The following is a 72,089-nucleotide window of genomic DNA, read 5'->3' as shown; positions in this document are numbered from 1 at the left end:
TAAAGCGAGACTCCCTCATTGTGCTTGGATATTTTTCTCCAACCAAGTTTAGTTGCACAAATACAGTTATAAAATAGGCAAGGTAGATTTTTATAAAGTTGTAATTTTGCTAAGGATAAAAAGCAAGAGACTTGCTCAAGAGTCAAAGATTTATCAAGGGAATGATTAAATATTAGTCACAAAAATTAACATGTCCAAAGAGGGAAGTTAGAAAATCAAATATTTGAGAGATACTCAAAATGTGGCAGGATAAAATGATCATATGTCCTGGGGTAACCAAAAAGTATTAAAGCTGAGGCATTAAAGGGAGTGGTTTGGACAGATAGGAGGTAGAGTGAGATAAAATAATTGTTTAAGATAGAGTAGAGGACAAAATGAATGGGGTATTAAGGTAGAAATGTGTTGGCAAGAAGACTGTTAGCCAAAAGTAATATTGCAAAGAAATGAGGGGGAATGTTCTAAGGGCTGGGAGATAACTGAAACAACAAGCGTTACAGGCATCTGATAGATGGAAATCAGTTTGGGGAGTTGTTAGGGAGCAGGGAAACAAAATTTCTAAAATTGGCAAGAGGATCAATAAAGATATTTACCCTTCCCAATTTCTACTCCAGACCTAGGGATGTGTATAAGTACATGGAGTAAATTGTTTTAGAAGGCTGCAGAGTAAGCAGTGTCCTCAGGGAAAGCCAGGTTTTCACTGAAGGAAGAAAGTAAAATAAGTGTTTGGAGAATCAATTGAGAATCTAAAGGATTTTACTGATAATGAACAGTGAATACCAGAGGACACTATAGATAGGTTTCAGAAGTTGGAAAGGGCTGACAGCAGGAGACAGAACAGGAAATGCAGAGTATCTATGAAAGATCAAGATACTGTATTGATCTTGTGGCAAACCCCAACAGGAGAATCACAATCACAGCAGAGGGTCCCTGTGGTTTTGGAGCAGAGCCATTCTCTCTTTAGCAAGTGAATATACTCCTTTTGAGAAAGAGCTGCTGACTTGCCACTAGGCCCTGCTAGAGACTATGTACCTTGGGACATTAAGAGACTATGTTATTTGAACAACTCAATACAAAATAGGTGTTAAATGATTCACCTAGGCGTAAATCTAGACACACCTAAAAACAAGTGGCCTAATTAGGAGAATATTAACTCCAGAAGTGAATATCCCCTAAAAGCTCTTACTGAGAGGAAGCAATTTATAGTATCTACAAGATTGCCTACTCTGTGGAATTCAGTTAGCCTTTTGCCTAGCCACCCAGGCATTTACTTAATGAATATATGAACAAAGAGGTCATGGAGACTATGTATAGTTTGTCCCCAACCATGTTACTGTTCCTCCCAAGTGTCCAAAATTCTATCACCAATGATAAACTCTGTGTCCTCAAGCTGGTACTATACCCAAGAGGGCATCAAGTGATTGGAATATATCAATTCCATTATGGAGGATGCAGTGAAATTTCCTTACAAAGATCATTGAGAATTTAAGTTTTCTTTCCCTGCTTGCTACATTTTGTTTGCCCAACCATTTTTTTTAAGTTAGTGATTGCTTAGTGAGTTGCCATGGTTTAAGTATTCAAGAAGGCCATGGAAGAATCCATGACAAACCCCAAAATCTTTTTAGCTTGTCACATTCAAGTTTATTTTTTGCCTATGCCATAGTTCCATTCAGGTTCTTGACTCTCCTGAGTGGCTTTCCTTCAAGCATTATCTCAGAGATCCATCATTCTTTCACTTTTTTGTCACTATAATCTTAAACAAGTGGCTTGTAAACTTGCTGCAGATAGGAAAAAAGAGAGCAAACATTACTGACTGATGAATTTTGTGAGCAGGCCTGGAAGTAGTGTACATTAGTTCTTACTATATCCTACCAGCCATAATATAAACCTATACCCAAACCATATTACAAAGAATATGGGGAAGAAGAGTGTGTGGACACTTGCTAATTACATTTTATTTTTATTTTGGACAAGCAGTATCTCAAACCCTTTGATATATTTGGGAAATCCCTTACAAAATGAGTTTTGGTGGGATATAGAATCCACCAAGTCTAGATAGTGTTGTTCTTCCACTCCCTGAGCCAATATTGGCCAATCATGTTTTTCAGAATTTTTAATCAGGAGAGAGAATGGTGGAAAATTCACTAGATCAGTTTATTTTACAGCTAATGCACTCTCATATATCAAGCAAGAAATAATGATGCTTAGTTTCAAATATTTTTCCAAAGCAAGCTAAGGGTGTTATCTAATGAAAAGAGCCAATTGTTAGGACTTAGAAATCTCCTGGGATCTGATATCCACATGATGCAAGGTTAAAATTCAGCAATAAAAATAAGTAAAGTGACTTTTGATTTCTGGTCCAGAATGTAAGCATATTGGAAGTAGTCACTCCTATTTTTGTAACAAGAAAAAGCTAAATAGACTGAAAATTAACAACTCTGAGGTTCGTCAGAGAATTGAGGCCACAGGGAAAATTGCTGCCCCAAAATTGGAAAGGCAGATACAAAGAATAACAGCTTACTAGAGCAGAAGCCCAGGAACAGAAACTTCTGTGGGAACTAGCACCAGAGCAAGAAAACTAAAACTATAATTGAATTGCTGGAGGCTCAATATAGGCATCTTTGAGACTTAAAATCTCCAGTGTCCAGTCCTATGAAGATACACACACACACACACACACACACACACACACACACACACATATAATTTTTTACGTACAGGAACTCTATTGGGTTCTCATAGTGAAAAGTCAGAGAAAAACCCCCTCATTACTGGCAGGAGAAGACAGAAAGTAGCTATTCTGAAATATGCCCAGATCACTGTGTTCCTCATAACAAGGCCTGCCTTCAAGAGAAACTGTTTTGCCAGAGCCTAACTGACTGGGGGTTGGCCAACACTTCCTTTCTAGCCATACCTTACAGCTACAATTAAGGCACAGCCAGGAAAAGAATCAGTGAGCTTGAAGAAATGTCAGTAGAAACTTCTAAAACTAAAATTCAAAAAAAAAAAAAAGAATGAATGAAAAATAAAGAACAAAATGCCCAAGAACTTTGAAGTAATTAGAAGAGGTACAACATATGTACAATGGGAATACCAGAAGGAGAAGAAAGGAACACAAGAAATATTTGAAGCAATAATAACTAATGATTTCCAAAAATGAAAAATAGACACCAAGCCACAGATCCCCAAAATTCAGAGAATACCAAGCAGGCCAAATACCAAACAATCATACCCAGAAATATCATATTCAAATTGCAGAAAATCAAAGACAAAGAAATAATTTTGAAAGAAAACAGAGAGGAGAAAGAAACACTTTGGCAATAGAAGAACAACAATTAGAATCATGTTGGACCTCCCTTCAGAAACCATGCAATCAAGAAAAAAGTGGAATGAAATATTTAAAGTACTGCAAGAACAAAATCACCAACCCAGAATTCTGAATTTGCAAAATTAGTCTTCAAAAGTGAAGGAGACATACTCTCAGGTAAATAAAAATTGAGGAAAATTTTGTTTGCCAGCACACTTGCCAGAAACAAAGAAATTCTTCAAAAAGAAGAAAAAATAAAATAGGCAGAAATTTGGAACTACCTCATAAAAGGAAAAGTGTCAGAGAAGGAATAAATGAAGGTAAAACAAAATATTTTCTCTTTCTCATTCTCAGTTGATCTAACAGATAACAGTTTGCTTAAAATAACAACAACAATGCATTTGGTGACTATAACTCATGGATAAGGGAAATGAATGGTAAAAATTCTTATAAAGAGTGGGAAGGAGGAATTGGGATTCCCTGTGTGTAGTGTTTGCACTACCTGCAAAGTAGTGTAGTATTTGAAAGAGGACTTGGATTTGTTGTAAATGTGTATTGAAAACTCAAGATCACTCACCAAAAATAAGTTAAAAAATTATACTTAATATGCTGAGGAGAAAAGGAGTTATATGAAATGCTCAATAAAACCAAAGAAGGCAAGAAAAAGGTGAAAGGCAAAGAAAGAAAAGATAGGAAGAAAAAGGAAGAGAACAAAAAGAAAGAAAGAAGAAGACATCTTCCAGTTACAGGCTAACATTGTTCTTCTCTCATGTACCAATAAGGATTCAATTATTTTCATAGTAATCTGGCAATTTAATTTTATATATTCCTATACCTAAAGCTTAATTTTAAGTCAACACTTTTGAATGCTTACATTTAGACCTCTAAATGCAAGTGAAACTTGTTTAAGCTTCATTACCAGTGATTATATACTTTAGCTACATGAGTGTAATCACCTACACACACATATGCCTTCAAAGCAATTACATGATAAAATGTTTCCCTCAAATTTCTTACTGCAATCCTGCATTAATATAAGAAATAGCTAAATTAACAATGTTCCATCCTACTGTGCAATCATTTATGAGTATGTGTGTGGTAGGCGGCATAATGTCCTCTCAAAGACGCTGACTTCCTAATTCATGGAACCGATGAATATGTTATCTTACATGGAAAAAGGGACTTTGCAGAGATGATTAACTTAAGGATCTTGATATCAGGAGATTATCCTGGAGTATTCCTTCTCCCACTCAGCCCAATATAATGACAAGCGTCCTTGTGAAAGTTGGAAAGGAGACAGAGTAAGAGGAGGAAAAGTGACAATGAAAGTCAAAGTGAAGCAATGGCTGGCATTCAAGGTGGTCTGGTCTCAAGCCAAGGAATACAGGTGGCCCACAGAAGCTGGAAAGGGCAAGGAAGATTCTTCTAGAAACTGCAGAAGGAATACATCCTGCCAACGCTTTCATTTTTAGCACAATGAGACCCACATTGAACTTCTGACCTCTAGAACTGCAAAATAATAAAGTTATGTTGTTTTAAGCAACTACACATGTGGTAATTTTTTCAACAGCAAAAACATGATACTAATACTATATATATGGAGGGGCGCCTGGGTGGCACAGCAGTTAAGCGTCTTCCTTTGGCTCAGGGCGTGATCCTGGCGTTATGGGATCGAGCCCCACATCAGGCCCTTCCTCTATGAGCCTGCTTCTTCCTCTCCCACTCCCCCTGCTTGTGTTCCCTCTCTCGCTGGCTGTCTCTATCTCTGTCGAATAAATAAATAAATAAAATCTAAAAAACAAAACAAAACAAAATACTATATATATGGAGATACACGGATATAGATAGATATATCCATGAAGCAATTGGATTTTAATATTAGGTACTAGAAAAGAGGTTACCTCACTCTATACACTTATGTTAAGAACTACCAATGTCTTTATATTTGCACATTTCAGTTTAGGTTTCAGGAAGCCATAAAATATATACTCATCTTCAACTTTGATTCCAGTGTAACAATTTTCCCAACATTGTCCCATTATTACATGAGTTTTCTTTACAATGTCATTTACTGTATCTGCAACTTAGTAACTCTATCACATTCTACTGTAGAAATAGGTAGTTACAAATATTAAAAAAGAGATTTCAAAAGAATGGACAATAATATGTGATTGATTTAACATATTTGGGTTAGGGTAAAGGAATAAAATTTGACTGTCAGAGTTTGAGTGTAGATGATAATTTTAGAAGTTTTAAAGTTCACAGTTAAACTTTTAAGTTAGTACTTGGTATACAAAATTGCAGCTTTATTTCTCTGTAATAGAATTCAACTTAGCTCACAATCTCTCATTTACATTGAAGGCAGAGGGGGGAAATGTCAACCATGGTAAATGAAGGTCACTTTCACTCAAGTCAAGACTTAGGCTGAGACAAATTCATGGTTCTTCCTTGCCCCTTATTTTCTTCTTTCTCTGGGAGTATGTGGGAAGGGAAGGTGGCTATTAATCATCTTGTCATCAGGGGAGTGGTTTCTGAGCTTGAAGTAAATATGACTAGTCTGAAATATTGGACTCATCTCCACAGAATCTGCAGTAATTTACCAAGCAGTGTGACTTGCGGTCCGTTCTCAGTGTGCAGGGCCAAGAGAGGAGCTCAGAATCTGCACACCTCATCACTTGGCTCCATCTTTTTTTTTTTTTTAAACTAGTTTCTGGTTTCAGAGATCTATCTGACAGGCTTTATAGTTATCTTGCATCCCAAATCCACAGTTTCCCTCAGATAAGCACACTGCTTCATGTTCCCCAATTTTTAGCTATTTTCCCTGGAATTCCATAGATGAAACCTGAGGGTAAGAAACTCTTCAGACCATCCCACCCCATCAAAGAAGTGGTGAAAGGTGCTACTGCAGGTATGTGTGCAAAAGCTAGAGCCATTTCAGTTCTTTTATGTCTGCACAGAATGGTATGGAGCTGCCTGGCAGGTTGGAAATATGTTACTTCATCATTCTCTTCCATCTTCCTTTCACCTAGTTTGTCTGTTTTGTTTTTATTTTTTGCTGTTTTTTTAAACATCTATGATCTAAATTAGCCAGATTCTGGCTCTTGATTTATAAAGATAGCCTTTTGAAATTAAAAATAACAAAACAAAACAAACAAGAAATTTTCCACTCTCAAATGCTTTTAAGAAAAATTGCTTCAGTTATATACTTATCAAAGGTGAATTTGAAACCCAAATTGATCCTGCTCTCTGAAGCAAAGACTGAAATTGAATCAATTGGTAGAAAGCTAAGAACAATTATGAAAACTGAAAAAAGAATTAAGACACAGCAGTTAATATTTTAAGACCTGTGTCTCAACACAGAAATACTGAAGTCAGGGGATGTACTTCTTTGAGGAAGAAGACATATAGTTTGTTTTGACATATGCTCACTATACTATTGGAGAATGCAGTCCTGTATGGCATTTTGTTTTCACCATATCCCTGTGCAATAGCATTGAGGCAAAGGTCTGAGGTCTGGAGATAGTATTTTTCAATCTGGGCTTGTCCACCTGTTATTTGTTTAAATCTATGCAAGATAATTATCCTTTCTAAGCCCCAGTTTCCTCAACCTACTAGTGGGTTAATACAATACTCGTAAGAATGTTATAAGTGAGTATAAAATGAAATAATCTATATAATCTATATTAATAAGCCAGTAAGAATATTAGCATACCGGTTATTGTTATGACAATACAATGACCAAGAACAATATTGGTGCATTTGAAATTGAAAGAGCACTGTATAATTCTCAAAATGTACGTAACTGTCATACATGAATACTTGTATGAAATATTGCTGGATAAACTGCCTATTCATTTTGTAGACAAGTTTCTTACCATTCTACTACTTAGGGGTTCTCTCATGGTCTTACTGCAGAAGAAAGTGATACATATTTGAAGAAAAATGATCATGATGTACTAAGTACAGATCTACAGATCTTACCTCTGCCCTTTACAAGTTTTACATTCAAAAGCAACATGATATCAGTATCTATCAATATTCTTATTTTGGTTGAGATGAGTAGACTCTTCAGCTATTGCAAAAACAGTCTTCATTTACATTTAAATGGATTATTTCTCCCTAAAGATTTTGCATTATTTGACAAACCAGCTACAAAATTTAAAGCTTTAATAAAAAACTAATAGAGTTACAATAAACTTTAAAACAAAACTCTTAACTGATAATGTTAATGATGAGAAAAATAAATCAAAAGAATTTATATAACTTTTCAAAAGTTGCAGAGAGAAATAACTCAAAATAAAAAACTAAATATTTCATTATTAACCTTTTTAATATTTTCAATTTTATATAGTTTTAATTTCTGTTCCATTTATTTTTCTCTACTGAAAAGAAAAAAATCAATACAGTGGATTACATGAAGAACACCTTAGATACAAAATTTTAGAAAAAGAAATTTTCCATTTTCATACAATCTGAGAAATTATTGGTGAAAAGTTGATTTTAAGAAGGGAGATGAAAAAAATAAATTATTAGCAGATACATACTATTTGCTCTATGCTTTAAAATGTATAGTTTTTTTTACAATAGAAGACACAACATATGAATTTTATCACTGCATATCTTATTCTATTTCAAAAAACAAGCGTATGCCTTTATTAGAGTATTATGATACAGTACGTATTTTAAATTTGGAATTATTCACTAACATGATTTACTTTTTGTACTCTATTTCTTCTTTTTAAAATATTTATTTATTCATTTGAGAGAGAGAGAGAGGAGTAAGCAGGGGTTGGGGCAAAGGGAGAGGGAGAGAATCTCAAGCAGACTCCCCACTGACCACTGAGCCCAAGGGGGGGGGGTCGATCTCATGACCCAGAGATCGTGACGTGAGCCTGAAATCAACAGTCAGATGTTCAACTGACTGAGTCACCCAGGTGCCCCTGGGTACTCCATTTCTAATTCTAGCTTTATATGATGCTACAAGAAGGCTTATGCTCCTGTTAAAATATCTAAAACAAGCATAAAGTTTCTACAAATAAGTTTGGCCTCTACTGTAAAATATATAACCCATATTTTATCCACTTTCTCCCTATTTTTCAATGCTCAATCTCACCTTCTGCCAGAACCTGTTGCAAATCTTTTCAAGTACATCCTTAGATGACTTCAATATACCCATGAAATAAACCCAACATCATGGCATTTGCTTTCCTTGTTTTCTCCTTTTGTTCCACTTTGCCACCCCTCCATTACTGTGCCCTTCTACTTATACTAAGCGCCATTACATCTATCAGTGTCTGAGTTGAGACCACTATCTGCTACTAAGCCTTCCTTTCAATAGTAGCAATCCCATTTTGATGGGCTCTCTTGTAGCCAGAAGTGGTTGTATGTCTAGTCTTTGACCAAAGGATGTGAGGAAAGCAGTAAGTACCACTTCCAGGAAATGCCTTAAAATGATGCTTCTTAATGTGTTTCTTTCTCTTTTATACTATCAGGAACACTCTCAGATAACCCACAAGATAGCAACATAAGCTATGTTCCATCACGTAAGAATGAATAGAGCAACAAGATAGAAAAAGAGTAAGTCCTTGGATAATCACTTAGAGCAATACAGCTGTTCCACTAAGGTACCCACAGATCAGACATTTATGTAAGGAAAATTTCTGTTTTCTTTAAACTGCAGTGAAAGTAGTAAAACCATTTCCATTTTTCAGGTGTCCACTTTCCCTGCCACCTCTCAATAGTCATTGCCCACCATTACTAGAGGCCCTTCTGAGCATGGCTCATCTGCTGGGTGCTCGTGAACATGCCTGCACCTGTAGAGACCATGACCCATTTTGCTGAACACCACTCTTTATCAGTATTTTTTCCCTATGAACTTCCCCACTGACTGCTTTTTGGGTCGGGTCACTGATGCACTCGGGCCCTCAATTTCCTGAAGCCTTTCGGGAGTAAAATGAAGAGAATCTCATCCTTTATTTTATTATTTTTCTGACACTGTGGTTTATCAATGAAGTAATGTGTTATTTACCATATTCTTATAGGAACTTGCAATTAAATGCTTTTATTCACAGCCTTTTCTTCCTTAGCATCCACAATTAATCTCTGGGAAGCAGAGCCAAATCTGAGAAAATCATGGTGTAGTCATAATTACTTCTTCATTCTGATGACTAATTACTGAGTCCATATGTCGGTGGAATGAGTTCTCTTTCCCAGAAGATATAGCAATATCCTATACAATTTTGGTGGCCCCAGTACAATAGTTAAGTCAAATATGATAATAATTATCTCAGCACAAAACCCAGGTACAATTTTAAAGTCAAGTCAAGATTCCTACTAAGTAAGCAGTTTTGCCATACAGAATATTTATGTCTTTAAAAAGTGGGGTCTAATGATGATAAACACTTGAGTCTCCCAACTAAATGGCTCCTAATTCACAAGTGAGGTAACCCATTTCAAGATTCTGCCAGCTGATACATATATTATCCAAATTATGAACTCCTGAATCAAGGACATACCACCAAGTAGATTTGTGAATCTACTGGATGCATTACAGATGAGTTCAAGCCAGGGTTACTTTATCTCCTGATCTCCATAAACATTAAGACCGACAAAGGACATGATGGCATGCCAGAGTTCCATGAATCAGCGTCAGTTTAGATATTTTATTTTTCAGCCCTGAAAATATCTGACTTAAATTCTCTGTGAATTTATATTTATATGTGGCCACAAGTTCCTTTGTTCAAAAAAGGGTGAGGGGAACAATGACTGTATATTCTTATGGTGACATTACATGCTATTTCCTTAAGGTAGCCCAGTGTTCTATTTGGATAGTGCGCTCTGGGTCTATGAACTGATTTAGATCTAGAAAAAAGGTAAGGAAACGTGATTTTTCTTTTCAGCTTAAGTAAGACTTCTACTCTCCAGACCTAGGATTTTTTTTTCTTTAAAGCTGTATAAACAACTCCCATTTAGCATTCTACCCATCTTGTCCCTAAAAACACCACATCTATCTGTGGCCTTGACAGCCTTCAATCTATTCATATATTATCTAAGTTTTTTCTGACAGTTAAATGCTTCTACCTAGCTTCTGTCTTTCTGAAGTATTAGTAACACCATTGAAACTGGATAGTCTAGTTTATGGAAGTATTACCTTCTATTAATTACAGTTTATAGAGGTCAAGGACAGTATTAAATATCTTATTGATGCCTTTGTCCATATCAGTAAGGCATTTATTATTGTTATAGTGTTCAAAACTTTAGCAAGATAGTAAGATATGAAAGCAATATAAAAAATCCATACATTTATGCATAACAGAACAAAACATTTAAAACAATTTTGAAAAAGTAAAAAACTAGACAAGTGTGAGTGTTGAAAACTAGAAAAGATATCTGCACCCCCATATTCATTGCAGCATTATTTACAATAGCCAAGACATGAAAACAAACTAAGCGTTCACTGATGGATGGGTGGGTGGATAAATAAAACATGAGATATTACACATACACAAACACACACACACACATACACAATGAAATATCATGGTTTATGTCATTTGCGATGGACAGAGAAAGACAAATGCTGTATGACCTCACTTATATGAAGAATATAAAAACAAAACAAAACAGCAATAAACACTGAAAACTTTTTAGTCACAGAGAGGAAACTGGTGGTTGCCAGAGGTGGAGGAGGGGGGCAAAATGAGTGAAGGAAGTCTTAAAGATATAAACTTGCAGCTATAAAATAAATAAGTCATGGGGATATAATGTATACCATGGTCACTACAGTTAATAATACCATATTGTATATTTGAAATTTGTTAAGAGAGTAGATCTTAAAAGTGCTAATCACAAGAAAAAAATTTTTAACTACATATGGTAGCAAATGTTAACTAGATTTATTGTGGTGATTTCTTCACAGTATATATGAATATCAAATCATAATGTTGCACATCTAAAGCTAACATAATGTTACATGTCAATTATATCTCAATTTAAAAATACTAGTTTTAATTCTAAGTACAAATATATACAAAATGAACATACCTTGCTGAGATTTTTAAGTTCCTGTATTTTCCTTCTATTAGTTTCCTTGCAAATGAGCCAAATGAATGCTTGAGCACAGAAATTACATAAGCCACTTGTCAACAAAGTTTTTCATCTTAAAAATGAAAAACAGGGGTACCTGGGTGACTCAGCGAGTTAAGCATCTGCCTTCAGCTCAGGTCACGATCCCAAGAACCTGGGATCCAGCCCTGCCTTGGCCTCCCTGCTCAGTGAGGAGTCTGCTTCTCCCTCTGTTTCTCCCCCTGATTCTATTCTCTCTTTCTCACTCACTCTCTCTCTCTCTCTCTCTCTCTCAAATAAATAAATAAAATCCTTATAAAAATGAAAAATAAAAAAGTATGATAGTAGTAGTAGTATTGTTTGGATATGGGAAATTGATCCTTTCCTATAGAACCTGGGTAATTTGATACAGTCCCATTTATTACAATGTAAAATGTATATAATCCACAACCTAATATTTGAACCACTTGATATCTATTCTAAAAAGCTTGCCTCAAGAAACAAGAAAAACTAAATAAACAATCTAACCTTGTACCTAAAGGAATAAGAAAAAAAGAAGAGCAAACAAAGCCCAAGGTGAGTAGGAGAAAGGACATATAAACACTAAAGGAGAAATAAATGACATAAAGACTAAAGGAACAATAGAAAATGTCAGTGAAACCAAGAGTTGCTTCTTTGAAAGATGAACAAAATTGACAAAACCTTAACTAGTCTAATCAAGAAAAAAAAAGAGAAAGAACTCAAATAAAAAAAAAATCAGAAGTAGCAAGTCATACAATAGAAATGCAAAGGATTATAAAACAATTCTACAAAAAAGTATATGCCCAACAAATTGGACAATCTAGAAGAAATGGATAAATTCCTAGAAACATACAATCTTCCAAAACTAAACCAGGAAGAAATAGAAAACCTGAATAGATTAATTACAAATAACAAAATTGAATCAGTAATCAAAAATATACCGAAAAATAAAAGTGTAGGACCAGATGGATTCACAGGTGAATTCTAACAGACATTTAAAGAAGAGTTATATGATCATCTCAATAGATGCAGAAAAAGCATTTGACATGATTCAACATCCATTCATGATAAAAATTCAACAAAATGGGGTTAGAGGAAACATACCTCAACACAATGACGCCCATATATGAAAGACCCACAACTAAAATAATACTCAATGGTGAAAAACTGAGAGCTTTCCCTCGCAGGTCAGTCACAAGACAAAGAGGTCCACTCTCACCATTTTTACTCAACATAGTATTGGAAGTCCCAGCCACAGCAATCAGACAAGAAAAATAAATAGGCAGTATCCATTGGTAAAGAAGAAGTTAAATTGTCACTATTTGCAGGCTATATGATACTATACATAGAAAATCCTAAAGATTGCACCAAAAAAATACTAGAAGTAATAAATAAACTCAGTAAAGTGCCAGAATACAAAATTAATATCCAGAAATTGGTAGCATTTCTATACACTAATAACGAAATCACAGAAAGAGAAATTTACAAAACAATATCATTTATAATTGTACCAGAAAGGATAAAATACCTAGGAATAAATTTAACCAAAGTGAAAGACCTGTACTCTAAAAACCATAAAACACTGATGAAAGAAAGTAACTCAAAAACTGATTAAAGACCTAATGTGAGACCTGAAGCCATAAAAATTCTAGAAGAGAATATAGGCAGAAAGTTCTTGACATCAGCTATGGCAACATTTTTCTAGATACGTCTCCTAAGGCAAGGAAACAAAAGCAAAATAAACTTTTGGGGCCACTTCAAAATAAAAAGCTTTTGTACAGCAAAGGAAACCATCAGCAAAACAAAAGGACAACATATTGAATGAAAGAAGACATTTGAAAATGATGTATCTGATAAGGAATTAGTATCCAACATATATAAAGAACTCACACAGGTCAACACTAAAAAAAACAAAGAATTTGATTAAAAAATGGGCATGGGATCTGAATACATTTTTCCAAAGAGAATATACAGATGGCAAACAGACACATGAAAGATGCACAACTTTATCACTAAACATCAGGGAAATGCAAATCAAAACTACAATGAGAGGGAAGCATGGGTGGCTCAGTTGGTGTCTGCCTTCAGCTCATGTCATGATCCAGGGTCCTGGGATCAAGACCCATATCATGCTCCTCGCTCAGTGGGGAGTCTGCTTCTCCCTCTGCCTGCTGTTCTCTCTTTCTGACACATAAATAAATAAAATGTTTATTTAAAAAAAAAGCACAATGAGATACTGCCTCATGCCTAAAGAATGGCTAAAATCAAGACCAAAAAAGAAAAAACAAGTGTTGGTGTGGATGTGGAGAAAAAGGAACTTTTGTGTACTGTTGGTGGGAATATAAATTGGTGCAACCACCATGAAAAACAGAATGGAGCTTCTTCAAAAATTAAAAGGTAGAAATACCATATGATCCAATAATTCTACCACTGTGTAGTTACACAAGGAAAATGGAAACACTAATCTGAAGAGATATAAACACCCTATGTTTACTTCAACATTATTTACAATAGCTGAGACATGGAAACATGGAAGTAACCTAAGTATCCACCAATATATTAATAGGTAAGAAAAAGGTGATACACACACACACACACACACACACACACACAAGAATATTATGCACCCATAAAAATGGATGAGATACGGCCATTTTGACAACATGGATGAACCTAGAGGGTATTATGCTCAGTAAAATAAGTCCAACTGAGGAAGACAAATGCCATATGATTATATTCATAAATAGAATCTAAAAAATTAATAAATAAAAAGCAGAATCAGAACTATAAATACAGAGAACTGATGGTTGCCAGAGGGGCAGGGGGGTAGGGGATTGTCTATAATGGGTGAAGGGGAGACAGAGATATAGGCCTCCAGGTATGGAATGAATAAATCACATGAATAAAAAGCAGAGCAAAAGGAATACAGTCAATGATATTGTAACAGTGATGTAATGGAACAGATGGTAGCTATACTTGTGAACGTAGCGTAATGTGTAAACTTGTCAGATTATTACACTGTAAACTTGAAACTAATGTAATATTGTGTTTCAAATATACTTAAAATAAATAACAATAAAAATAACTGTTCTTATTACTATTATTATTGTTATTATTATTATTATTATCATTATTACTTTTTTGAAAGGCAAATTTTGGATTATTTTTAACCAAGCAACAAATAAGCTAAGATCGTGAGGTTGAGAAATATATGGTTGTGTGTGTCAGTTATATCTTAATGAATAAAGGAAGAAATAAATATAGTTAAAAAATTGATGAAATCCTTAACACTTGGAATTCAATCCAAACAATTACTGTCAGTGGAATACGAAACTGAATTTAATAGTAAAAATGTATTATAAAGAGAAAATGAATCACTCACAATGTGAAGAATTGACAGAAAATAAGAGGAAAACTATAAAATGTTAACAACTATAACTGGGAGAATCATTTAAAAAAGAATCGTCTTATGTTTTAAAATCACATTATTGAAGTAACAAATAAATAAAATGCACTCACTTTAAGCATACATTTTGATAGTTTTAATAAACTTGTACATCTACATAGCCACCAACATTTACATCACCATGAAAGTTTCATTTGTGCCTCATGCTGCCACACCCAGAACGTAGGAAACAATTGACTTATTTCTATTAATTAGGAATAAGTTTGTCTTAAACAGAGTTTCATACAATGCAATCATTCAGTCTAGAAATGGAAAGGGATAAATCAATGTTGGTGTATGACTTCTTTTGCTAATATCTTGAGATACATCCATACAGTCTGGGTAAACTTAGGAGTTCATTACTTTTAGTGCTAAATAGTATTTCATTCAATTTTGTGACTATGTCACAATTTGTTTACTCATTCGCCTATTGGTGGCCATGTGGGTTGTTTACAATTTTCATCTATTTTATGTGTAACTGTTATTAACAACCACACACATGTCTTTGTGTAGAGTGATGTTCTCATTTGCGTTGGATAGATACCTAGAAATAGAATATTAGGAATCTGGACTACTAATACAAAATTAATGCAATCCATTTCTTATGCAGACATATTTCAGAAGGCAGAAATTTAGATCCCAATGTTATGGAATAGTAAAAAATACCACTGTGATGTTAGGTAATTATTTATTAGTCAGCTGGTATGAATCTTCCTGACTCCAAAAATCTCTAGCAATAGAGGACACAAAAAGTCAAGTCTAGTTAAATATGGGTAAAGAGATGAATTTTTATTGAAGACAAGGTAAATGCTGTCATTTTCAAAAAGAAATATGACTATATTCTTGTTTTAAGAAACTTTTTAATAGCTCTTGTGGGTATAGCAAATAATTTCTCAATTAATATTCTGAAAGTGATAATGAGAAGATCAAAGTTCTGACTACAGCACAGAATACATGGACCTGTGGATAAATCTTGACACAAGCACTGAGAGTGACAATATATTTTAGTTAATGTTCAAAGTCTAATTTTGAGCATACTTTATATGCAATTTTAATGAACAATACAAATAAATGTTTATGTTTTTAACTGTCTTATATATGCTGAGACTGATTCTGTATCAGTTGGTTTTAAATTTTCTTAATAATTATCATAGAATTTAACAACACTAATCTGATTTTTTACACATTACTTCACATTTATCTAGGTATCTCATGCTTTCATTGTTTCCAAATTTTTTACTGAGACATGCAAAATGAGTAAGCTAATAATTTGACAAATTTAACTGATATATTCTCTTTTTCTGCTATCTGTATGGCCAGATACCAATGAAATAGTATTTGTTATGCCATAGTGAACAACATGAGATTTAATATAACTTGAAGATAATTTTAATTTCTATAAAAAAAGAAAGCTTCATCCAAAATATACGAGAACTCTTAAAATTCACCAATAAGAAAACATACAACCCAATTAAAAAATGGACCAGATATCAGATATCTTGCCAAAGAAGATATATAGATGGTAAATGGGTAAAAGAAAAGATGCTCCATTTATCATTGGGAAAATGTAAATTAAGACAGCAATAAGATACGACGGTACACCTACTAGAATGGCCAAAATCCAAAACACTGACAACACCAAATACTTGGGAGGATGTGGAGGAACAGGAACTCTCATTAATTGTGGGTAACAATGCAAAATGGTACAGGTGCTTTGGAAGACACATTGGCAGTTTCTTATAAAGCTAAACAGGCTCTTAACGTGCAATCCAGTCATTGCGCTACTTGGTATTTACCCACAGGAATTAGAAATGCATGTTCACATAAAAACCTGCGCACAGATGTTTATAGAAGCTTTATTCATAATTGCCAAAACTGGGAAGCAACCAAGATGTCCTTCAGTAGGCGAACAGACAAATAAAACGTTACATCCAGACTATGTGATACTATTCAGTGCCAAAAATAAATAAGCTACTGAGTCATGGAAAGACACAGAGGAAACTTAAATGCATATTACCAAACAAAAGACAACCTGAAAAGATTACAAACTGCACAATTTCAAGTATATGATGTTCTCTGAAAGGCAAAGCTATGGAACAGTAAAAAGATCAGTGGGTGTCAGGGGTTAGCAGGGAGGGAGGAATGAATAGGGAGACCACGGAGTATTTTTTAGGCAGTTAAACAACTCTGTATGATATTATAACGGCAGGTACATGTTATTATGAATTTGTTAACACCCATGGAATGTACAACAACACTGAACCCAAAAGTAAACTATGGACTTTGGATGGTAAGGATATGTCAGTGTTGGTTAATCAACTGTAACAAATGTGGCGCTCTGGTGAGGGTTACTGATAATGCTAGGGAGGCTCTATGACTCAAAGGCTGAAAAAAGGGAAAACTTGAAGAAATATATTATTAGGTTAAAGCATTATAAAAATATTAATAAAGTAAATGAAATATCAGAGAATGAGAATTGAATTACTGACATGGAAATAAGTGCTCAGATAATTATACTGAGTGAAAAAAATGAAAGGATTAAAGGATTTAGGAAGATTATAGTAGATAAGGAAAACAAAGACTTTCCAAAGTAGGGATAGTAAGTGTCCCTGTAATCGAACTAGCAGATTGAGCAATGCATTGAAATATAATTTTTAAAATTCTAGAAATAGTTTGAAAAGATCCTATATGTTCCAAGTAAAATGAATATAGAATAATGCACACTAAGGCCCTATTTGTTTTTCAATTCATTTTTTTTAAGATTTTATTTTTATATATTTATTTGACAGAGAGAGAGACAGCCAGCTAGAGAGGGAACACAAGCAGGGGGAGTGGGAGAGGAAGAAGCAGGCTCCCAGCAGAGGAGCCTGATGTGGGGCTCAATCTCAGAATGCTGGGATTACACCTTGAGCCAAAGCAGACGCTTAATGACTGAGCCACCCAGGCACCCCTGTATTTCAATTTCATTAATAAAAAGTTATTTTTTAGTCATACAGAAATAAACCACCCATAGTTAGTTAAGAAAACTAATTTGCATCAACATTAAAAATCAAAACAAAATGCAGCAATATTGATAAAATTATCGGGGAAGTAAAGGTGAGCTGAGAGTATTATACACACCAATTTTTGTTTATTTTTAAAGGTGGTGAGCATACATTACAAAACATAAGAATTAAAAATAAAAGCACTTGAGGGGCGCCTGGGTGGCACAGTGGTTAAGCATCTGCCTTCGGCTCAGGGCGTGATCCTGGAGTTATGGGATTGAGCCCCACATCAGGCTCCTCTGCTATGAGCCTGCTTCTTCCTCTCCCACTCCCCCTGCTTGTGTTCCCTCTCTCGCTGGCTGTCTCTATCTCTGTCAAATAAATAAATAAAATCTTTAAAAAAAATAAAAAAAATAAAAGCACTTGAGCACTTTGTTATGACAAGCACAGCGTGTTATATGTAAGTGATGAATCACTAAATTCTACTCTTGAAACCAATATTACACTATATGTTAACTAACTAGAATTTAAATAAAAATTTGGAAAAAATAAAAATGAGCTCTTCTTTAAAAATATTTATCAGTTATGAAATCAACACACACAGAAAATACAAAAATATACATAATTCAATATTTTCCTAAAACTGACACAATATCAAACTTCATTTCAACTCCCATCCTCTACTCAACCTATTTCCTCGCTTCTGGAATCCAATGAGTATCCATCTGAATTTCCATATATGTATACATACCATGGTATAGAAGGTCAGAGAAAAATGTGATCTGCTGAATATTTTTGCCTTCAGATAAGTTTTCTAGGGAAGAAAATCTTAACTGGAGAAGACAATATAGATTGTGTTGTCAGCCAGTAGGAAAGTGTAAAGAAAGATGTCAGGATCGCGGTGGTCGCATCTGACGTAATAGACCAGACAAGGACTAGTGGGAGAATTTATTTCAGTAAACCTAGAATGGAAGATAATATTTCATATACGTAGTATATATGGGGGATGGAAGGAATCAGGAAAGATAAAGTAATACTAAAAGGCAAAAAAATACATTACAAAAGAAGAAACCCTGGGATTCTAAGTAAATTAAAAATATTAAATCATATAATTGAATTTTAGAGGAAAACAAATATCAGATGACACATTTAAAAAAAAATGAGTTCTAAGACTAAAATTCTAAGTGTGATAGAAGATGGAAAGATAATATTATAGGAATAAGGCCCTTGTATAAAGTGGCTTCTTCAAGAAAAAAAGCAATTTTATGAGATGGAAGATGTGAATTTTTAAAATGTAATCTTGGTTAGGGAATTATGACTCTGATGTTAGTATAACTAATGACACTGAAGAGCTTTTGATTTAAAAAGGAAAGGATTAAGTTTTAGGGTTAAATTAGTAGTGATCCAGAGAGTCTTTTACTAATTTGGAGTTTAAAAGTCAAACTTTAAACCTCTGAATAAACCTTGTTTTCTTTATTTGGGGCTAAATTAATTTAGGGGTTAATTTCACAAACATGTGTAATTTAGTATTCAGAAGTTGTATGAGGCGTGAAATAAACACACCCTGGTTGCTGTTAATTTAATTAAAACCACTTAATGATAAATATCAGGTATGCTACAGAGAGGTGTCCACTCTACTGGAGATAACAGCAGGTTGTCTCAGCTGGAAAATTATGTGATTAAGAGTTAAGGACCTTTTCAATCACTCATTAATATTTTTCACTAAGTTGATAATTCATATCATATATTATGACACTATAATAATTACTTATTTTTCCATGAATACACTCTTTCTAGGCTTATATAACATTCAAAGTTTTTATTTATTATTTATTTATTTATTTATTTAAATAAAGGGGATTAAGAGTTCACTTACCCTGATGAGCACTGAGAAATGTACAGAATTGCTGAGTCATTGTACTGTACACCTGAAACTAATATAACACTGTATGTTAATTACACTTGAATAAAAATAATAACTACATAATAAAATTATTTTAAAAATGCTTTGAATAATCATACTTCCTCTTCAAATACTCTGTTCCAATGCTGTTTCAGTATTTCTGATGTTATATAGATCTTAACATGATCTAATTTCACTTTTATCAAGGAACATACAACCTCAGCTGAACTGATATGAGGAACTTGGAGTGATTACTAGGAATAGAGGCAGCAGAACCCATATGAGGGCACACAGAAAATTCTGTGCCCTCAAATTCAAGAGTAAAAGAGTAAAAGTGAGAGAGAGAAAGTGAGTGAGAGAGAGAGACAGAGGTAGGGGGGAGATTGAAAGAATTAAGCATATGGGATCAGTTCATTCATTTATTCAATAAAGATTTGTTTTGTCATAAGGAGTGTCCCAAAAATACATATCTATGTATATTTTTCTCTCTTAATAAAACAAAGCTTTTGCTGTTTAAAAAAAAGTTATTTTTTTAAAAAAATCATGATTAAGGCCCATTAGGTTGTTATGATATTAACATACTGACATTTGCTTTTTTGTCCTTTGGACACACTTTCTTCTGGGTATTTTATGACTAAGAAAAATTAAATGGTAGGACTATCTCAACCAATAAATATAAGGCTTTCTACATATTTTTAAAAATGTATTTAAATCCAATTTAATTAACATACAATGTATTATTAGTTTCAGAGGTAAAATTTAGTGTTTCATCAGTTGCATATAACACCAAGTGATCATTATTTCAAGTGCCCTCCTTAATGCACCTCAACCAATTACCCCCATCCCCCCACCCACCTCACCTCCAGCAATCCTCAAATTGTTTCTTATAGTTGAGAGTCTCTTATGGTTTGCCAAAAGAGACTTTTTGTCTTATTTTATTTTTCCTTTCCTTTCCCTATGTTCATCTGTTTTGTTTCTTAAATTCCACATATGAGTGAAATCATATAGTATTTGTCTTTCTCTGACTGACTTATTTCACATAGCATAATATTCTCTAGTTCCATCCATGTTGTTGCAAATGGCAAGATTAAATTCTTTTTGATGGCTAATATTCCACTGTGTGTATGTATGTATGAGTGTTGTGTGTATCCATCTCTTCTTTATCCATTCATTGTTGATGGACATTTGGTCTCTCCATATTTTGGCTATTGCTGGTATATTGTGGACATTGCTGCTATAAACATTGGGGTACACATGCCCCATCAAATCACTATGTTTGTATCCATTGCATAAATACCTAGTAGTGCAATTGCTGGGTCATAAGGTAGCTCTATTTTTAACTTTTTGAGGAACTTCTGTACTGTTTTCCAGAGTGGCTGCACCAGTTTACATTCCCACCAACAGTGTAAGAGGGCTCCCCTTTCTCTGCATCCTAGTCAACATCGGTTGTTTCTTGAGTTGTTCATTTTAGGCATTCTGACTGTTGTGAGGTGGTATCTCACTGTGGTTTTGATTTGTATTTCCCTGATGCTGAGTGAAGTTGAACATTTTTTCATGTGTCTGTTGGGCATTTGTACAAATTCTTTGGAGAAATCTCTATTCACGTCTTCTGCTTATTTCTTGACTAGATTTTTGTGTTTGGGGTGTTGAGTTCGATAAATTCTTTATAGATTTTAGATACTAGCCCTTTTATCTGATAAGACATTTGCAAATACCTTCTTTCATTCCTTAGGTTGTCTTTTAGTTTTGTTGACTGTTTCCTTCATTGTGTAAAAGCTTTTTATCTTGATGAAGTCCCAATAGCTCATTTTTGCTTTTGTTTCTCTTGCCTTCACAGATGTGTCCAGCCAGAAGTTGCTGTGGCTGAGGCCAAAGAGATTGCTGTCTGTGTTCTCCTCTAGGATTCCTGTCTCACATTTAGGTCTTTCATCCATTTTGAGTTTATTTTTGTGTATGGTGTAAGAAAGTGGTCCAGTTTCATTCTGGACCATTTGTTGAAGAGACTTTTTTCCATTGAATATTCTTTTCTGCTTTGTCAAAGACTAGTTGATCATAGAGTTGAAGGTCCATTTCTAGGTTCTCTATTTTGTTCCATTGATCTCTGTGTCTGTTTTTTGGTGCCACTACCATGCTGTCTTGAAGTCTGTAGTTGTGATGCTTCCAGCTTAGATTTTCTTTTTTTACTTCCCTTTGGCCATTTGGGGTCTTTTCTGGTTCCATAAAAATTTTAGGATTGTTTGTTTCAGCTCTATGAAGAAGGCTGATGATATTTTGATAGGGATTGCATTGAATGTGTAGGTTGTTTTGGGTAACATAGACATCTTAACAATATTTGTTTGTCCAGTCCATGAGCATGGAATGTTTTTCCATTTCTTTGTGTTTTCCTCAATTTCTTTCATAAGTTTTCTATAGTTTTCAGAGTACAGATCCTTTACTTCTTGGTTCGGTTTATTCCCAGGTATCTTATGGGTTTTGGTGCAATTGTAAATGGGATTAATTCCTTGACTTCTATTTCTTCTGCCTCATTGTTAGGGTATAGAAATGCAACTGACTTCTGTGCATTGATTTTATATCTTGGAAATGTGCTGAATTCCCACATGAGTTCTAGAAATTTTTGTGTGGACTCTTTGGGGTTTTCTACATAGAGTATCATGCTGTCAGTGAAGAGTGAGAGTTTGACTTCTTCTTCGTTGATTTGGATGCCTTTTATTTCTTTTTGTTGTCTGATTGCTGAGGCTAGGACTTCCAGTGCTATGTCGAACAACAGTGGTGAGAGTGGACATCCCTGTTGTGTTCCTGACCTTATGGGAAATGCTCTTAGTTTTTCCCCATTGAGGATGATATTCGCTGTGGGTTTTTCATACATGGATTTTATGATATTGAGGTATGTCCCTTCTATCCCTACACTGTGCAGAGATTTAATCAAGAAAGAATGCTGTATTTTGTCAAATGCTTTTTCTACATCTACTGAGAGGATCATATGGTTCTTATCCTTTCTTTTATTAATGTAGTGTATCATATTGATTGATTTGCAGATGTTTAACTACCCTTGAGGTACAGGAATAAATCCAACTTGGTCATGGTGAATAATCCTTTTAATGTACTGTTGGATCCTATTAGGTAGTATCTTGGTGAGAATTTGTGCATCCATGTTCATCAGGGGTATTGATCTGTAATTCTCCTCTTTGGTGGGATGTTTGTCTATCTTGGGGATCAAGTAATGCTGGCCTCGTAGAATGAGTTTGGAAGGTTTCCTTCCTTTTCTATTTTTTGAAACAGCTTCAGAAGAATTGGTATTATGTTTTTACATCCAGAATTTTGATTGTACTCAAAACAGAAATACATTGAAAATTTGGATTAATTTTTAATAAGGCCACCCAAAATAAATGAGTTATATTATTATGCCTTAGTTTGATGATTCACACAAAACATTTTATTATTTCCCTTCACATTGGATTTGTTTTATGTTATTTTAAATTTTGTGAATTAAGTAATATATGCACATACTAAAAAAAAAATAAACAGCACAAAAGAATGTATACCAAAAAGACATTCCACATTCTAACTCTGGTCCCTAGGACATGATGCCTAGTTACCAGTTTCTATTTTGTTTGATTACAAGATGCAACCAGCAATTCACTCTACCATTTTTTTCCAGTACATCATGGAAATATTTCCATATTAGTATTTTCAGGCCTGTTTCATTTTTCAAAAGCTAAATAGTATTGCACTGTGTGGATGTACCATAATTTATATAGCCAGTTTCCTAGAAAAAAAAGATTTTCAAAACTTTGCATTATGGTGATACTGCATTTCAACACTAGCAGCATACACACCATGGAATACTCATGATCCTATTAATAATGTCCTCACGTGCTTTTTGTAAAATACACATTTCAAACTACTTTTATTTTTCAGTAAAGTAAATTAATAATTCTTGTGTCAATAATTACACATTCTCCCTGACCTACCTGAGTAGTTCAGTTTGGACCACAAATCTATAGCAAAGTCTGGAGAGATTATCTCTAATCTGGTGACTCCAAAAAATATATTTTGTCATGTTTTATGGAAATGCTGAGTTGAGAAAAATAAACATATATTTCAATGACTTTCCTGACTGTTTCTCCTCTAAATCAAACCAGAATATAATCAAATGATTATTTTTTTCAGTCCCCTTAAGACTGTTATACAACCAGCACCATTCTAGATACACTGGAAAGAAGCTAATTCATTAATGTAATGCCTTGCATGAAGCCTTAATTCTTACCAAGAACCTTGTTAGAGAAATAACACTATTTATGCATGGCTGTTGTGCACATTATAAATACTGTAAGGGAGGTAATAAATATTGAGCTTTTTCTTCTAGGGTTATTTTTCTAAGTATAATCAATTTCCATAAAAGTAATATAGAAAAGGAAACTGAGGAAAGAGATAAAGCAAATCACATAAATTTACCTAATATTATCTCTAATCTCCTAATCCCACTGGTTTCTATTTTTATCCACATTTTACTTATGAAAAATTCAGATCCAGAGATATCATTTTCTCCAATGCCACATTTAGTGCTAAAGAAAAGATTCAAATTCACATCTGCCTGTCTCTGATATTCAGGACGAGCTTTAAGGTCTCGTACAAAGATAAAAGAGAAACCACAGTGTGACACAGCTAAACTCAGACTAGCAAAGATCTCCATTGCCAAGGTTCACATTTCACTTTTCTTCCATAAGCTTATAAATTCAAATTTTATTTTATCAGAAAAATAATAAATCATGAAGTGCATCTCTTTGCTGGAATGCAACTATTGTCAAATTCAACAGATCATAATGTGTCATAATTAGATATAAAATAGTATAATTAGATAGAATTAATAAAAATAATAATTACTGTTCTTTGGTAAAAACCCTCTCATTTATCTACCTTGATTAGTGTGTGTATTCTCTGGAGTGCTCTGTTACTTATGTGGTATCTTTTCTCTTTCTTTCAAGTCCTCTCTGTTCTTAAACTTACTGGTACCATTTTATCTAACAAAATATAGTTAAATCTATCAAAGTGGCCCCCTTTACATTCATGAAGTAGGAGTTAGGGTCCAAAAAAGTGTTCTCTCCATAATTTCAATTTGAGACTACAAGTGAAATCCAGGAATGTATCATGTGCCCAAGTTCTCAGTATCATGATTTTTATTTTTTCCAGTAAGTTTATTGTCTTCTAATGTGCCTTATTTAGGCCTTCTTTAATTTTTTGTTCTTATCAGGCCCTTTACCCAACTGGAGAATTCAGGTCAATTTAACACACAATTTATGCTCCCTTTTCTTTACAGAAACTGTCAAAGGAATCAGATCACACTGAGCCAGCTTGACTTTGAGCTAACAAATCTGCTTTACCTTTTACTTTTAAACATTATAATGTACTTTGCATAGATTAAATGTTTTTGCATGGTATTTCAATTTTCTTCATTAGAATAGCTATATAAGAAATGAAAAATCCAGAGATTTGTAATATGTGCCTATATGGACTTATACAAAGAAATGTGCATTTATGAATTGCCTATAATTAGTGAAAGTAGACAAATTTTGTTCTTCACTACCCAAGATCATCCAGAGTTTCAAACTATTTAGTAAAAGCTTTGAAATTGAATTCAAATAATTTCTTTTAAAATTAAATCTCTATAAAATTAAATCACTAATGAAAGAGAGCAGATGGATATTTGCATATAATTTTAATAAATGGATTCCAAATTTCTGTGACAATAGGTTGAGAACAAAAATAAAAAAGACAGAGGCGCCTGGGTGGCTCAGTCAGTTGAGTGTCTGACTCTTGATTTCAGCTCATGTCATGATCTCAGGCTCATGAGATCTGGCCCTGTGACGGGCTCCATGCCACACTGGGTGTGGAGCCTGCTTGGGATTCTCTCTCTTCCTCTCCCTTTGCCCCTCCCCCCCATGCTTGGACTCTCTAAAAATATTAAAATTAAAATTAAATAATGAACATAATTTAAGTAGCATATTTTTTTAAATTACTATTAAATACCCAAATTCCAGTATATCCTACCTGACAGAAGTATAAAAATCTTGCTCAAAAATCGGCATGCCATAAAACAAGCTAATGTTAATATTACAATCCATGTAATTTTTAAATGAACCAGAATAATAATTAAATTGGCAATAAGTTTATAGTCACTTTAAATTTGTGAACTGTCGGGCGCCTGGTGGCTCCATCAGTTAAGCATCTGCCTTCAGCTCAGGTCGTAGCCCCGGGGTCCTGGGCTCAAGTCCCTCACTGGGCTTCTGGGACAGCAGAGAGTCAGTCTGCTTCTCCCACTGACCTTCACTCCACTCATGCTCTCTCTCAAATAAATATATAAAACCCTTAAAAAAATAAATTTGTGAACTGCCCAAAAGATAATTATACATAAAACCCAATTAAGTTCTATTTATATTTTAAAATTTAAATGATGGAGTGATAAAAGGAAACCCCCCTCCAAATTTATAATTAAATTGGAAAGTAAAATGAGCACAAAATATCCAGCTGCTGTACGGTATTTAAAAAACATACAAATAAACAAGAAAATAAACCAGTGAATTTCCTTAACTCTATTCAAAGAAGATCTCAAATGGACATGTTCAAAAAACTGTAAGATATTATTTGTTAGAAACTAAAAGATACAGCAAAGAAACTGAGAAAGGGAAATGTGTTACCTACAATCCTTACTAATATTTGACAAGGGAGTCAAGAATACTCAATGGGAAAAGGACAATCTGTAATAAATGGTGATAGGAAAACTGGACAACCACATAGAGAAAAATTAAGCTGGACCCATATCTTACACCATGCAGAAAAATTAACTCAAAATGGATTAATGACTTAAACATAAGACCTGAAACTACAAAACCCCTAGAAGAAAACAGGAACAAAGTCGGGCAAAAGAAGGAAACCCTGTCATTCGTGACAACATGGATGGACCCTGAGACCATTGTGTTAAGTGAAATAAGTCTGACAGAGAAAGACAAATATTGCATATCACCTTTATGCAGAATCTAAAAAACCCGAACTCATATAAATAGTGAGGAGAATGGTTGTTACCAGGTGCTGGCAGTTAGGAGAAATGGGGAGATGTTGGCTAAAGAATACAAACTTCCAGTCAGAATATCAGTAAGCCTTGGGAATCTAATGAACAGCATTATGATAATAGCTAATAAAACTGTATTATACACTTGAGAGTTGCTAAGAGAGTATAACTTAAATATTCCCACCACAGAAAAAAGAAATGGTTAAGTATGGGTTGTGAGAGAGCTGTTAGCTAACACCAGGGTGAGAATCATATGCAACATGTAAATGTATCAAATCAACACAATGTACACCTTAAACTTACACAATGTTATATGTCAATTATATCTCAATAAAGATGGAAAAAAAGAAATATTATTATAAAGGAATTAAGCATCCAAAATTAAGAATAAAGAAACCATGAAATAAAAAATCCAATGCAACTTAATAACAATAAAAGCAGAAATAAATGCCAGTCTAATTTCATAAAAATAATTTGCAATTTCCCTTTGTTCTCAGAAACAGTTAAAAAGTCATTAGAATTATCTATTACTTATAGGTACTGTACTATTATCTAAGACTGCTTATTCAAGTCCTGTGTTCCTTAAGTAAAGAGTGTATTTTTGACAACTTTATTTCTTCTATGGTAATTTTCTTCTTAGATTTCTACCCTGATAGGATCAGTTCTTGTCATGTATATTTACCCTAGAAAAATCACACATAATATTCATATTCTCAAAATTATGTGCAAAGGACTCATGATTCCTTGAAATAACTCTTGGGCAGTTAATTTCTCCATTATCATTTTTTGTTTCTGAATTTGTTCTTTCTCTCCTTTTTTTTCTTGATTTAGTATGTTGATTTATTTTGCAGTTCTTATGAAGATCTGACTCTTGAAATTAAAAGGACTACAGTTTTTTTCTATTTTCAAATTCATTAATTTAAATCATTATCAAATAATAACACGATAACAATAGTCAAAAGTCAGTGGGTGTCGACTGTTAGTCAAGTACAGTCCTATTATTCTGCTAAGTTAAGTATTCTTAGTTCAGTTTCATGGTAAGTATACGTAAGCTTAGGAAACTTAAGAAAAATATGCTATGCCTCATGCTTAGAATACAGTACAGATAGGATTTGAACATCTTCAACTTTCAGATATTGAATGCGTTTAGATTCAAAATCTACCTATTCTACACAACTTTACCATCCAAATTCTTTAAGACACTTTTGTCTGACTACTGAGTAATCAAACCTAAAGTTAACTAAATACATTAAAACAAATGAAAAAGCCAGTAGTTAATTTGTTATTGTTTGATTTTGGATATCTTCATCAATAGATCTGATTAGCTACCCACTAATTTATTTAATAATTTAGCCACCTCTCTGCCAAAGTAAACCAGCAAACAAATGTAGAATTGATTTCATTTAGCCTTATTCTCTTAGGGATTATTCTGTTAATTTATTATCTTACAAATCCTTCAACTATACTTGCCAGAAAGAAAAATTAGTATCCTCATCACATAAATGTGGACTTTGAAGATCATAAAGGTTATGACTTTCTTAAAACTGAACTTAAGAATCCCAACTCAGAGTACAGTGCTTATTCCACTCAAGTATATTTCCCCAGGGCTGGTCAGAAAATGAAAAAGAATAAAGGTTAGCAATATAGCAACTGTCAATATTTTCTTACTTTTTCAACCAAACTTTTAAGACAGAGAGAGTGGTGGGTGAGTAGGGAGAGGGAGATAAAGAGAGGAGGTTTATATATCCTTCTTATTTAAAAGTTTTTCCTTAGACTTAAAATTTCACCTTCATTTATCGTATTTACTAGGTGTACAAAACATTAACGTAGATTTAAAAGTCAGAACTGGCTTTTTTTTAAAGTATACTTAGTGAAGTGTCATCCCCAGTGCATTTTCTGTTTCCATCCCTCCATCCTTTGTGCTATTCTCCCACCATGTCCTATAGATAACCATTCTCACTTCTTTCTGGTTTAAATTTCTTTTTTTTTAAAAGTTTGTGCAATGGGGTACTTATATTCTTGCTTTTCTTTCTTTCTCCATGAAGGGTAATGTATAGTAAATAACCTTTTGCACTTTGCTTTTATCACTTAGCAAAATATATTCTAAAAATCACTCCACATCACTTGATACATCCTTCCCATTGTAGTCTGTTCAACCATTCCCCTTTGTATAGACATACAGGTGGTTTCCTATTTTTGCAAACAATGCTGCAATAAATACACTTGTCAAAATGTTTTCGTTTTGTTAAGGTTTACTCCTTGTTGAGGTTTACTCCTAGAAGTGGGATTGCTAGGTTGAGTTGGAGCTTTGTTAAATATTTTAAATTCTCTTCCAAATGAATGGTACCAGTATGCATTCCCACCACTAGTGTATGAGTGCCTGTTGCCTCACACATACTCTGAGAGAATGTGTTGTCATACTTTAAATTTTCATCTATCTGACATTTCACTAACTGTTAAGAAACATATCTCAGTAGTTTTAGGATTTTGTGGTTTCCATCTCTCTGCTGAGAGCTCACATCTGTTAATGCATACTGTCCACTCTTTTCCTTTAGAGACTTTAAACATTCTAACCCATTATTTTATATTCAGTGTCTGATAGTTTCAGCATCTGGGTTATCAAGGAGTCTGGTTCTGTTTATTTCTATTTATTTACTATGGAGGGTTTTTTTCCCTTTTTTTGTTGAAAGCTGGACATTGTGTGCAGAAGACTAAAGATTGAGGGTAAAAAACATCCATATCCATGCCTTTAACTACCTGTGTCAGGAAATATGCACTCTTTTGCTGTAGGATTTTGTTGGATATTTGGTAGGGGTTAAATTAATCAGTTGAGGGTTAAGCTGTTTTCAGATTTTGTTCTTGCTAAGGTTATCCTTAGCGCCCAACTGACTCCAAATTCCTCCAGCATCATTTTGTGCCTATGAAAGGGTTAGGTTACTGGAGGGATTCTTGTAATGTTCCTGTTTTGCCCTCAAATACAGACTTTCACTACTACCCGAAACCTCAGAGAGTGCCTCTCTCAGAACTTGTGCCCCACTTCGAGTGGTAGATTGCTATTTATTAGTATTCAAAGCTTGCTAAGGTGGTATGGAGAGTGGTAAGGGGAAGGGGCAGGGGCATACATAAACTTCATCTCAGCATTAAACTTTGGTCCTTATTCCCACAATTTTTATTTACTTCAATAGGTGAATTAAGCCTATCCACATTTATTGCTATAACTAATGTATTTGGTCTCAATTCTGCTAAAATATTTTATAATTATTATATTTCTTATGGTAAGTGTATTATTTGTTTTACTTTTTTATCTGTTTTTGTCAAGTAGGAATGTTTATAGTTTTCTTCCAATGTTTTCCTTTGGGTTTATACCTTTTAAATTGAAGTAAACTTATTTTCTTAGTTAAATCTTACTTTTTAACTTGTTCTACCTTTAACTGAATAATTTATAACATTCTTTCTAAATTCACAACAGCTATTAATTATTGGCATTTGAGAATGAAAATCAGAATTCTCAGGAATTTCCAAATCATTAAATATTCTTTATTTTTTATAACACTTTATTTACATTTCTCATAATTAAAAATATTAAGTTTAGTAGCATTTACATGGAACTGAGTCCTAGAAAATTATTAGACACTTATAAATGCCAGATTATTACTGATATTGAAACAATATCACATTGGATATCCTAGCAAGATTAACAGGACTGCCTTAAGGACAATTTTGCATCCAAAAGTTGTTATTTTTGAAATAACACTCATAGGATTTGTATAAAGTTTACTCTATTTGCACACTTATTAATTTATTTATTCAAAGATTTTATTTATTTGAGAGAGAGAGAGCACAGAGTGAGAGAGAGAGAGAGAACAAGCCAGGGGAGGGGCAGAGCAAGAAGCAGATTCCCCAGTGAGCAGAAAGCTCATTCCCAGGATGGTGGGGTCATGGCCTGAGCGAAGGCAGACACTTAACCAACTGAACCACCCAAGTGCCCCTATTTGCATATTTATTAATATTCACCTTATTTGCAGGAACGACTGACCATTAGCAACAAACAGGGTCACAAAAATTATAACCATTACAAACAATTTCTTGGATGTAACTGATTACTATTAAAATATTTTTAGGGCACCTGGGTGGCTCAGTTGGCTAGGTGTCTGACTCTTGATTTTGGCTCAGGTTGTGATCTCAGGGTTCTGAGATTGAGCCCTGTGTTGGGCTCTGCACTGGGCATAGAGCCTGCTTAAGAGTCTCTCTCTCCAGGGGCTCCTGGGTGGTGCAGTCGTTAAGCGTCTGCCTTCGGCTCAGGGTGTGATCCCGGTGTTCTGGGATCGAGTCCCACATCAGGCTCCTCCGTTGGGAGCCTGCTTCTTCCTCTCCCGCTCCCCCTGCTGTGTTCCCTCTCTCACTGGCTGTCTCTCTGTCAAATAAATGAATAAAATCTTACAAAAAGAAAAAAAAGAGTCTCTCTCTCCATTTCCCTCTGCCCCTCCCTAACCCCCCTCTCAAAAATATAAATTAATTAATTAGTTAAAATATTTTTAAATTTAAAATGCAGATTTTTTTACTTCTACTTTCTAAATTGTTATTTTCTTTCTGATTCATAATAAACATAATTATATAGTATATTTTGGACAAATGTCTGCAGAAAGAAAAACAACAGCAGCTTAACAACAGGAAATAAATTAAACTGTCATGGCAAAATACATCTTGCTTACAAGCCCTTTTGAAGACTTCTTTAATCCACTTACTATGAATTCCAGGGATTCATTGTAAAATAGTTAGAATTAAGTTGTCTGAGATCCTTTTTGAACAGAGTATGTTAGTGAATAAATTCATTATTAAATTAATTACATAATTGTCTTCAAGGTAAATATAGCTTTGTGACTCCTACTTTTTACTTAAAAAATCCTACCTTTTATTTAATGGTATTTTAGATAAATTGTCTTATTTCTATAGTATATATGTTATTATTTTGATGGAATTTTATATCATAATTTGTCCATAATGAACCCCATCTTAAATCCTACACTTTATACAAAAGTTAACTCAATATGGAAAAAAATGTTTGAGTATTAAATATAAAAATACAAAGCATTCAGAAGTAAAAATAGAAGAAAATCTTTCATACCTATGTTTTGGTAAAGAATTCTTAGGTATAATGCCAAGAGCACAATCTATACAAGAAAAAAAAGGATAAATTGGACTTCATTAATATTAAAAATCTTTTTTCTGCCAAAGACTTTAAGAAAATGGAAAGATGAGCTATAGACTGAGAAATATTTAAAAACCATGTATCTGACATAGTTATTTATATCCAGAAAAAAATCACTGAAAAGAATATGCAGATGGCAAATGTGCACAGAAAAAGATGCTCAGCATCAGTAGCCATAGGAGAAACATACACTAAGACCATGACGGACTATCTCTACACACCTGTTAGAATGAATAAACTTACTTATTTTTTATAAAGATTTTATTTATGTATTTGACAGAGAGATGGAGAGAGCAAGCATAAGCAGGGGGAGTGGCAGGCAGGGGAGAAGCAGGCTCCCCACGGAGCAAGGAACCTGATGTGGGGCTCGATTCCAGGACCCTGGGATCATGACCTAAGCTGAAGGCAGATGTTTAACAGTCTGAGCCAACCAGGCACCCTAGAAGGAATAAAATTTTTAAAGTAAAGATTACGCAAAATGCTGGCAAGGACGTAGCAAAACGGACTCTCTCATACGTTGCTTTTGGGAATATAAAAAGGAACAGACACTCTGGGAAGCAGTTTGGCAGTTTCTTACAAACCTAAATATGTAACTGTCACATGGCCTGGTCATCACACTTCTGGGCTGTAGTTCCACAGAAATGAAAACTCACATCTTTTGGTTACTTGTTACTATGTTAACAGAATAATCTGTCTTTTCCTACAGAGGAAAACTTTATTTTCAAACCCATGCCTTTTGAGAAACTTAGTACCCATATTATAGGTATTTCTATTTGTTTGCTCGCATCCTATTTTGGAATGTGTTGTATTTTTCAAAGGTGTTGACCAAATCTGAGCCAAAAAGAAAAAGACATGAATAGAAAAATAGTTTCTTAAACACAGGTCAAATAATTTAAATTATTGTATAAATGATGGAGGAGAATATATTCACCTAAATATCTATAAATTTAATTATGGAAATTTTACTGAACATATATGTACAGAGATAGATTATGGAGCTTATAATGTCTGTATTATGCAACTATAACTAATACGCATTGACAGATTCATGACAAGAATTGTAGGAATGAAATAATAAAGACACAAAAAACCTAGTTGCCTAGTTGGATTTTGCTGTTGACAAACCTCTGTCAGGTATTATGCGGAGGGGGAGACACAAGAGATAAGACCATGGTTGCTAGTACTTAGGAGGTTTCTGGTTAATTGTGCAAACAGACGTAGCTCAACAACACAAAAAGAGAAAACAAGATGTTAGGAAAACAATTAAATGTTAGTCTTTGAGTACTATTTTGTAAACTGCATTACTGACCCTGACTGCTTGCCAAGAATTGGTGTAAAAACAGAACTATGAGCTGGGTTCACTTTTTACAATGTCGTAAGTCCAGAGAGTTCATTACAGAGATACAAGTTTTCCCTGTACCTTGTCAATATGGTATGGAAACAGAGCGTGAGTCAGGAAAGAAGGATGAGGTTGGAGAACATCACCATCACTCACGCTAGAAGATGAGTTCCACTAAGGGGAGAACTACGTCTTATTTGTCTTTAGGAAGATTAAAATAAGGTAGGAGAGAGAAATATTTACAGAAATTACTATTTCCCAGGTATGACAGAAAATTTAAATAAAATGTGATTTTCGAAAGAATGAGACTCATTCCAACTGCAGAAAAGTCTTCATATTTGAACTAGCTGTTGAAGATTGACAAAAGAATAAACGAGAAAATATTTTTTCGAGATAAAGATGAATCATAACAGAAGACACCAAGGTAGGTAAACCTATGGCACATTTGGAGGCCCAGTACAGTGTGGGACACTGTGAGAACTGTGGCTGGAAATGGAGGTTAAGTTGCACAGTGACTACCAGATGATAGAGGACCATATGTAGTACATATTTTAAAACAGAAGAGTGATATGATTAAATCTGTGTTTCAGGGAAAAAAATTTGGTGTTAGAATAAATGCGTGAAACAAAAGATAATAAATTCAAGGAGACAAATTAAGAAGCAGTTATAGCAATAGGCCAGATTGTAGGAAGTAAGAGCAATTAGGAGAGCAGGGGAAATATATGGGAGAGATGTGGAAACTTACGTAACAATTTTACATATGGGATAGAGTACAATTGAGGGGACAAGGCTAAATCTATGACTGTACACTTTGGACGTAGCAGATGTACGTATAAGCCAGATGAATTCTGAAAGAATATAACAAACATATATAATCTATAAGCTTATAGCACTAGCTCCTGAGAGAAGAGACACAGGAAGGGGAGGGAAAAGGGTTTACTAGGTGGAAAGAAGAGGATCACAGTAAGAGTCAACAAAAACTTGCTAAGCTTCCTTGGCCTTATTCATTGTACTTTTTACTGAAAACACCATGAATGCTTTATTGTCCCTTGCCCCTAAGGAGCTCCTGCTTTCATTACTAAAATTACATTAAAACTGTAATAAACATGATATATGTTAAAATAGAAAAATCAACAAAGTTTCTGTGGAATAAAGGAGCTGTTTATACCTGTAATGAGAAGTGGAGAAGCTAAACAATTATAGAAGGGAGTTGATATTTAAATAAATCTGCATGAAAGTTTTCAAGTTTTATTACACTTAGACTTTGTGATCATTAAACCATCATTTACATAAATTCTAATTATACAAATTTCTAGAGCTCCAGATAATGCAGTGACAACACATACATTTGTATATGAAAAGTACTAGTTTGACTTATATTCTATATTAATTAAAAATAATTAGAAGAAAGAAAACTATATACATTATAAAAGCAATTATATCTTGGGAATTTATAGACCAGATTCTGCCTCATCTTATTTATACACACTCATTAAAGCATTAGTGTATTAACTGTGGCATGTAGATGAACTTGAATGAAAACTAATGAACCAAACAAGAACCACAGGCCCAAATGAGATAAAATATTTCTTGCTTCTGTCTTGCTGACAAGCAAAAGCAAATTGCTTAATGCCTCGGAAATCCCTCTTCATCCAAAAATCAATTTGCCATAGCTTCTGATAACAGATTTTTATGCAATCAAACTAAAATGATTAAATTCATTTCATAAAATAATTTCTTTACTTTCATATGCAGCATAATATCCAACTTCAAATGCATGGAAAAATAAGTACTCAGATACCTGAATTCTAAAAGCCACTTTTATGAATTCCATTGAGCAAAGAAAATTATTTTTCTTCTCATTAAATTTCCTCATTCTAATTTTAATTTCTTTGACTTGTCACAAAACATATAAGTATCTGAGAAGTGGCCTTAAACAAAATATGCAGTTGTTAGATTCAATCCTCAGAAAGGAGGCTTTGACCCTACTCTGGGTATCAGGAGTGCATACAAATGATGCCGGATCAACTACTTAGTTCTAGGAAGCAGGAAGTGGCATGAAATAAAGAAGGAATTAACTAACTCACTCCCAAGCCCTGACTTTGTCTCCCGGTATCTACATCCTTCTATATGAAAAACAAAAACATAAGAAGTAGCATCAGCGGTAACTTGCGGAGTTTGTCCAAGCCCAGGGTTGCTGTGTTCTCTGCGTGTCCCCCGTGCAGAAGCAGTGACATTAGAGCAAAGGGAGCCCTGAGGGAGCACAGTCTCCAGTCCTGCTCACTCTTACCGGTAGCCATGCCAACCCTAGAGTACGGTTCAAGATGTTCACGAACAATCATCTATACTTAAATTTGGGAGCGTGTCCACATCATTAAGTCCTACCTTTCCTCCCCAACTTGAGAAATGTCGTTAAAGAACACATGGATGTCTCCATCATTTGGGATCTAATCTTTAGCACATTGTGAATAAAACATTTGCTCCATTATTTAACACTGTTCTGGCCCTGGGAATCCTTCTCCACATCTCCCAGATTTTGTTCTCAAAAAAGCATTGCCTGCATCCAGATGCTGCGAGTTTGTGGTTTCTGAATGTGCTGTCATCAAAACCTCTGTTGAGACCCAAACACTTCTCACCACATTCACCACTAAGTCCAAGCCAGCTAGGATCTCTCCTCCACTGAAATGGTCTCCTAACTGGTTTCCCAGCATCCATCTCTGCCCACCTATGGTCAGTTTTTCACACAGTAAATACATCACATTGAAAGGAAAGTCTGACCAATTTACTTTGCTCCAAATTATATAGTAACTTTTGTGCATTTTCCTCTTGAATTATTGTCCAGAGCAAAAACATGCAATTTTCTCTATAAGACCATTAGCATTGTTTACATTTTTTCACTGAAAATACCTTTTTTACTTTTTACTTTTTACTTTTATTTTGTATTTTAATTTCAGTATAGTTAACATACAGTGCTATATTAGTCTCATGTGTACAATACACTGACTCAACAATTCTGTACATTACTCAGGGATCATCACAGTAAGTGTACTCTTAATCTCCTTCACCTATTTCATCTATCCTCCCTTACATCCCCTCTGGTAACCACCTGCTTGTTGTCTGTAGTTAAGAGCTATTTTTTTTTTTTGGTTTGTCTCATTTTTCTTTGTTCATTTGTTTTGTTTCTTAAATTCCATATATGAATAAAATCATATGACATTTGTCTTTTTCTGACTTATTTCACATAGCATTATACTCTTGAGATCCATCCATGCTCTTGCAAACAACAAGATTTAATTTATTTTTATGGCTGAAGAATAGTCCATTGTGTGTGAATGGATGGATGGATGGATGGATAGAGAGAGAGAGAGAGAGATACCACAACTTCTTTATCCATTCATCTATGGATGGACACTTGAGCTGTTTCTTGCTTCCATAATTTTGCTACTGTAAATAATGTTGCAATAAACATACAGGTGCATATTTCTTTTTTAATTAGTGTTTTACTATTCTATGAGTAAATACCCAGTAGCAGAATTACTGGATCGTATGGTAATTCTATTTATTTTTTAAATAATTTGGCTATTTCATTTTTCCCTATAAATCAAAACAAAAGTAAACAAAAGTCCCCCCAGTAGCTTCCCATCTCACTCAGAGTAATAGCCAATAACATACCTGCAAGGTCCCTGTGATCTGTCCCTGCATTCTCGCCGGCTTCATCTCTTACTCCTCTGTACTTGCTTCCAGCTCTTCAACCACACAGGCCTCACTTCTGTACTATGGACACAGCAAGCATATTCCAAACTCAGGGCATTGCACTGACAGGCAACTTTACCTGGAACACGACCTTCCCCAACTTTCCATAGTATACTGTACTCTTCCCCACATGGCTCCTTTCCCACATGGCTTCCCAGATAGCAAGGCTTCCCTGACTCTACTAAATCAAGTAATACCCAAAATTACATTTGTTCTTTGTCCTTTCTTCTCCTCTCTGTTAATATTTTTATAGCACTTATCTCCATCTGACATGTTATATACAATTTTTCATGTGCTTTTGTCATGTCTCCTTCACATTAGAACATTAGTTACACAATGGCATGGATTTTGACTACTTCCTTCACTGCTGTATATTTGATAACTGGATAACTACCTGAGACACATTCATTTCTCAGTTAGAAATTGTAGAATGCCCAGATGAGCGATAATGACCAAAAATACAACATTTCTTTTCATTTTCAATTTTTTTTTAAAGATTTTATTTATTTGACAGAGAGAGAGAGAGACAGCCAGCGAGAGAGGGAACACAAGCAGGGGGAGTGGGAGAGGAAGAAGCAGGCTCCCAGCAGAGGAGCCTGATGCAGGGCTCAATCCCAGGACTCCAGAATCATGCCCTGAGCCGAAGGCAGATGCTTAACGACTGAGCCACCCAAGTGCCCCCATTTTCAAATTTTTGAACCCACTGTGCTGTATGAATGGAACTGGGTCCTTTATGTTATAAAATGGATTCATTCTTTAATAAACATAAAATCTCTTCTTTGAGATGGCTAAGTTTTCCAAATACTTTAATGAAAAACCATAATTTTATGTAAAAGAAAATATTTATATTTAAAAGCGACCATGTAAACATTCCAAACATGTAAAGTCGAACACTAACAAAATAACATTTGAAGAATTATCCCAACCTGTGTCTGTTGAAGGACAGAAGTTGTAATGTGCTTGATGAGAACACAAGTACATTTTTTCATAGAGATCATAATCTATAGCACTTAATGGTATATCAGTTGTATAGTATTTAATGTACAATTATATTGTTCAAATTATACCATAATTACTTTTTGCAAACATTTTTTCAAGAACCATGCAAATTACTCTCATAAACTAAAACTGTTTCCAAATAAGTGCAACATTTTCGCACACCGTTTTATCTTCTGGACATATTACTGCTTGAAGAACTTCCCATTTTACTAAGGTGCAGAAAAAAGTAGAACTTGGTGCTACAGCAATTGAACTAAACTCACTTTGAAACTTTAAATTTCTTATCATTACTTAATTTTTTGAGTTTTAACACCTCTTTGTCAAACAGGATTTAGTAATAGGGACCATGCATCTTAGTTCTAAAATCAACTGTGTAAGAGGGACTGGGATGAAGCTCAGAAGCACCTGAGTGCCTCTGCCCTCCTTGGGTTTCTACCTGCAAAGACTCATCAGCATTTTTCTCATTGTAGGAATCGATTATTTCCTTTACTGTAATACTTTTGGGTTAGGAAATACATGTAAAAACAGTTTCATAGTATCACCATAGCTATGAAATAACATTGGGATATCCAGTTGAAATAAATATAAAACTATGTGCAGTTGTGGATGTGCAATATTCTTGATTTTTAATGTTTTTCTTTAAATATATATACATATTGACTAGGATGTTATCTTCCTAAATATAGAAAAGTATTATTTTTTTTTTTTGAGGCTGAAATAAAGAATGCCCCCCCCGTTAAAATATCTGTTTGGAAATTTGGTGAAATGATCTATAGAATGTTCACATTTTCAGTGGAAATCCATCACACCTGCAACAAATGCCACAAATTGACTGTCTTGTAGGCAGACTCAGCAAAAATATAGTTGTTAAATAAACAGTAATTTAGCCACCTGCTAAGTCTCAGCAGAAGCTATTTATAGTTGAGCCATTGTCTCTTTGTGGAAAGAGTGAACATATTTGTACTAATTTTGTACACATACCTGTTAATTGAATTCTTCCAGGCTCACAGTTTAAAATCTTTTATGATGATTTGAATTTTTCTCATCAAATGTTACTATGTCTAATAAAGTAATTTATTTCTATTATTTTACAATATTTATTATTATATGAATCTATGTACAACTTAATATAGCTAAAATAAAATTAAGGAAGTAATTAACAATTTATGCATAATTAGTATGTATGAACACATAGGCATTTTCTCCCCAAATACAAACTTCAGTAAGGCAGGAAAAGTATAGAGTCAGTGATAAAAGGAAGTATACCATATTTAAAAAGTTAACAATGTGTACTTTTCCGTTTGAATTATGATTGCATGTTTACTTTCTTAATTTATTTTCAGATCCTGATGGTTTTTAATAGCAATTTGTTCTTTTTTTAAAATTTTGGAAATAGGAGATTTTACTCAAATAATTTTCTTTAGTTTTTATTGTCAAAAAAGAGAGGAAATAAAGAGTCATATATTTCATGGGACAGTGTAAAGCACAGAAAATGTCAAAAGGCTACCCAATCTTAGTAGGATATTTGCCAGGGATCACTGTTGTAAGGATAACTTTTTACTGGATTAGTCTGAAATAAAGTGCCTTTGAAAATCATCAGAGTTGGGGTGCCTGGGTGGCTCAGTCGGTTAAAGCCTCTGCCTTCAGTTCAGGTCATGATTGCAGGGTCCTGGGATAAGAGCCTCACCTCTGGCTCCCTGCTCAGTGGGGAGACTGCTTCTCTTGCTCCCTCTGCTGCTCCCCCTGCTTGCGCACATGAGCGTGCGTGCGCTCTCTCAATAAATAAAATCTCTAAAAAAAAAGAAAAGAAAAGAAAATCATCAGGGTATTTTTCCAACGCAAGGAAGAAGCTTAACAAAAACTGTGAAATTAAAAATTGGATTGTCTTAGAAACAAGAAACACCAAAGAAAGAATTTTTAAAAATATAATCATGGTTGGGGCGCCTGGGTGGCACAGCGGTTAAGCGTCTGCCTTCGGCTCAGGGCGTGATCCCGGCGTTATGGGACCGAGCCCCACATCAGGCTCCTCCGCTATGAGCCTGCTTCTTCCTCTCCCACTCCCCCTGCTTGTGTTCCGTCTCTCACTGGCTGTCTCTATCTCTGTCAAATAAATAAATAAATAAATAAAATCTTTTTAAAAAAACATAATCATGGTATTTTATAATACACTACTTTTAACTAATAGTCCAAATGGAATTATCCTCTTTAAAAGTGTTATACCAGTAGCATTGTTAGTAGCAAAAATCGTTTTGCAAAATTTAAATGTGACACAAAGTAAACAAAAAATATTTCAAAAGCCATGTCAAAAAATTTCAGTATTTTGTCAAATACATAAAGAAATAGCATATTTGGAGAATATATACTTTAAATAATTGACAATCATCGAGAGTAGAAATGTCAGTTCAATTGAAATTGTTAATTGAAATGAAGGGAGAAGGTAGGATGCAAGGAAATCAAGTTATTTTATCATATCTTTGTTTTTACTTTTATTGATATTAAATACCATTTAAAGTAAAATAGCATAATCCTGACACATCATGAATTTGGTGTCTTTACTGATTATTAAATTCTCCTGATATAGGCTTCATAGAATATAAAATGAAACACTAACAATTTATTTGAGCACTCTGCCCCTCTGTGTTGACACAATATTATTTCATTAAACTGAACTATTATCTTCTACTGCCCTTTCCCTGACCTTCAAGTTTATCGTAATTTGTTTTAGATTTTGAAATGAAAAGAATGCAAATAAAAAAGATGTTAAAATACGGGGCTGCATATAGTGCATTCCTGTGCTTTCAATCCCTCCTTTATAAAGCTTTCCTTGGCCCAGGCTGGAGACTTGTCACTCCTCTGACCTCCTAAATCACTTGATATCTTTTTTTATTCATTCTTATTCATTATTTTTTGTTTGTCTTATGATGTTTTAATAATAAAATCATATTAGTTCACACAATTATTTCACATGAATTCACCTGGGTCTTTACAATAAGCTTTACAAAACTCCACGTTTAGAGGAATTAAGTATTGTTATCCACAGTGAGGATGAGAAAATAGTTCACATGCTTGTTCAAGGTCAATGGCTTTATAAGTTCTGAGGCAAGTCTAAAATCCAGAATTATTTTCTATTGTGTTATAAAACACTGCAATAGTATTCATTCTTAAATGTCTATGGAACTTTGGAATCCCCAACCGGGATTTTTAAGAACGACCACTTTCTTAATTTTAACTACTTAAGTTTTCTTGTTTTACCACAAAAAAAAAAAAAAATTACTTGTTAATTACCACAAAAGAACTTAGATTAAACTTTAGAACTGCCATTCCTATTTTATAGATGCAAAAACTGGTACTTAGATTCCATGACTAGCCCCAAGGTTATAATGTCGTGGTTACAGAGTCAGTACTAAAATTCAGGTCTTCTCACTGTTTCCTGTACTCTATTGCATTTTGGTAGGGAATGAATGTAATTATCAGTAAATCCGTCCTTATATTGACTGTATACACATAGTAAATATTCTATAGGCTATGCATAATTTTAATTTAATGTGAAAGTACCTTTTATTTACTCTATATACCTATAAATAGAGGTATATAAATATGTAATTAGATAAAGAGGCCCTTGCTATTTTAAAAAGATTCCTATTTATTTCAGAATAAATAAATAAGAAAAAATATAAATAAATAACAGCACTTAAGATGGAAATCAATTATAAAGGAGAAAGAACACCAAGAAATGAGCTTGTGGTATACTTTACTGAAAGATTTATTGATTTTAATTAAATTGAATTGAACTAACTTGCTGAATTTAAAGTCTAAGTTACCAAAGTGTGCAATTCTGCAAAAACAAGATTGTTTTTCAGATGGAAAATAGAGATAAATCTTATTTACCATGTAAGATGTCAAAATACAGAAAAGACAATCATCATGGGTCAGCTGACAATAATTCATTTTGACTGAAAATTGACATTAGCTATTAAGACGATATTCTCAGTAGATGTTTCTTTAAGCTTGGGTATGTATACTGAAAAAATGAACTCTGGATAATTTCACAAAAATTTGTGGAGCACCTATTATATGCTGGATATTTTATCTTGCTATCCTCATGGTTCTGTAGGTTCCACTGTGAAAGATGAGCTGACATTAAGTTTCTAGATACGAGTTGTCCAACAGGGTGGCTACTAGTTAAATGTGGCTATATGAATTTAAATGTTAATTAAATAAATTAGAAACAATTAAAATTAAAATTATTGAGTTACACTAGCCACCTTTCAGGTGTGCAATTGCCACCTGTGGCTAGTGGCTGCCATATCGATCAGTACAGATATAGTACATTCTGTGTATCACAGAAAATTTATTGCACAACACTGGTCTAGCTCTTATAGTTCCTCAAGTACTAGGGACCCAGGAATGCAAATGTCTGCTAATTAACTTGTCTGTATACTCACATGAAATGACCCTATTAAACATTTCTTTACCAAAGTGTTTCTCTGGCATACTTTGGTACAAAGAAGGGTCATCTCAGGGATATGAGCATTCAAATTTTTGTCAAGTACAATCTTATGATAGGTATGGATGCCTCCGGCAATCATAGCAGGAAGGCCCAGCAATTGATATATAATCTAATAACTCTCCTTGCATTAATAACATAATTATTAAGCAACTAGCTGTCCAACAGAGAGAGAATTTTGCTCAGTCAACAGGATCATTCTGGCATAACAGTTACACAAACTATAATATTGTAATCTTGGTTTTTAAAAAATTCTTTCAAGGCTGAGAAGTCTGTGACACACACAGACATAAAACAATTGCACACAGAAAACCTATGGTATCTGCTAATTCTGATATACAGAGAATACAGTCTGAAAACCAGCCCCATACCAGCATTCTTCCTGTTCATCATAAAATAAAGCCATGCACATGTCTTCAGGTAGCTGTAATTATGCTTCTAACCAGGTTTCTTATTCAAACAAGAAGATTAGCGAGAAACAGTATTTGCACAACTGTAAAGGGAACTGAAGCTAATTACCTAGTCTCTCTTCTAAAAATATGAATAGATAACCAAGGTGTTCAACATATGGGAAATGCCAGTCACTTGACGGAGAAAAACCAAGATGAACTAAAAGAAAATGTGACAGCAGAGAGATCAGAAATAGGATGAAAAATGACCTTAAAAAAATCTCTAATGTAATCAGATACAATCCAAGGAATACGATAGCTACAAAATAAGAAAAAAAGTCTAAAAATGAAATCATTGAACAAGTAAAGTTTTAAGAGATAAAAATATTTTTGTGTATTTATTGTATATGTGTATTGTATACTCTTTTTAAAAAAGATTTTATTTATTTATTTGAGAGAAAGAGCTCGAGGGCATGAGTGAGGGGAGGGGTATAGGGAGAAGAAGAAGCAGGCATCCCACTGAGCAGGGAGCCCCATGCGGGACTTTATCCCTGGACCCTGAGGTCATACCCCTCAACTACCCAGTTGCCCCTGTGTATTGTATATTCTTATGTAAATAAAAAACAATAAAGGAACTATAAAAGAAAGCAAAAGAAATTCAGAACATAGTTCAAAAATCAGGAAATTATAGGAGAAAATGTTATAGAGAATATTTAATGTTTCAACATGCCATCAAGAAAATGCTCAGAAACGCTAATGGAAAAAATTGAACAAAATTACTAAAGGAACCATAACAAACTTTCCAGAAGTAAACATAGAAGTCTTCAGTTTGAAAGACACCTTCAAATGATGTTAACAGTTAAAAAGAGAGAGAGAATCATAATATGAAATGTTCTTTTGAAATTTCAAAATTTCAAGAATAATGTAATGGATTTCATTAAAAAACAAAACAAAACATCTCACAAAACATCATCAAGAAAATGAAGAGATTACACAGAGACTGGGAAATATCTGAAATACACATAAATATCAAAGAATTATATCCAGGGGGGAAAAAAAGCAAATCACTAACAAAGCACTGAAAAATGAGCAAATGACTTGAAAAGATAATGAACTCTCTAAAGATATAAAAATGGAAAAGGAGACAGAAAAGGGTGGAATTCTCTTATGAAATTCTCCCTCATTAAAATTTAGTGTCCACTCCCTCAGCCTTTTTCCCTTCTTTTTACCTTAATCTTCACAGGTATGGAATATGTACACTACACTATGCTATGACAACTTGTAAGAATCATTTCAGGTTCTGTTGTGTTGGCAGTGGTGGTGGCAGGTTTTTTTTTTTCCCCCTCTTTTCTGTATATCATCCTTTCTAATCTATTATTTCTAATCCATCCTTTATGTCTTGTCCTTTCTAACACTGTCTATATAAATTCAAAACCAAAATTTCTCAAATAAATGGTATAGGAAATAAAAGAACTAACTCCTCATGGTAAGTGGGGAAATTAAACACTAGAAAGACTAAGAAAAACTCCCTTAGCAGATACATGAAGGGATCATGAAGAAATATTGTGTACTGACAATTTTTGCCTAGTCATATAAACTAAGTAAAACATTTTTCCAAATGGTATGATTTACATCAGCAAAGTGTATTTGCTCCAGGAGCAGCCACAGAACCAGCAGAGGGTTGAATCCATCCCAGTGGTTGTCAACCAGAATAACAGATAGAGAGTATAGTAATAGGAATTGGGGGTGTTTTGTAATGGAGTTGGTCCTAAGGTAGACAATATCAGAAAACATTAAGACTAAAAAATAAGTCATCCAAGAAGCTTAGAAAAAAATAATGTATGGAAAATGACAAGTAAATAAAGATAAGATTAAGAATTCAATAATGAACCAACTATACTAGATAAATAAATCAGATCTAGAGCAAAATATTTGAAAATAATTTTTAGGGGTGCCTGGATGACTCAGTTGGTTAAGGATCTGACCCTGGGTCTCAGCTCAGGTCTTGATCTTAGGGATGTGAGTTCAAGCCCGTGTTGGGCTCCATAATGGGTGTTGAGCTTACTTGGAAAAAAAAAAGGAATTTTTAAACTGGGATACTTCTAAAAATTTTGACCAAGAGATAAAGAGAGAATAAATATAAAAATAACACTAGATATAAGAAAATCTACAAGTGACTGAGAGGACATTAAAATGTTACAAGATGTTTCCACATATAAGTTTATTACACTAAATTATGAAATTGTATCAAAGGAAAAAGTATAGCTCAAGAAGAATCAAAACCCTGATCAGGCAAAAAAAAGCATTAGAAGAAATTGAGTCAGTTTGTCACTGACAAAACCATCATGCATGGATAATTTCACAGCAAATTCTATCAAAAATTTAAATAATATTAATATTTAAATTAGTCCATTATATTAAAAAATTGGAATATTTACAAATTAATTATATGAAGTTAGCTTAATCCCACTATCAAGATCATAATGGAAAAGCAAAACAAAAACCTTATCTATGGTTCAATGTTATTTATGAATGTACATGCAAAGACTCTAAATAAAATATTAGCAAATCAAACACAGCAATATATCAAAGCATTAATCTATCTTGAATAGAGTTCAACCTAGCAATGCAAAATTGAGTCAACATTTGGATATATAATAATGCTATAATGTACTTCTTAAAAGGCTAAAAGATAGAAACCAAATTATTTAGCTTCATAGATGATGCAAAAGATACACTGTGGTTCACCACTAATACCCAATTTAATGAAATAAATTTTCATTACCTAGGAATAAAATGGCACTTTCCTTGGGGTAAATACCCAGTAGTGCAATTGCTGGGGAAGATCGGTAGGAGAAGAAAGGGATAAAGAAAGGGGTGGTAAACAGAAGGGGAAATGAACCATGAGAGACTCTGGACTCTGGGAAACAAACTGAGGGCTTCAGAGGGGAGGGGTGGGGGAATGGGATAGGCCGGTGATGGGTAGTAAGGAGGGCACGTATTGCATGGTGCACTGGGTGCTATACGCAACTAATGAATCATCGAACTTTACGTCAGAAACCAAGGATGTACTGTATGGTGACTAACATAATATAATAAAAAAATATTATTATAATAAAAAAATGGCATTTTCCTAATTTGATCAAAGGTGTCTATTAAAAAATAACATTATATATCATCCTTAACAGGGAGATCCTAGACCGTTTCATTAAAGAATTTTAATTGCTGGTATCATCAGAGGTTTATTAAAGAACATTCTATTCAATATGCAACCCTAAATACTTACAGTGTGATTTAGATATCAGTAGTTTCTTCCCATTCACACTTAAATCACTTTTGCATTTGATGACTAAATGTGTGATATTACACCAAACTTTAGACATCTATCGGTAATCTACATGGATCAATAAAAATAAGAGCAGAGCAAAAGGTCTTGATTTGATATTCAGAATAAAAGCAGTCCTCCAATGCTTATTTCAACTGTGAATAGTTTTTGTCCTTTGTGACTTGCTATACATTATGGTGGATTTTAATTCCATTCAAATCAAACTCCTAAAGCATGCTCCCATGGCCCAGTAGTAACTTCTAGTCCTTACCAGTCTCTCAATACTCCAAGTTTATTCTACACAGTTTAGGGACTAAATCACAAAACTAAATAACAATAATAACACATTTGCTTATATTTTATGTGGAATTATTTTATCCTTTAATTTTCCACCTAGATTTAGTCAAACTAGATTTATTCATTCATTCATAAACATTTACGGAACTTTTACTGTAGGTCAGGCTTTGGGCTAGTTGCTGTTGATACAAAGATTACCAAACCTCAAAGTAATATAGTCTAATGGTGGAAAAATTCAAGTAAATAGATAAAATGTGATATAGAGGAATAAATGATATATGAGATATGAATATAATGCCATAGAAGCCCATAAGAAACTTATACCTCCTCTCTATGCCTTATAATACGTGGCATGCTAGTGAATATAGTTGTTTTAACTTAGCAGCTACCAATATCTTTTGCACATTTTATTCATATGAGGTATCTAATCATCCATTGGATATTTAGTAAGTTCCTTGAAATTAACCCGGAAATGTCAGAAACCCTGACCTTCCCCTTTCTTAGTTTTTCCCAACTTATAAAATGCTACCGAACGTGGGAATTGTCACTGATTCCACTTAATCACAAGAAACAATCAGATTCACCAGATTCATATTATCTCTAATTGGTTCTACCTCTAAAATATGTCTCCTTAAATTTCTTTTCATGTTCTCTACCTGACACTTGGTTCAAGCCACCACCAGATACAATCCTGACGTTCTAACAACTAACAATCTTACCTCCTTGTTCCCACTCTTAATTCCCAGCCATTCCATAAACATACACCCAAAGCAGCCAAAGATCTGTTTGAAATACTCCCCTTGCTTAAAATATCCAATGGCTACCCATCCCACTTACATAATGCCAAAGTTATTACAATGCCCTACGATGGTATTATCTCACTAAACCTACCTCAGGAAATTTTTAAGATATGTTCCTTCTATCCGGACTTTTCTTCCTTGAGATCTTCTCATGCCTGGTTTTTCCTCTTCATTCTGAAATCAGGCCTATTGCTTTCTCAAACAGCACTTCCTTTGTCCTAATCTCCATCTTACGCTATGACTTTCTATCTTATTATCTTGTTTTATTTTTATTTTCATAATATTTTTCTGAATCTAATGTGATCTTAATTTTCTATATAATTATCATCTGCTCTCTCTTAATTTATTATTCATGGTACTTAAGAAATTAATGAACATATTATTTTGGCTCATTGGTTAGCTATCTACTATTTACCCTTCACTTACTTAGTGCCATGAATTTAAATCTCACTAGGATGGAAAAGTAGGATTTTTATCTTAATATATGCAAAACAGAATCCCTGATACATTTTCCTCCTTTCTATTCTCCACATATACTCAGTGCTTAGAAAAAAGTGTCTGGCACACAGGTGTCCCATTTGGAAAAAAAAATCATTAAACACATGATTAAATGAATAACTGACAACTTCAGCATATAAGTTTTACTATTGTACAAGTGAATACAACTTAGTCAAAAGATCATTTGAGACTTTAGTCATTGAGGCAATCATTAATTTTATTTAACTTTTCTTAACCCTAATATTACACACATATCAAAACAGTAAGAAAAGTCATTATGAATATCAGCTGCTCATATCATTATTTCCATGTTCCCTGTTGATTCTCATCTTTATGAAAGTATAAATTTATATAGTTGTGATCATAGTCAACAAAAGGAAAAATATATAGCTTTGCATTATTTTACAATTTAAAATATATTAAATCTAAGATATAATTTAGATTTATATTTCCGATATATATAGATGTACAATATTAAATAGTTGTACCAGAAGATTATTTACTATTAATGGACATTTTGGTTATTAGTAATATCCAATACATTGAATGACAATTAAGTATACATCTTCCTTCTTTATAGCTTTTATAGTCTGACTTATTTCCTAATATAAGATTCAAAAGTTGAACTAATCAATGAAAAGTTATAAACATTTTTATGACTCTTAGTATCTTATGACTCTTAATATTACAACAGGTATAGGAAACACCATAAAATTTGTTGCATCCCTAGGGCAATATCTGGCATAGGGTAAACATATAATGAATGTATAAGTAATTTATTAAAGAGTGAATGTTATCTAAATTGTTTTCTGTAGACACATGCTAATGAATATTTCATATTAATATCAATTGATATTTTAGATTCTTCAATGCAAAAGGTATCTGATTGATTTTGTTATATTTGGTCAAATATTTTTCAATATTGAATATTTGATTCAGCACTGTCTTTATGCATGAATAAAAAGGCTCTGCCCGGAAATCTACATTTCTGTGGGTGTCATTGTTTTGCAGTGCCCCCTTCAAATTTTTCTAGTTCATTTCCAGTGTCTAGGGCTGGAAAAGACCAGCAGTGCCACCCATGCAGGGCGGTTCAAGACCAAACTTGGTCCCACATGGATCCTAGTGGCCAAAAATTGCCTATTAAAATTTTCTAAATCACTTCCTCTGCCCAGTACTAGTTGTAGTGTGCAATCGTCCGGGCAGGTTACTCTGCACAAGAACTGGAACTGGCACAGCCCTGTCCCAATTTATCTCCTTTGGGACACTTTTTGACCGTTCATTAGGTTGACCAGATACCCTGAAGATCTCTGGTAATCATAACTATTGGGTTGTCCTAAACCTGGTCTGGCCCAAGTTCTAGGTGAGAGGTCTGGTAAGCAGATTGCTTCCATCAGGCAGATTGGTATTGCTTTTACAGGACTATGTGAGATTCGGTCCCCAGAATGGTGCAGACAATGTGATTTTGGGTGGCTTTCACTCACGTCGTTCACAGGATAAGTTCAGAGCTCTGAGTAACCAATGGTTTGGCACCCTATATTTCTCTTAGGCTGTGTCTGGGCTCATCATCTATACTTGTCCATCCATATAGGAACAGTGTTGCCACATCCAGTCCCAGGGATAGTGAAAGTGGTACCAAGTATCCTTTCTCTTGTGTGTCCTTGCAATTGCAGTCAGAGAAATCACTTCACCACTTGTTTCCTCTACACGATGTGGCAGCAATCCTTGTGGGCTTACTTCCTCTGAGGGCTTTTAAGAGAGTTGTTCTGCAAGCCTACTAGATCCTTCTGATCAATGTCTTCTCTTGCTTCAATAGAATGGTGACATCATGAATCCATGTCTAAAGTCATGCTGGAAGAGGGATACTCTTCGCCCAAGTGGGGCCACTCTTCACACTCAATTCTGTGCACCTCACTATCCGCCCACTGGTGTTACTGTATAGAAGAGGTGAATACTGAAAGAGTTTACATTCTAGGAATGCAGTATTTAGCATTAGTGTTCAAAAGAAGATACAGTTTATGCCATAAAGTCTTAAATGTAAAATGAATCATTGTTCACATCATCCTGCAGATGATGAGTAAGTTGCATTTAGTGTCATCACCACGAAGTACAGTTCTAACTGTGAAGAGAGTAATTGGAGGCCAATATTCACAGGTGATACCAAGAATAAGTCAGTAACAAGAATAATGATGCTTTAAATAAATGGTATCAGGAAACTTCAGAGGCAAGAAATTCTATATTGTTTCTATACAAGCAGGGTCCAAGGAGCCGTGGCATTATGAGAATAACAGCATTGATAGACTTTTTTTTTTCCTTTGTAGTGGAAAATGTGTAATTAGTTAGGAATGGCACATTTGATGGCACCTGAAGAAGAACTAGTTCATGGACTGGCAGAGAAAGAAATTGTGTCTGACTGCACAATAAATAGTATACAAGTAGTTCTTCCCTACCATTTATTCTATCCTTATAAAAAATATCACCATGCCATGTAACCATGAATGAAACAAATTTTTAAATAAAATTGTTTATATAGATGGGGCCCTGAAAAAAAAAATTGCCTGAGGTCTCACATACCTGGAGAGGGCTTCTATTCCTATTACTTCTAATGCTTTCAATTTTTCTAATTATTTTATTTCACTGTTAACATTCTTTTGTTGAGAACACATAAACCAATGACATAATTTTGTCAATTTGAAGAAAATTATAGGCAACCCCATGAATCCAAGTTAAAGTCAAATGTTATACTTAATGGAATTTGACTCAATAGTATTATATACCCATACTGATTACATCCTAAATAACTACATGCTGTATGAATGAAGAATTCTTTTCATTATTTTCCTTACAATTGGAAAATAGGAAGTCATCTAAATGTCTAAATAGCAAGGTGAAGGAAGTCATTGCACAACCAATTCTGGACAATTATTTGCCAGGTAACTATTAGGTCAGGATGGCAACATAGAAGATGTTTATGGTATATTTTTTAAAGACAATTTCACTCTAAAATAAGTCAAACTTATTAAAGAACATATAAAATTTAAATCTATTACTTTAATCATGAACAAAAGGAGAGTCTATTACCTAGCTTAAATATATATTACTATGAACTTCAAAGTCTTTTTATGCCCTTATCATACCTCTTACCCCCTCCCAAGAAATATATGTTCTCTTAAACCTAATATTAATATTTTTTTCATTTTTATATCTGTGTATTTATAAGCAAAATTCTTATGTTTTGATCACATATTCTTCAATAATGTGTAGCTTAAGTTTGCCTGGTTTTGTCATTTTTATACAGTACTTTTCTGTGACTTCTTTCCTCAACAACGTATTTGGTTTATTGTTGATCTGTGTGGACATATGTAGTTACACTTTATTTATTTTAATTCTGTATAGTACTCCTTAGTACAAGTACATGAAAATATGTTTATTCATTTGCCACTAAAGTCTAAATGACATGTGAGTTGTCTCCAGGCTTTGTTATTACAATTACTGCTGCTGTAAGCATTACTCCACATGTCTCTTAGTGCATACAAGTGAGAATATCTCCTTGATTATGTACCTGAGAGTGAATTGCTAAATTGTAAGATATGCATTTCTTTAACTTTGCTTGATTATACCAAATTGTTTCCAAAATGTTGTGTCAAATAGTACACCCTCCAGCAATGACTGACAGTGCTCATTTTTTTTTCATTTTTTACCACTTGATATTGTCAGGATTTAAAATTTTTGCTTATTCTGATGGCTATCTAATGTATGATTTTAAATAATACTAATCGTTTCCCTAAGCATGATGACTCTTGTGTTTCCACTCCTCAAAAAATAATCACTCATTAATTTAAAATAGCTGGAGTTTCCCCTTTTTGATAAGTGGTTAGTTAAAAATTTCTTCCTAATCTCTGGTACTTTTTTTCCTTTAAATGTTACTCAACACAACACAGCTAGATTTTTTAACCCTTTGTCTATGATCTGAGTATGAAATGGTATCTCACTGAACTTCTAAATTGTATTTCCATGCCTACTAAGGAGAACTGTTGCTCTTGCCTGTTTTCTTTTGGGTGGTTTGTTCTTTTCCTCATTATTCTATAAAATTTTATTAGTTGATTAGTGTTGTTACAAAGTTTTAGCTTCTCTCCATTTACCTTATGGAGTTCTTGTCTGAAAAGAATTTTAGGGGCGCCTGGGTGGCACAGCGGTTAAGCGTCTGCCTTCGGCTCAGGGCGTGATCCCGGCGTTCTGGGATAGCCCCACATCAGGCTCCTCTGCTATGAGCCTGCTTCTTCCTCTCCCACTCCCCCTGCTTGGTGTTCCCTCTCTCACTGGCTGTCTCTATCTCTGTCGAATAAATAAATAAAATCTTTAAAAAAAAAAAAGAAAAGAATTTTAATGTCATTGAATCCATTAATCTTTTTATTTGAAGTTGAGCATGTTTTATCTCGAGGACATTAAAATATTTTTCTTTGGCCTTTCACTTTTAGGTCTTCAATCCAAAGGGCAAATAATTTTGTGAAGGATGGAAAGGAGTTGTTCCATTTCATTTTTTTATGTAAATATACAATATGGTCAGCAACATTTATTAAAAAGTTATCTTTTACTAATTGATATGAAATATTATCAAGTAGCAAAATAAATGTATATCTACTGGGCTGAATATTTGCTAGTACTGGTCTATTTTTCTATTTTTCCACCAATACCACAATACCTCATGATTAGAATTTTATAATAAGCTTTGATAATTGGTAAAGTGAACTGGTTAAGTTAGTACTTTTCTTTAGAATGAACTTACCGATTTCCACAAAATATTAGGAATTTGCTTTGGATTGTATTATATAGAAGGATCAACTGAGAATTTACATTTATACATATCAGTCCTCTATATTTATTCACCTTTGTATCATTCAACACAACTTACTATTTTTTCCATGAAAATTTTCATGGAAGGAATGACAAGAATCTTCCCTGATTTTTCAAGAAAAACTTTGAAAACAAAAATAATGAAATGACATCTTGAATTCAATGAAAGTAATAGAATGTCAATGTAAGTTCATATGTCTAGAGGTTAATATCTTTCAAAGAGGTGTTAATACCTCTAGAGGTTAATTTAATATTGCTAGGGTTTCCCCTTCTTAATAAGTGATTGCTTAAACATATCATGTCTAGAGGTTAATACCTTTCAAAGGAGGTGTAAGAAAGATATTTTCAGACAAATAGAAACTGATATAATTAATCGCCACCAGTCTACAGTATTTAGTCTTTAGTTTTTAATCTTTACCATTTAAAAATACTGGTGATTTTTTTTCTGGCAAAAAGAAAACGATCCTAAATGGAAACAAAATGCAGAAAGAAATGAAGAATTCCAGCTAAATGTATGGTAAACATAAATTAATACTTACAGATTAAAAAAATAAATATCTTGAGAAGTTGAAATATATGTACAGATGTAATATACGGCAAATATAGCACAAAATGCAGGAGGGGTCTAAATGGTGTAAAGTTATTTCATTGTTCAGAAAGTGAAAATGTTTAAAGGTAGTTGGACTATGATAAGTCAAAGATATAACATCCAGTCTGTCATGTAGTCACTAGAAGGAAAAAAAAATAGATGTCATTAATCATCTAGCAGTGGGAAAAAATGGAATAATGGCAATCATTTAGATAACAAAGATCAATTTATGTAATATGTGAAAAGAACAATAATGTAAGCTGAAGTAAAGAAATGGGTAGAACAGAAGCCAAACTATGTGGAAAGCCGTCATTCAGTATAGAAAATAAAAAAAATTCAAAAGTTGGCTCCTTGAAAGATTAATCAAGTTGCTAAATCTCTAATAAGACCAATTAAGGAAATAAGGGAGAAACCACTAAAAGATAGGACAGCAGATCCTTCAGATATTAGAAAAATAATTATAAATCATCTAAAGCTTTATGACAGTGAATTTGACAACTTAAATGAAATTATCAAATTCCAAGAAAAATGCATTTTACCAGAATAGACATACATAAATATAGTCAACTCATCTTTGACAATGGAGCAAGGAAAACACAAATGAAAAAAAATAATAGTCTTTTCAACAAATAGTGCTGGATACACTGGACATCCACATGCAAAAATAAATAAATAAATCTAGACACAGATCTTAAACTTTTTACAAAAATTAACTTAAAATGGATTTTGGATATAGATGTAAAATGTAAAACTATAAAACTCCTAGAAGATAAGATAGAATAAAATCTAGATGACACTGGGTATGGATGACTTTTTAGGTACAACACCAAGGTACCATTCATGAAAGAAATAACTGATAAGCTGACTCATTAAAATTAAAAATTTCTATTCTGTGAAAGATATTGTCAATAAAATGAGAAGACAAGCCACAGGCAGGGAGAATATATTTACAAAAGACACATCCGATAAAGAATTGTTATACAAAATACACAAATAACTTTTGAAATTCAACAATTAAAAAAGAACTTGATAAAAAATGGGCAAACAACCTGAACAGACACCTCACCAAAGAAGACATACAGATAGCAAGTAAGTATATGGAAAGATGCTGCATATCATATGGCATTAAGGAAATGCAAATTCAAACAGCAAAGAGGTACCACTACATATATCTTAGAATAGTCAAAATCCAGAACACTGACAACACTAAATGCTGGCAAGGATATGGAGCAACAGAAACACTTATTCATGCCTGGTAGGAATGCAAACGATACAGTCACTTTGGAAAGCAGTTTGGCAGTTTCAGACAAAATTAAATGTACTCTTCCCATACAATCCAGCACTCATACTCCTCGGTATCCATCCAAAGAGTTGAAAAATATGTCTACACAAACACCTGCACAGGGATGTTTACAGCAGCTTTATTCATAACTGCCCAAACTTGGAAGCATCTAAAATGTCCTTCAGAAGATGAATGGATGGAAAAACTGTGCTATATCCAGATGATGGATATTATTCAGCAATGAAAGAAATGAGCTATCAAGCCATGAAAAGACACATAAGTCCTTAAATATGTATTACTAAGTTAAGGAAGCCAGCCTGAAAAGTGTACATACTGTATGATTCCAACTATGTAATATTCTGGAAAGGACAAAACTATGGAGGCAATAAAAAGATCATTGGTTGCCTGATCAGCTATACATATTAAAATAATTTATAAACTAAAAAGGATAAGTAGTCTACAGAGTGTTTTCTGGTCATCAATTTGGTCATATTGTGAGAATAATTCAATTTTCATTGATCTTGGAGCAAATGATTCCACCCTTACTCACCTTCTCCCCTATACGCACTCTCATCTAGGGGTAGGTATATAAATTCTGTTTCTGTCTAGTTCATATTTCCTATTTCATGCTCCACATTTAAAAATCCCATTTCAGTGATGCCTGGGTGGCTCAGATGGTTAAGTGCCTGCCTTCACCTCGGTCATGATCCCAGGGTCCCGACATCGAGTCCTTCATTGGGCTCCCTGCTCATCTGGGAGCCTGCTTCTCCCTCTCCCTTTGCCTGCTACTCTCCCTGCCTGTGCTCTCTTTTTCTCTCTTTCTGGCAAATAAATAAAATCTTTTAAAAAAAGATCCCATTGCATGGGGGGCACCCGGGTAGCTCAGTCAGTTGAGTGCGACTCCTGATTTCAGGTAAGGGCAGGATCTCAGGGTCATTAGATCAAGCCCTGTGTTGGGCTCTGTGCTGGGCTTGGAGCCTGCTTAAGATTCTCTCTCTCCCCCCTTGCCCCCCTTTCTTAAAAAAAAAAGTTTAAAAACCCCATTGCATGGCCAATATGAATTTTATAGGCTTATGTATTTTATAGGCTTTTAAAAACCAGTATGTCTTAGAATTCTTGATTTTCCTCCCAGTAATTTGACCAACCACAAGTTTCACCAAAATGATAAATAGCACCTCTGGTCCTTCTATTTTTCAGATCAAAATTTTAAAAATTGCCCTTTATACTTCTCTTTACACCCCACATCTAACTCATTAACAAGTTTGCTACACTCTACCTTCAAAACATTAAAATTCCTACCAATTTACCCAACTTACAGTGCGACCAACTGCCCCTCTATCAAGCCTCATCTCTCACTCTCCGCTTCATCAATTTTAAAAGTATGGGCAGAGTTAATAGGAACCACTGAGGCATACTGAAGCATGCAGAAGCTCAGCTATCAACCTAGACCTAAAGGGGATAAAGTATTATGAAAACTGTCTGACAAGAGCTGGAGTACTGGGAGAGGGCTGCTGGAAAGAGCAGAGGTTCTTTTTAGAGGAACATAATCACCTCACTGGCAACCTGTGGTACAGTGAACAAGAACAGTAAATACTTCACTATCATTCTCCACCAATTTGTGGATTTTCTGGAAGTATTTCTCATTTTAGGAACCATAAAGGGACTGAAAAGGAACTTATTTTAAATAGCCTCCGGAGGCACAGAGCAGGATGGAAGGTAGATTTGCAAAGGCAACAAAAAATAACCAGCCAATATATCTAATTTTATATTACACCCTTACATGAATTATAGAACAGACAGTCTTTTCCTTCAGCAGTTATGTATTCAATGCCAACAATACCCCTGGCACTCCTGCATGCTGGAGACTTGGGGCAAACACAACACACCACACGCCTTCTCTCACTGAAACTACACTCTGTTGAGGATAAAACCACTGCACAACTAACAAATAAAGAAGGGCTATCATGTTAGGCAATATTTAGTGACATGAAAGAGGTGCTGAAATTCAAGATGGTATTTGAAGGAAATGTGGCAAGAAAGTCAGACTATGAAAACTGGAGTGAGAAACATTTTAGACAGAGGAAACAGCAAGAACTAAACCCTCGTGAAGTGTAGAACAGATGAGTAAATATTATTTTTTATATTATATTGAACTATTCTTTCACAGCTATTATTTTGTAAAAGTTTCTCATTAGTAAAAGAAGATTATTATATCTAATCCATAAAATATGAGCATGGTATTTGTCGTACAGTAAGAGTTCAATAAACAGTAGTGAGTTCTCTATCATTTATTATTATTTTCTTCATTATTGTAATTATTATTATATTTCAAGGTCAAGGCTATTTTCATTGATATACAATTGTCTCTTAAAAGATTTGGACAGGAAGTAAAGAAAGAGGGTAATAGTATTAATTACTTCAGAATAAATCTGTACATGTAGCTGAAGGCATATTATAAAAAGTATTTCCCTTGCAATTAAATTGAGTAGCTTTCATATAGGTAAGCCAGGTCACATGTATTTAATGAATTGATATGGCCAGAATTCTTCAGTAGTAGCTCTATTACAAACACAAAAAATCAAAAAATCAATTCCAAGTGTAATCAGTTAGTCACATTAATTAGTGACATTTTAAACTATACCAATATTCTTTGACTGCAAAGTTCAAAATTATCTTTGCTACTAAAAAAATTACACTTTTGTATCATGAGACCACAAAGAAGCCTGTGATAGCCACTAAAACATGTATTACTGAAAAGAAGCTATACTTACTATTTTCCCCCAAATGCACCTATATTCTTCTCTTGACCGTTCTCATTGTTTCGCTTTTTTCTTAATGTCCCAACATCATTTTTATATATATCATTGTTTCACTCACTCTCTCACAGTACTTTTCTAAATTACTTAGATTAGTCCTATTAATGGTTACAGACTATAGACTAAATTCATAGAAGAGTACCTACTGTATGTATATGGATATGAATGACCTGTGGTTTCATGCCTTAATTATTTTATGATCCAATCAGATGTAATGTTAAATCATTTTCCTGATGGTCAAATGATCATTCCTTCTTTTTTGTGACATTTCACTTTGGAAAGACCTCTCTGAGTTTGTAAGAAATGGATACAGTAAAATAACATGGACTGGTAAAAAAATAAAATATAAAATAAATTTTAAAATGTTAAAAAAGTNCCCCCTGATTGTACTCTCTCTCTCAAATAAATAAATAAAATTTTTAGAAGAAGAAGGGGAGGAAGAGGGGGAGGAGGAAGAAGGGGGAGGGGAGGGGGAGGAAAGGTGGCAGCAGCGGCAGAGGAGGAGGAAGAAGGAGAAATAACATGAACATCAACAACAACTACTAAGGTCCTTTTTCTCTTTTACTGCCCACTAAGTACTCCATAGTTATGATCTGTCCTAATTTAACACTTACGGTAACATTATGAGGCAGATACCTTTATTCTACCTTTACAGATAAAAATACTGAGCGCTTGGAGTAGTAAGTGCCTTGACTGAATCAGCGCTAAGCAGAAAAATTTAGACGTGTATCTGTGATCCATCCAGACCCAGAGCCCAGGCACCTACACTGAGATGCACTACGTAAAACTGTGTGCTTAACTGTGAAGCACAGAAATGCTGGCACGTGCACAAATTCCTCTGAGTTCTAGGAATGTTTTATCTTTGTTTTGATTTCTGAAATATTAATTTCTTAAGTATACTTTAGTGGTGTAATGGGTGCAATCTGCAATGTTAATTATAGACAGAAGTCCCTAGAGTAATTACCTCAGAATTCTCACTCTTAGTGAAATAAAAATAACATATTATTGTCCTAGGTTAATGTTTAATTCCAAACATCCATAGAGTTAACATATCAACAGTTTCATGTTTAACTTTTTAAAATAAGCTAAAGTATAAATTGCTGCTATTTCTCAAGACTGGAAAACATGATAAAACTATCTTGAGATTAATCACTTGCATAGATTATATTTAAAATATTGTTTCATTGATCTTTATGACTTTTCCCCAATTAAATTATAGATTTTATGTACACTGGCTTTCCAGTTAGACTTAATGTTTTCAGAAAAAAGCCTGTAAACAGTATTATGTATTTATGATTTCTGAGTTTGCTCAAATTGTATATATTATTTTTTTATATTTCAGTGTATTTTCCAGTGCTTTTCAAATATTTCTAATTACTTGGGGGATGAAGGATATACCTTTAAACAATGACAAGTTGCTATTTACTTTGAGAATCTGTCTAAAGACATGCCTTTTGGAGAGGCAGAGGAAAGAACATTGAGAAAAGAAAAGAGCAACAATTGAGACACAAATCTACATCACTGCTTCCTTCTTGATGACAGCTTAATGGGCCACATTTTACTGTGCCTGACGTCAGGCTAATTCTCTATGCAGAGGGTGGTAATGGGTCAAATATGGCAAACGATGTGGTGGCAAAATAAGGAGCTATCACATGTAACGACTTCTAAACTTTTGATTATTTTATGTTTATTACTGAGTAAAAATACTCCTCTTACAATTTTTGTGAGAATAGTTGTTCAAGATTTCACTATCCAACCAGATTTTTTTCTCCAACTTCTCTCCAATCCTGTGGAATGAAGTTGATTCCAACAAGCAATTTCATTGTTTACCCAATGACTAATATTCTTAGTCTCTGTCATCTACTTCCCAACTTAAATACAATTATAGCTATTCCAGGGGCGCCTGGGTGGCGCAGTCGTTAAGCGTCTGTCTTCGGCTCAGGGCGTGATCCCGGAGTTCTGGGATCAGTCCCACATCGGGCTCCTCTGCTGGGAGCCTGCTTCTTCCTCTCCCACTCCCCCTGCTTGTGTTCCCTCTCTCGCTGGCTGTCTCTCTGTCAAATAAATAAATAAATGAATAAAACCTTAAAAAATTATATATATATATATATTATATATGTATAATATAATATATATATATAATCAGAATGATTCCAACATTGTTCTGGAACTGGTTGTATAGTTGTAAAGTAGCCTTAGTCACAGCTTGGTCTAAATTAAACAAATCTATTCAAAAGTTCAAGCCAAAAATACAGATCTTTTTGGATATTTATGTGAGTGACAAATCCACTACCCATAAAGCTAACAAAACTGTCAAGAAAAACTACTGGTGGCCCCAAACACTGTAATCCCAGGAATAGAGCATACTATGAGGCCCGTAAGACCCTAGAAGATGAATCTTTCCCATCTTTGCTATCGCTGGCTTCAACAATCATGGTCACAGACAATTTTTATTACCCAGTGCTCACCAGCCTCTTAGGAACCCTACCCCTGCACAAGCATTATATCTGATTTGCTCTCAGCACCTATTACCTAAATCCATTTAGATATTTCCTATCTATTTCAGAAAAACTGCCAAGAGATGATAGGAGATGATATTTCATCCTGACACTGTAATGCTCAAAATCAAGCTTAAATAAATTGCAGTAGAGCCGGAAAGATGCTAGTAAGAATACATGCTCTACAAGTAACCTGTATGTGCTACAGCAGTTCAGAGACTCAGAAAACAGATTGTGGTAGAAGAAATGACATAAAGATCTTTTCAACAAGGAAAAATGAATGAGAATCTGCGCACAATGATTTGCCATACAGAATGATTACGAAAAAGAGATTTGCCAAAACCTTAGCTGACAGGCATCAAGGATGAAGGCATTCCCCGACAATGCAAAACTAGGTCTGCTTACCCTCACTTTGACAGTAATTAATTGTTTTCTTGCTTCTTAGGTCAAATTCATGAGATGGAACTTGACTAAGCTTGGGGAGATTCATCACCATTCTAGCCTCTAGATGAAAGTGTGGTCCAGCTGACACCCTGTCAAGACTCTGACCAGAAGACCTAACTAAATCATGCTCTGAATCCTGATCAAAGAACTGTGAGATAATAAATGTGAGCGTTTTAAACTGATACATTGTGGTAATCTGTTTTGCAATAATAGCTAATTCAAGAGCCATTTTTAAGAAAATAATAGAGAATTTAAAATAAAAATTAGATTAAAATGATTTATTACCATTTAGAATTAGAAAAAACACAACAGATTACTAATTTTAAAATTTTTACAAATACCACAAGCACCTCATTATCCAGAAAAATAACATAACCATTTTATTAATTAATTAGTGGCACAGTTATTGAAATTCTTTTCTCTATATGATTAACTATAGAGAACAAACTGTTGGCTACCAGAAGGGAGATGGGGGGGGCGGGGATGGATAAGGTAGGCGAAGGGGATTATGAGTACACTTATCATGATCAGCACTGAGTAATGTATAGAATTGAATAACTATATTGTACACCTAAAACTAATAAACAATGGACATTAATTATACTGGAATTCAAACAAACAAAAACACACCTCTTCCCTCTATATTTTGGCCATAATTTCTGATAACTATTTCATGTTTGATAATATTAATTTTTTACACACTGAGAAGAAAGATAATTTAAACTGCTGTGCTCGATCAAATTTTTTTATATCATTGCTAATGTAAAATGTTCATGTTGGCTTAGTAACTTGTTATAGGTGATGTTCTATAAAGTTTTAGGAACAAATTTGAAGTGCAATTAATTTATTTCGTATATGTGCTGTTAGATTTTATAGTGTCTCAAGTTTGCTGGTACAGTGAATAATCTGAAATACTCTGGGTTGACAATAATCATCTATCAATTTGTTGTTGATGTCCTGACTGCCTTGGCTTATTACTATATATTCTATGCTACCTGTGTTGATGTATTTTGTGTCAAATTAACAAGAAATATATTTTTCCATTTTTCCATATGTCCATAGTTTTCATATAGGCTATGCCTTTTCATTAATAAGTTTTTTAAAACAATTACTACTCAAAATGTTCCCCTTTTAATTAATTTTTCAAAAATTATCTTTTAAATGATCTATTCAATGCATTTGTATTTTAATGAATTTTCTCTCCAAAATTTCTTCCTTTTAATGAATTTGATTTTTTTTCTTTTTCTATGTTATTATCAGCTTTGCAATAACAAAATACTTTTATTAATTTATTTTTGCCACCTTGTTTTATATTATATCAATTATATAGCTGGATTTCTTTCAGTTATTTATCAAATAAATTTAAAAATAAGGAAATATAAGATTTTCACATGTGCCCAAGCAAGGATTCTGTAATTTCTTGTTTTGTTGAAATACGCTAAATTTGTTTCTGGAAATCAGGGGTTTTTTTCTTTTTGAAAATTTTACAAAAGCATGTGTCCACGTAAATAGGGGCCACAGAAGAGGTCTGGAAAACTAAAGGGCCTTAAACCCTAGGCTCCATCACCTCTCTTTACATGACTCTGGTGTCTCCCATTGATTGACTGTCTTGTTGGTGACCACCCATGATCCAAGCTAATGAGACTTAGAGGGGCCTATGCTCATTGATATCACTAAATCAATAAGAAAAAAATCTAGTATCCTAAATAAATACTGGAACAGTCACAAAATGTGGTTAAATGGCAAATGGGGAAAAAAGCAAAAAACAAAAAGTGAACAAAAGAACCTCCATAAAGTAGTAATCATATACGTACAGTATAATGGAACAGTAACATATTTTATGCTAAACTCAATAACAGTTTGGAATGAAAATGAGCTGTTGCTTTAATCACCATTAGAAGAAATAAAACTAAATGTTTGTCAACTGTGTGGAAAATGATAGCAGTCTCTTAAGATAAAATTTATTCAAACTTCTCATCAGAGAAAAACTCAATGACTCAATTTTTTTTCTTTTTTTGAATTTCAACAGAGATTAAATTGCTTTCTGGCTTATGAACTCAGGCAAAGAAAACAATATGCTAAAGTAAACAATACACTATTTAACTTATATTAATGTTTTTCATGCCTTACATGGCATATAAGTTAAATCTTATATTTTTTCTTATATTTTTAACTTATGTATGTTTTCATGCTTCAAAGTTCCTTAAGTACATTTTTTATTTGAAACAACTATTTAAATGATATTAGCAACAAATAAAAATAAAAAATAAAATAAACAGATAATTAGCACAGTTCATTAAATAAATTAGATCATTTTTAGAAAATTTATTCTACATCTATGTTAAAATTTGAAAAACAGTTTTATCTTGGCAAAATAAGTTTTACCCTAAGAATTACATATATTAATAAATGTCTTAATATATTTAACTATATTGATGGATTCTAAGTAAAGGTAATAATAATAGTTTTGACTATGTTTTAATACTCATGCTTCTCCTTTTCCTTAGTTGGAAAGGAAACTTGTACTTGGGGAAATAGACAAGGTTGACCTCCTTTCTTCTTCAGAATAGTTTCAAGTTTCCTAATGTATTTTGACACTTCATTCCCACTCTAACAAAAAAAAAAAAAATGGACAAGGAAAGAGAAGCTATGGGTGCAGAAATTTTCTGACATATTTGGGTCCTTACATGGTAGCATAATATTTGGGACTGACAGATGTTACACTTTAATGGGATCTTTAGACAAGGTCAATGTGGACATCTTATTGACATTTTGCCTAAAACAGGTGGTATTTTCCTCTGGTTGATGCTTATCCTTTCTTCCTCAATTTGGGCAAGGAACAGCTGGGATATATATTGTTTAGGCTACAGGCAGGGTCATCTGAGGCAGCCCCCTGGAGCTACGCGCTACTTCCAAGATTCTTCTACAGCAAACGTTCTGGAACTGACTATAAATTGGGACCTCAGCTGAGTCTATCAGGAGGCCTGATCCTTTCAGTGTGATCATTCCATGGAGTTGTTTGAGCTTCCTCACAGCATGGAAGCTGTGTTTCAAGAATAAGTTTTATCAAAAGACAGAAAATATATGCTACCCGTCCCTTAGACCTAGTTCTGCTAACCAGCAAGCAATCGCTCCCATCATAATCTGTTAGTCAAATCAATCATAGAGCTTTCTTTTTTTTTTAAGTTAATATATAATGTATTATTTGTTTCAGGGGTACAGGTCTGTGATTCATCAGTCTTACACAACACCCAGTGCTCTCCACAACACATACCCTCCCCAGTGTCCATCATCCAGCCACCCATCCCAACATCCTCCTCCCCTCCAGCAACCGTCAGTTTGTTTCCTAAGATAAAGAGTCTCTTACTTACAGTTTATCTCCCTCTCTGGTTTTGTCTTGTTTCATTTTTTTCCCTCTCTTCTCCTATGATCCTCTGCCTTGTTTCTTAAATTCTGCATATCAGTGAGATCATATGATAATTGTCTTTCTCTGATTGACCTATTTCACTTAGCATAATACGCTCTAGTTCCATCCACGTTGTTGCAAATGGTAATATTTCATTTTCTGATGGCTGTGTGGTATTCCACTGTATGAGTGTGTGTGTGTGTGTGTGTGTGTATAAATAATCTTCTTCATCCATTCATCTGTTGATGGATGTCTGGGCTCTTTCCATAGTTTGGCAATTGAGGACATTGCTGCTATAAACGTTACTATAAACATTGCTGCTATAAACCTTCGAATTACTGTATTTGTATCTTTGGGGTAAATACCCAGTAGTGCAATTGCTGGGTCATAGGGTAGCTCTATTTTCAACTTTTTGAGGAACCTCCACACTGTTTTCCAGAGTGGCTGCACCAGCTTGTATTCCCACCAACAGTGTAGGAGGGTTCCCCTTTCTCCTAATCTTCACCAACACCTGTCATTTCCTGACTTGTTAATTTTAACCATTCTGACTGGTGTGAGGCAGTATATCACTGTGGTCTTGATTTGTATTTCCCTGATGCCAAGTGATGTTGACCACTTTTTCATGGGTCTGCTGGCCATTTGGATGTCTTCTTTGCAGAAATGTCTGTTCATATCTTGTGCCCATTTCTTGATTGGATTATCTGTTCTTTGGGTTTTGGGTTTGATTAGTTCTTTATAAATCTTGGATACTAACTCTTTATCTGATATGTCATTTGCAAATATCTTCTCCCATTCTGTCCATTGTCTTTTGGTTTTGTTGACTGTTTCTTTCGCTGTGCAAAAGCTTTTTATCTTGATGAAGTCCCAATATTCATTTTTGCCTTTGTTTCCCTTGCCTTTGGAGATGTGCCTAGCAAGAAGTTACTGTGGTCGAGGTTACCTGTGCTCTCCTCGAGGAAAAGGAAGGTAACATTCCCTTTCAATGGGAGAAGTTTTAAAGAATGGAAATAACTTTTAGTCTTTCCTAATTGATGTTTATTTCTCTTCAACATGTGTGATATCCAGAAGGAAGCAATTCATGGCCTATAAGGTAAATCTGCAATTATCACTGGCCAAGATTCCTTCTGTTTTCTTGCTCCCTCATCCTCAACACATGGTTTCCTTTTTGTCGTTCAAGAAAGTCAGATGGATGAAAAAAGGATAAAGAGGAGTGTGCATGCTCCTTTAATTATAATTATTGAAATTTCATTTCTTTTTTCTTTTTTTTTCTTTTTTTTAAGAGAGAGCATGAGCAAGGGAGGGGCAGAGAGGGAGAGAGAATCTTAAGCAGGCTATGGAGCCTGACCCAGGGCTCGATCTCACAATCCTGAAATCATGACCTGAGCTGAAACCAAGAGTAGGACCCCCACCAAACTGAGCCACCCAGGTGCCCCTAGTTAACTAAAATTTCTTATGGGACATTCACTTAAGTATATCTAGCCATTTCTAACTGCAAGGGAATTGGGTAATTTTTATTCTAGAAAGAACTTTATGAAGCTAAAAACTCAAGCTTTTATTATTTAAGAAAACATAGGGAATGAATATTAGGAGAAAAGCAGTAGTCTTGCTACAAAACACACATTTGTATCTTTTTTTTGAAAAGAGAATCATATTTTATAAGATTTTTATATTGGTTGGAATTTATTTGCAGATAGATTTAGACAATTAAAGCAGAAACAGATTCAAAGTATTAGTTAGCTAAATATAATTTCTTAATGCATAGAAAGCCATATAATCAATCAGAAGAGATGTAGTCAGGAGAAATGTCCAACCACCTTATTGACTGTTCCAGTAGAAATCCCTCTTGACACCCTCACAGCTACAGACACTAGAACCTTTGCCAAGCTGCTACAGAGAAAAATAAATGACTACGTGACTCTCCTTGCCAGAAGAGCCATTCAGCTTCACTCAACTTTCACATCATCTTTCTTAATTCTGACGAAGTATAATGGTTTAAATTTCCCTATACAACCCAATTGCAAGGGATGCTGGAAAATGTAGTTTTGAGCTTCATCCTGGGAAAAAGAGGATTCAAATGAGGAAGGATACAAAAATGGGCAAGTTATTCTAAACAGTTTTTGTGTACAAGCATCATCTGTCATTTTATAAGGTATTCATGACCTATTAAAATTAAGAAAAAATGCACTCTTCTATTTCTTTGAAGACATAAAAGTATGAAGAATTCGGCAAAAAACAATATTTTGAAAACAAAGAAAAATGTGCATTTATAATCATTGCAAATAATATAAACAGAGTAAATTAAGAACAAGAAATACCTGCAATAAATTAAATATTCAGTTTATTTTTTTAATTGTATATTGCTTTTACTTTAACAAATATTTTAACAAAATAGGTAAAAGTAATAGATATGTTAATTATGCATATATAGGCATAGACGCTCAAATGAAAAGATAAAAAAATCTAATGAAAACAAATTAAAAATGGATCAAAACCATGTTTGTTCTGTCTAGTAACAGAATACAAATTGAAGAGAAAAACAAGTAATGCATTTATTTTTAATCTTAAAATCTACACTTCCTACCAAGTTCAGAAATATTATGCCTGGTTTGATCATTTATTTATTTCATTTTAATATAAAAATAGCTATCTTACATCGAGAAAAACTTACTGGATTTAGACTGAAAATATCTGGGTTCATACATCCTCTCTGCAAATGTTTTACTTTTGACTCTTGTGACGCTCAGTTACATATCTAAGAAAATATAGATAATAAAAACTTCTTCATAAGTTTATTATGAGGTTTGACTGAAAAGTGAAAGTTAATTAACAACTATTGATATCATGCACTGTTTAATTACTTTCATCCCTTTATTCTTCTGTAACACACGTGCACTACTTTATGACCACTGTTATTCCTTTGTCCATCCTCTTACAAAATCCTATTGACTCAGATTCATTTGTTTCTCCTTCTATCATCCCAGCTTAGCCTCTCTTTACCTCATTTTTTACTTCCTTTCATAGAAGTTCCTCCTAATATACATCTCATTCTATCTCCAGATCAATTTCATAAAACGTGATCATGATAACAAACATTATTGCTTAGTGGGTGAAGCTCAGAACACCTTAGCCTGGCTTATCAAGTTTTCCATTATCTGGCCGTGATTGTAAGTTACCTTCTTTTCCACTGAATCTTAAGATAGAACTCCCTTCCATTCTAATGAAGCTACACCTTTTAATACTCTCCAAGTACAACATGCTCATACCTACAGTTTGGTTACCCCTTTTTGAGTAAATTAGTGCCTGCACTGTTTAAGCCCTCAAAGAACATCTTCTGCATTAATATGGCAGCCAATGAAGTTTCCCAAATTGGGTTTCTTAGGTGTATGAGAGAGTACAATATTTATTCTAGGGGAAAATTTGTTTTATGGGTTTAAAACTTTGAAAATATCTATATCAAAAAGTTCAAGCCATATTCAATTAAGATTTAAATAAAATGCTACTAAATATTAAATCAAACATATTCACAGATCAAGGTGTAGCTGACAACTAGTTATAAGTCACAGTTGATATTTTTGTGTTTCATTGATTATTAACATTCTATGAATAAATTTGCTATTCATAGCCTAGATAGATTCTAATGAATTTATGATAAAAAATAGCCACCCTATACTTCCATTATCTATTTAAATTTTTAAAGAAATTCAAGGTATTTGATTAAATTTGAGAAGGTAGAAACTCCACCAACATAAACCTCTAACTTTGCCAGTTCACTGTGAATTTTTTTTAAGACTTTATTTGAGAGAGACCGAGAGAGTGAACATGAGCAGGGGGAGGGGCAGAGGGAGAAGGAGAAGCAGACTCCCTGCTGAGCAGGGAGCCCTGATATGGGGCTTCATCCCAGGACCTGGAGATCCTGGCCTGAGCCAAAGGCAGATGGCTAACTACTGAGCCACCCAGGAGCTCCGCACTGTGAATTTTCTTAATGTTAATGTTGGGAACAGGAAGTCTTGGGAAAGCAGGGTAGCACCCTAGCAATTACCCTCAGATGAGATGATGGAAATGGGTATATTTAGCCAAGTGTGAAGAATGGCAACTTGTGACAAAGCAGAAAAAAAGCAATGATTTACATCACTGACAGATGAGCCCTGGCTTTCTAGTAAGCAAAGAGAAAATCCTTCAGGCCTGGGAAATAATATTATAAGTATTGATTTTTAAATTGATTATCTTCAGTAAGCTACCTTCCGGAAAAGAGAGGAATAGGTTTGAATGGCATTAGGTATAATGACAAAGCCAGACACAAAAACCCCATAATTATACCTTTTTCATCTTTGAGGACTATCATATTATTCCTATTTGTGTGTTTCTTTTCTTTTGGCAGTTTCTTATAAAGCTTACCATATGATCCAGTAATTATGGTCCTAAATATTTACCAAATAAAGTGAAAATTGACACAAAAACTGTCCTATGTGTGTTTATAGCAACTTTATTCATAATCACCAAAACCTGGAAGCAACCAGAATAACCTTCAATAGGTAAGCAGGCAAATTGTGGTATAGTCATAAAATGCATTAGTATCCCACAATAAAAAGAAATAAGCTATCAATCCAAATGAATGTGAAATGTAAGTGAAAGAAGCCAGTCTGGGAAGGCTACAAATTGTATGTTTTGAACTATATGATATCCTGGAAAAGGCAAAACTATAGGAACATGTGGTTGACATGGTTCAGGGGGTAAGGGGGAGGGAGAAATGAATAGGTGAAGCATACACAGCATTTTTAGGGCAACAAAACTATTCTATATGCTACTGTATTGACACATACATGACATAATATATTTGTCAAAGGCCACAGAACTGTATAACATAAATTCTAATGGAATGTAATATCACATAAACTATAAAATTTCATTAATAATAATTTATTAATACTGGTTTATCATTTTTTAACAAATGTACCCCACAAATGCAAGATGTTAATAATAGGCAAAACTGTGTGGTTGTGGAGGGGGTTGTTACATAGGAATTCTCTGTACTTTCTGTAGAATTTTTCTATAAATCTAAAACTGCTGTACAAAACAGTTTATTAAAAAAAAAAAAAAAACTTTGTAACCTGGAAAACAGCCCATACTTTCAGAGTTTATAAATTAGCTTGAGAGCATTAGAAGTAGTGAAATTTTCCAAAGTCATTTTAACGTAATATTTATCTCACAGTAGTATGTGGGGGTCTAGAAGGAAAGATGAGATGCTGTATGTCTGCCCTTAGAAAAGAAAATGTCTTCTAAGAGCCTTGCTATGGTTTGTAAATGGAAATTTACTCTCTAGTAATACTGACCTAAAAGGCAACGTTTTCTTTTGAGGAACAGATACAGCAATATCAACAGTTTTCAACAGCATTACATCAACACGAGCACACTGGGAAAAAAAGGAAAACAAACTATAGGTAAAGCATTTTATTTTCACGGAGGTTGAGTCACAATTCCATACCATGGTAACTTCTCATAACAGCTACCAAGAAACATCTGGGCAACATTGACTATGGGGGCTTTTGAATATAGCTTCTCAAGTCTATTTGGTCTTCACAGGAAACCTCAACTAGAGCAATGATGATAGTAATAATCAGTCAGTGCCAGCTCACATATAGTCAGATGTCAGAAAGAATGTGGTGGACCTTACCAGACCTATTTAATTTTTACTCAAAACCACCCTGAAACTCTAACATAATTACTTTCATAGGTTATGAGAAAGCCTTAATAAGCCTGCACCTGGACTTCACATCTGGATTCTTATTTTTCTTGCTATCACTGTTATGACCAGAACACCCACCAGTGACCTCAGCCTTGTGTCACTACTGCAATCTCTCTCCTGGGTGGTAATGGGAGTCCAGGCACTGGTCATCCTCACACGCTCAAGAGTGCTTCTCACTGACATCTTTGGTCACATGAAACCAGCCATGACCCTCAGGCACAGCACACGTCTCCCATGAACCCACTCTTTAACCTGTGCTTTCCCATAAGTCCTGTCTTATCTTTTAAACAAGTGTTATTCTTTTTGTCGTTGTTGTTTGATTTCTATGTTAACGAACCCAAAGTTCTCTAAGCACAGAATACTTGGAAATTCACTACACTACAGATAATATTAAACCAACAAAATTCAGCAACCTAAGAGATATTTAGTCCTAAATATGGAGTGCATTTGCTAATTTTCCTATTTATCTCATATTGTTCACAGAATTTAAAAGAATTTTTCACTTGTCACTCTTTTTTTCAAAAGCATAAGTTTCAAAGCTTACAATTTCTTTAATTATATAACAATTTACTAATATTGGATACTTTCAGCTTTTCTTCAGTATCATTTCTTAGAATAAGGAAGGTAAAAATTCAGTGTCTTGTTAGTATAGTCTAAGCAACTGTAGTCAAGTCTAATTCAGAATATTCTGAGTATATTTCTATTTCTCACTTTGAGCATTTGAGGATATAGCATAGCAAATAAATTTTTAAATTTACTCTGGAAAAATTACATAGAAGGATCTTGTCATCTTAGTCTTTACAATAGATGCAAATTTAACATCCTTAATCATATTCCCAGTGATTAAAAACAAACAGGCAAGAACAACAACAACTTGAGTTTTTTAAAGCTGTTATTTTATAACGCTTTAAAAGTAAAGTAAACAGGTAACATCGTGCAGTCTGAAAACCAGGCTTTCCATTTGCCATGAGAACATATATACACATCTCTGTCTCTATCATCATTTCTATCTTTACTATTTTTAATGAAAGAAAACACTCCTATTACCCATTTTAATTTTTTTGGAAGATAAGGAAGGTGTTAAACTGTACTTAAATTTAAGAAATCAGTGATGGCCTTTTCTACTCCAACTTTCCCCAGTAATTTTAGAAGTTCCATTACTCCTGTCATTAAAGACAACTCCCTTCCCTTTCTGTGATGTGGCAGTTATCTAGTACCTAAAAGTCTATTCTGGATCATCCATCATGCTAATCTTGTTACAATGTTATAATGACTTAACTCTCTCCACACATGAGGGCAATAACAGTATTTCTGGAAGTCAAATAAATAAATAAATATAAAATAAATAAATATATATATTTTAATGTCCCTAAATATTAATATATGGTTTAGTAATTATCCCTTCTGGGCACAAAGTAAGTTTTTAAGACTGAAAGTATTACAGAGTCCTTGGAACTAAGTAATTAAGCATCTCTTATAGATTATTACAGAGTTTAATCAGTGCATTCACAAATCCACTGACTGGATTTATAAAAGTTACAGTAGTGCATGAATATAGATTTGATAACTGTTTTGCTATTAGTGGTTCTTGCTTCAAAACTGAATAAATAGGTCAGAGAAAGGAAAATTCAGTCTGAATTTTTGATTACCTTGGTATCTAATAAAAAATAGCCTAGTTGATATATTTGACTAAAAAATTTATAAAACTATCGGGGCATTAGAATTATCACCAACATTTGGCTTTTGACTTCCTAAAGTTCTCTTTAGGTTGGTCTGAGAGACATGGTTCCAAGGCAATAAATTATGCTATTTTGTATTCTAGTTAAATAGTCATACTAGCATATAATAATGTATAAGCAAAATCTCAACTGACCTACTGTCATAAATATGGGGTTTTTTAGATATAAAAAAATCATCTGTTCAACTTATGTATTCTACTCTATTTTATTTGAGATATAAGAAAAATATTCTAGAAATATTTTTTTACGTATACTGGAATGTCCTACAAAATTAGTTTTGAACATCTTTGCGTCCACTGCAATTCTCAGAAGACCCAAGGACAATAAAAGAGAATTTGGTCATGTTTTTTGGATGTAGAAAGAATACAGTGGTGGCTAATACTCTTTTATCATAGTAAGAGGAAAAGTAGAAGTGATTACATCAATGTTGTCTTGAGACTTAAAAAAGGATGTTGTGAGGAAATTAAACAATGCAGTATTTTTTCTTTGTATCTTTAGCACAACCAAAAAGAGTAAATAAGCCACTGCGTTGAGCAGATAATTGTATTGAGACCCTTTCTAACCACTCCATTGCTCTCAATCCTCCCATTCCCTCCACTTCCAATACAAACCTGTTTTGCACAGGAAGTTCTCCCTGTGCTTGATGTACCTAGTGAAACAGGTGGGGGTAGGATGACTGTGTTCACAGATCACGCTGAAGCCCATGAAAATTTACAAATATAAAATCTACCTAGAGACTTCCCAAATGCTGGACTTCAGGAGGAAAATTTGAGTTGTGGGATTTAGCAGGACTATGTAGACATAGAAAATGTGATAGT

At 34.0% G+C, this 72,089-nt stretch overlaps 1 long non-coding RNA gene across 1 annotated transcript; it reads right to left on the bottom strand.

The window, feature by feature from the left end:
- Positions 1–18,160: 18,160 nt before the first annotated feature.
- On the bottom strand, positions 18,161–39,817 carry LOC109491049. The gene is made up of 3 exons (XR_002144435.1): positions 39,775–39,817; positions 37,008–37,109; positions 18,161–18,183 (listed from the first exon to the last, which is right to left on the bottom strand). It is a non-coding gene; the product is annotated as an uncharacterized LOC109491049 (long non-coding RNA).
- Positions 39,818–72,089: the final 32,272 nt, after the last annotated feature.

Source organism: Ailuropoda melanoleuca, chromosome 1 (assembly GCF_002007445.2).
Source record: "Ailuropoda melanoleuca isolate Jingjing chromosome 1, ASM200744v2, whole genome shotgun sequence".
Lineage (NCBI taxonomy): Eukaryota > Metazoa > Chordata > Mammalia > Carnivora > Ursidae > Ailuropoda > Ailuropoda melanoleuca.
The sequence above is the reverse complement of the archived record's forward strand: the minus strand, read 5'-3'. Positions and strand labels throughout refer to the sequence as shown.